At 41.0% G+C, this 70,683-nt stretch overlaps 5 protein-coding genes across 6 annotated transcripts; 2 read left to right on the forward strand and 3 right to left on the reverse strand.

Annotated features, from left to right (window-relative positions):
* Positions 1–623: 623 nt before the first annotated feature.
* Positions 624–5,266, reverse strand: asphd2 (aspartate beta-hydroxylase domain containing 2). Its single transcript, XM_034118363.1, has 4 exons — positions 4,961–5,266; positions 2,763–3,967; positions 1,846–1,959; positions 624–1,663 (listed from the first exon to the last, which is right to left on the reverse strand). The coding sequence occupies exons 2-4, from the start codon at positions 3,625–3,627 to the stop codon at positions 1,533–1,535; spliced, it is 1,110 nt and encodes a 369-aa protein (XP_033974254.1). The 5' UTR covers positions 3,628–3,967; positions 4,961–5,266; the 3' UTR covers positions 624–1,532.
* Positions 5,267–8,078: 2,812 nt separating this feature from the next.
* ggt5a (gamma-glutamyltransferase 5a) lies at positions 8,079–18,889 on the forward strand. The gene is made up of 12 exons (XM_034118557.1): positions 8,079–8,349; positions 9,959–10,086; positions 10,180–10,275; positions 13,004–13,190; positions 13,282–13,442; positions 13,655–13,801; positions 14,010–14,143; positions 14,914–15,098; positions 15,852–15,943; positions 16,508–16,614; positions 16,786–16,896; positions 17,523–18,889. Exons 1-12 carry the CDS (start codon positions 8,183–8,185, stop codon positions 17,667–17,669), a joined length of 1,662 nt encoding a protein of 553 aa, XP_033974448.1. The 5' UTR covers positions 8,079–8,182; the 3' UTR covers positions 17,670–18,889.
* Positions 18,890–21,515: 2,626 nt separating this feature from the next.
* Positions 21,516–31,970, reverse strand: lrrc75ba (leucine rich repeat containing 75Ba). The gene is made up of 4 exons (XM_034118413.1): positions 31,377–31,970; positions 28,517–28,645; positions 27,519–27,631; positions 21,516–22,426 (listed from the first exon to the last, which is right to left on the reverse strand). Exons 1-4 carry the CDS (start codon positions 31,659–31,661, stop codon positions 21,835–21,837), a joined length of 1,119 nt encoding a protein of 372 aa, XP_033974304.1. The 5' UTR covers positions 31,662–31,970; the 3' UTR covers positions 21,516–21,834.
* Positions 31,971–39,003: 7,033 nt separating this feature from the next.
* Positions 39,004–45,098, forward strand: ggt1a (gamma-glutamyltransferase 1a). The gene is made up of 12 exons (XM_034118499.1): positions 39,004–39,182; positions 39,293–39,423; positions 39,509–39,598; positions 39,884–40,076; positions 40,439–40,599; positions 40,762–40,911; positions 41,365–41,501; positions 42,074–42,261; positions 42,435–42,562; positions 43,496–43,608; positions 43,691–43,804; positions 44,488–45,098. Exons 1-12 carry the CDS (start codon positions 39,010–39,012, stop codon positions 44,632–44,634), a joined length of 1,725 nt encoding a protein of 574 aa, XP_033974390.1. The 5' UTR covers positions 39,004–39,009; the 3' UTR covers positions 44,635–45,098.
* A 3,028-nt stretch (positions 45,099–48,126) lies between these two features.
* anapc5 (anaphase promoting complex subunit 5) lies at positions 48,127–66,865 on the reverse strand. Of its 2 annotated transcripts, XM_034118602.1 has the most exons (18): positions 66,720–66,865; positions 66,377–66,596; positions 65,794–65,873; positions 65,425–65,534; positions 64,890–65,133; positions 64,661–64,727; positions 64,384–64,485; positions 64,096–64,286; positions 63,808–63,889; positions 63,360–63,452; positions 62,620–62,801; positions 62,213–62,348; positions 61,982–62,056; positions 61,242–61,363; positions 61,048–61,155; positions 60,693–60,840; positions 59,862–60,024; positions 48,127–49,098 (listed from the first exon to the last, which is right to left on the reverse strand). In XM_034118602.1, exons 2-18 carry the CDS (start codon positions 66,572–66,574, stop codon positions 48,878–48,880), a joined length of 2,322 nt encoding a protein of 773 aa, XP_033974493.1. In that variant the 5' UTR covers positions 66,575–66,596; positions 66,720–66,865; the 3' UTR covers positions 48,127–48,877. The 2 variants fall into 2 exon arrangements, with proteins under 2 accessions (XP_033974493.1, XP_033974492.1); XM_034118601.1 differs by having other exon boundaries at positions 66,377–66,865.
* Between the last annotated feature and the right edge of the window lie 3,818 nt (positions 66,866–70,683).

A 70,683-nucleotide genomic window follows, 5' to 3' on the forward strand; every position in this document is an offset into this window, starting at 1 on the left:
TTAACGTGTTTATGACAATAGTTTGAACAGGAGGCTTTAAGTCATCCAGCAATGTAGCAATGATGGCTTTGCTTTAGCTTCACTTACTTTAGTTGATGTACATAGGCACTACTATCACTGAAAATGTCACTATTTTACTACGAAGAGAATTACCCTCTCATCATGAAAACAGTTAAAAAGTGTGTAACAGTAATGAAAAATGTGTAACCTCACTGACAACCAGGGGCGCCCCCTGGGATTTTCGGCCCCATGAAAAGATATCACAATGGTTACTTAAACATTTTTTTCTTAAAGGTGGGGTATGTAATTTGGAGAAACCAGCTCGAGTGCGCTAGAATTTGAAAGTACACAACCGGAGAAAATCTGCCTCTTCCTTCAGACTTCCTTACAGAGCCCCTCCTCCAACACACACGAACGCGCACACGACCAATGAGGGCACGAGATAAGTTTGTGCACAGATGGAAGGCTGACAGGCAGGTAGGCCATCCAGTTATTTTAGCCGGGCCGGCTAAAATGATTGGTTGTGCTTTTTACAGCGCTACAGCTTCCACAGATGAAATGTTTTCATGTATTTATTGTCAAAGCATTTAATATATTCATTGCTATCGGGATGTTAAGAGCATTCCATGGAATATAACAAAAAGTGTTTCTGAAATAAATTACATACCCCACCTTTAATGTTCTAAAATGGTTTGGGCCCCTGTCAGTCACGGGCCCTTAGAATCGTCCTAACTTTTCACCCCCTTACGACGCGCCTGCTGACAACCGTTTTTGTGTGAATAAAACAATGCATCTTAAGTGTGACCGGATGTGTTGAGTAATATAAAAAGTCTAACGATCAAATGTTTAGCCCTTGCAAAGATATAGGTGTAACAGTAAGTGTAAAGCAATCAGTGTTAGATGTTAAGTGCAAAGTAATACCACCAACAAGTGGGGATAACTCCGGACCCATAAATGCCAACTCAATGACTTCAGTTCATTCAGACTATGTGGCCTTATGGCTCCATACATACTGTAAAGCAGAAGTGTAAGATGATGACGGTTATTGTTTGGCTTGCTTTGAGCCATTTATCAAATCTGTAATGTACTTTGCTTGTTACTGTTGAACAGTTTCAAGCAGAAATTAAACTAATTTGAGATTTACAAATAATCCTATATGGGTAAAGTGGGTCCAGAACAGATTTGATTAACTGTTCAGTCACAGCATTCATCTATATGCAAATGCATTAACATTCAAAGATTCAAAAGGTCCCTGCCATGTTATTTAGATGGCTCCATGAACAATCGTGCTCCTGCTAAGTTTTGCAAAAAATCTACTTTCAATTGTGGCTGCCTTTTATTACACATGAATGATAAAAGAGGCCCAATGTTTGGTCATCTGCTAAGAGAGTTATGAGATAGGAGACGGAGAATATGTACACAGTGGATGTGAGAGCTGGTCTGGAGGCAGAAAAAGAGATGCTCCCCAATCATACAGACACCTCCCTAAAACGCCATCTGTCTCTCTGTCAGACACGGTTTCTCACTCACACCTATTTCCCTTCTTTGTCCTCTAAGCGACCTGGAGTAAAAATGTAGTCCAAGGCTTGTCTCTCAGCAGCGGCCACATTAGGGTGCCAGAGGTCCACCATGAAGACCACCCGGGGGCCGTCCTCTGCACCGCCTGCACACACAGGAAAAAACAAGACATTTGTGATGATCTTTGATATAAAACCCCGTCAAACTCATTAAAAATGCTCTCAATTCACTTTGCTGATAATACCGTTTTTAGGGCAATCCTTTATGAAGAAGGAAATAAAAAAGGGACAGGATGCAATAAAAGATTCTGTTTTAATCCCTTCTTACCCTCGTGGAAGGCCCTGTGGAGGAAGGAGTCATCGAATAGCAGACAGCTGCCCTCAGACCAGCACTGTGGCTCTCCACCAACCACCAGCTCGCAGGAGGGGGGCACTCTGAGACCTGCCAGAGGAGGAAAATAAAAGGTCAATTATGGGACAGCAAACTGAGTTTCTCAATGTTTCAATTAGTTAGATTTAAGACTTTTTTTACGACCATATAAATAAAATGCACCCATTTGTATTTTGCAGGCAGAAGTTTAGGGAAAATTGGAATGAATATGAATAATTCCTATTATTAATTTACACACATTCATGTTTTGATATTTTCAAACAATACAATATAAGAGCAATGTAAGTCTCAATCTAGTTATACCTGAAATCTAGATCTGAAGAGGCTAGTAGTTTAGCTTTATTGATGTGCTCGAGGAATATCTGATTGGGGTGGAAAACCTTCATTTAAATTGTGGTTCTGTTGTCAGACAAGCAAAAATTAAATAAATGTTGAAAGTTAAGATAACAGTATAGCATTAACTTTAAATACAAAAATTGAATTTAAACAGTTTGAGAAATCTTCCTTCAACACCTAATTTGGTATCTCCCAGGTGACTTATCCCAGGAAAAATGCTCTTTGCTAAGAGCGTCCCGTATTATTACGGTTTTAAATCATCCTACTAAGTCTCTTTCTTTAAGAATAAGCATCAACATTTATAGCCATCTCACAAGGTGCATTTGTAAATAGAATCAAATCTCAGGTGCAATCGAAATTATAAAAACAATCACATTAGCCACAAAATGTCAGCCGTTATGACCAAAGAGGATCCACATGTTCAGCCTTAACACTACAACAGCTGGGTCACCCCTCCCCTGTAGTTAAAGACCCCCTCACATCACATGGTTGAACGAGTAAACCGCTCTCTCTCTCACCCAGGTGGCAGCGCAGCCGGACGTTTGTTGGACCGTAATGCTCGGTGATCAGCGCTCCAGGAGTCAGCACGGAGAAGCAGGCGTTTCCGAACACGTTGTTGGCAATGAAGGTGCGCAGCTGGCCCAGCACCCTCCAGGCCCGCGGACACCTCCTCACGTTGAGAACCAGGGGGGTGCCTTGGTTGACCAGGTAGTAGGTCCACCACTGCCCACGTGGGGTGTTGTTGGATTTCCACCCTGGTGGCAGGGAGGAGCCGCTGCGGGCCGGGGGCTGGTGGTAGATGCTCTCAAACTCGGCCATGAGGGCGGGGAAGCTCTGCTCCAGCAGCTCCACGTCATGTCTCTGCACTTCTCTGGAAAAGAACGGGGCTGAGGGGAGGTCTGGGAGGAAGAACACCTCTGGCCGCTGGATGGTGGGTCGGCTGTTTAGGTATCGGCCTTGATCACGGACTCCTTTGTGCACCCTGCCCATTCCTGACCAGGTGTAGCGTTTGGCGTAGTCCTGCAGGCTGTGATAGAGCTTCTGGTTCAGACTCTCTCCAGCGCTGGTGCATCGGAAGCAGTCTGACGACTGGCAGAAAGCGAAGCCGTTCTGCTCCTCCAGCATCGACCCCTGCTTCCCTTTGCCCCTGTTTCGGCAGTCTGAACTCATGAAGCCCCCCACCACTCCTCCGATCCGACTGGGCCCAGACAGATACCTCCCACGCAGGGGGCTGGAGCCGTGCTCGCGGCCCACCCTGTAACAGTACCACATAAACAGCAGCAGCACACACATGGCTATGGCAAAAGCACAGATCTCACACTCCCTTATGGACTGCATGCCTCCAGCCACCATCTCTCTCACGTTCTCCAGTGACCACTCCATCTCGGCTCGGATTGCTGAATCTGACGTTGGCTGGAAAAAGTGCTGATGAAAGATCAGTTAACACGTCTTTTCTTGATTGTGATTGAAAGGGGCATTAAACCACACACAGGGCGTTAGTGAGTATAGTGTCAAGCAGCTCTTATTGCCCCCCCTACGGTAAACAGTCTGCTGATTCGATCTGACACTCTTGCTCTTCAGTCCTAACATTTCAGCACTCTGCAGCGAGGGAAGGATTCGCCTTGCATGATGTCTGGCTGTGCGGTATTTGTGCTGCTCCCTCTCTGCTTCTTTCTCTTAGATAAATGCAGACAGACGCCGCGCCTTAGGGGTAATCTGTTGCCTGAAAAACAAAAAGACAGAGGCAGAGACAGAGGGATGATGAGAGAGAAAGGAGGATACTGTAAGTGGCATTGGGGGAGACGCTGCAATTGATATGATGTATCCTATTAACTGTTAATGAGTTGGCATGCAGAATGAGGGATCGTAACAATTTGCTTTGTGTCTTCCTCCTCAGAGTTTGGGCATCCTGTATGCAGCACACCTGCTGAAACTCACCCACACACTGTGGACTTCAAAATGACTGCACCCCATTCACACACAAACACACACACACTTTGGGCACAATTTGGAATTCACACACTCCTGCACTGCACTGTATAAAAAACCATGAGTCATTGGCACATTGCTGCATTTAACACATACATCTCCATTTAACATTTGTGTGCACCACGCATACAGAAGCCCACACTACACAGTGAATTATGTAAACTTAAAACCCACCCACATGTACAGTATAATTGGCATTCATAGGTTGCTCAGCAGGAGCTGTATAAATGGATCCTCGGAGGTCTGTTTAAACCTATGTGGCTTTAATTCTTTTTTTTAGGACTGAATTACATGATTATATAATAATAATGGACCAGCAGCCAAACACTAGGAGTGCAATGCGTCAACTGTGATCAGAACTCCACGATGCTCTCTCTCCAAAAATGGTCGGGTAATCCTGCTCCAATAGATCCTCCCCTACATCCTGTCAGACAGCACCAAGACGCCCCCACATCCCCCGATGTTTTAGGGTAGACTGACAATCCAACCCAACCATGAAATCATCTAAAACACACACTCTCTCTCACACACCCTGCCTAGTTTCTCCACTGTATCCAAGCAATCTCACCACCAGGGCCAAGATGTCACACAAAGTGATGACCAACACATTGATGGGCTCTATCGTTCAATAAGCCGTGGAAAACAAGCTCAACACAGTAACCTAACCACATTGTCTAGAGATGTTTTTTTTTTCTTTGATTCGTGCACAGGTTTCTTGTATCCATACCTATTCAACATTCATGGCTGTGGGGCCAGTGGAGAGAAGAGGCGTACAGGTGTTTCTCCAGGCGAAGCTGCGCACCACTGCAGTACACAAGGTAGACGGATTTCACTCGCCAACATTGTGGGAAATATGTCTCCAAAATGCACAAAAGAAGTCCGAACTGGAAGCGACAGCCATCGTGTAGCAGAGGAAGAATACAAAAGCTGTCTCACCGACGGGTTGACTCCCTGTCTGTCTGTCTGTCTGTCTGTGATGGACAGCAGCGTCGCGAAGGCTTCAGACAAATGTTGTTGTAAATACTGAAGCTCCACCAGGGGAAGCCACCCAGCCTCAAGCGCGCAGGGAACACGCAGCGTTATTTCCGGTCAAGCCTTTCAAAATAAAACTCAACGTATAATTCAATTTGTACCTTCTATGCCCAGGAACCATTTGTCTCTTTGGTTTATATAATGTCTATACTCTATACAGTGTTTCTCTTAAATAAGAATTAACAAAATATAGAGTTGACCCACGTTTTAATAAATTAGTATTTTAGATTTTCAAGTGTGAAACCTTAACAGTGTTTTATAAAAACATGCATTTGAAGGGGGCTTAACACTTAATGGAATAAATGCAGAAAAGTGGTGCCTTTTCAAATGACATGGTTTACATTAGACATGAGCTTCTGTTAAATTATTAACATATTATATTATATATATTAATTAATACATCGTTTTATTAATATTTAAATAATTATAACAAATGAGTCAGCTTCACAGGTATTAGTCGTGTTGACTGACCTATGAAGCGGTCCAGATCTTAAGTAAGGAGTCAAGCGATACAGCATTTATTTACAAATATAATATACATGTGTGCCACCATGCCAGCACGACCACCAAAACAATGGCACAAAGAGTAGTCTTATATTGGCCCCACCCTTAGGTGCTACCAACAACAGGGGTGCCATAGTCAGATCTGTTCAAGTAGAAGACTGAAACACAAGTCAAACAATTATTAACATTACATCAACAGTCTTATTATGTAATGAATTGATTATTTGAAATTAGTACATGAAAAATCAATATTTCAAAGCTACCAAACAAATCTAATATAAACGTACCATCCCCTACTTAACTCTATTCTGTGAACCCTCCCATAAGATAAAAGGTGTTATTTCCCGTGGGACTCCTTTTAACCTACAGAGTTGGAAACAAGAGAGCAAAGGTAAGTGTAGTATGTGTTGCTGTTATATAGATATCTGTACCTTACAACAATGCTGTAAAACTGCATTTAAGACAGTTCTGTTTACTCACACCTGCCTCCCCGCATCTAAAGTACACTCATTTGGTTGAAAAAGAAGATTACCTGCTGATAAAACCATCCAATAAAGCTCTGCAAATGCAACACCTGCTGGTCTCCTTATTTTACAAATGTGCCAATATTTTCCTGTGCAGCCAAGCTTCAGCAGTAACTACAGACTGAGATCACCTCCATTTGGAATTTAATTCTGTTGCACCCAATGTACATTACACAGAAACATAAATACAATTAAAACAAACATTAATACAATTCAATAAAAGTTGAATTATGCTATTAAATGACAATATTATACACCTTTCAGATGCATTCATATGAGTTGCTGGGTGGACAGGTAGCTTTTTTCTGGTTAGACAGACCCAACAGACCCTCAACATTTCTGCATGTGCCCACCCCTCCCGAGGCCTTTGCTGAGGCAATGATGCAACAACTTGTAGTTAAAAGACAGAATGATTGATTGAATAATTAAGAAAACACATGAAAACAAAAAATGACAATAAGAATCTTCAATATTGGCAGCCCTGCTAAAAGACTAGTGATTATGTCTTCCTAATTTACTTTGAAGGCAAAATTGCCTTATTTCCGGTTTTGCTCTGGTAATCTCTCCTGACTTGACTTAATTGAGAGCCTCCCTCTTCCGTATGCCTCATGGCTCGCCCATCGACTACTGTTTGATTGAACTGCAGACAGCATTTCCCAAGATGCATTGCAACGTGACTGGGTTTTGCTCACAGTAATCATAGATCAGTACTTTGACAGTGAACATGTTTGATACATGATACGACAACATGAACATCTTTAACAAAAATAATCCAACTGCAAAGTGAAAATTACGGATGCACTCTTCCCATTGGTTTTCAATTTTAAGGTCTGAAGTGGGAGTTTCTTTGGAGCAACAATACTCATAGAACAAGTAAAGCAACGTTACCATAGCAAAGTTGTAATGCTGATTTTCAGTCTGACAGGCCCAAACTAGTCCTGAATTCCAGCTATTCAACTCGGTTACAGTATAAATAACTCTTTCTGAATAAAAAGGCAGGGCTTTAAACGCAGCACATTTTCAACTCCACTGATACAGTAGCTGTTATACCTGTTGCTGCAGGTGTTACAAAAGCTTGTCTCACTGGGTTATCTGGTACATTGCTGATAAGGAAAGGAATCATTAAAAAAATCAGAACAATTCAAACGACGTAAAAACTCAATTATGAGAATATATCACACATGTAAAAGCCTTTTTGCAATGGTAGAAAAAAGTATTAAGAAGTTTACTTGAGTAAAAGTACTAATACAGTGTAGAACTACCCGGTTACTAGTAAAAATACTATAGCCTACCTATTCGTATGATGCATTAGTTTGTTCATAACATGTGGCAAAGGAGGTGATTTAAATTACATTATAAATGGATGGATTAAATGATAATATATTGTAATCTATTTACAAATTGATATTATTGATAGACAATAAATAAACTCAAGATAGTAAAGCTTCAAAATTACAAGGTGGCTAAAAACAAGCATTCAGGTATTTGAGTATGCACTATTTTACAGCTTTGGCGCTAACCACTGACTGTAAAGTCTGGGGTTATCTTTTGGTTTTCACTTTGCTTTATTTTGTCTTTTGAGTTTCTATTAGTAGGCCTATTACACCTAAAGCCTGCCACCTGAGTTACCCCACAGTATGAGGGCCATAACAGGTTCAGAGTGTGAGGTGAAACCTCCTCAGGGCATGACTCAACAGTTCTCTCCCCTCCTCTCCGGCTGCAGGCGGGTGGAGGGTGGAGCCAGGCCCTGTGAACACCCCTTTCTGATGGGCCAACTAGGCTCCAAATTTGGAAACAACAAGTTGTAACATCTGAGAGGAGTTAGGATAACCTGTAAAGGTGACATTAGACTTGAATGCTCCCCGTGGAGGTCCTGAATCACAACAGTTATGGCGAGCTCAAAAGCGAAGGTGTACACTTGCTGTGCAGTGGTGATGCTGTGCGTGGTGGCTGTTATTGTGTGTGTTGCTGTACTTGTTAGGCACGATTGTCCAGATGGTACTTTCTCCACCGCTGCAGTGGCCGCAGACTCGGCAACATGTTCAAAGATTGCACGGTGAGTAGCCTTTTACACTTCTGTTATGGGTAAAGTTATTATGAAGAGTTGCAGAATTCATATAACCACGTAAACTGTCTGTAACACGGGCAATTAACTTATTCTATTCATACTGTACAAGTAAATGTATCATAGTGACAACCAGTGGCGGCCGGTCCATAGGGGCGCTAGGGGCGCCGCTTCACCTCTTCCCATATTAAAAAATAAAAATAAAAATAAAAATAAAAATAAAAAATATATTTTAAAAAACATATATATTTTTATTTTTATTTTTAATGAACAAGGTAAATATTATATAATTGGTATCAGTAAAATGTATAATCTACAATAAAATCTCGTTTAAAATTGTGTTACGATGTCTAAAGTTACTGATAAGTCACATGTTTCCTGCCTGGCCTTGCCCGTGTACCTTCTCTCGTCTGGGCGCTAAGAGAGGAGCCCTCAACCAGTGCAGCAGCAGCCACTAGCAGCTGACTGTTGCTATCTGTAACATGTAAACTATGCCGCGAAAACATAATTTCAGCCAATCAGCGTCGTCAAATATGATGGTCACAGGGCTCCTACGTGAGCGCCCGGTGCAGTCTGTGAGTTGTTTGGACTCGTATCCAAGGAGACAAAACAGGAAGCTGTCATACACTCTGGAAGCTACCATTTAGCAGCTAATGAAAACTCAGTTTTTGACATAAAAATGGAATTATGGATCATCAATCATTTTTCAAAGTGACAGACACATTGGATTAATTTATGGATTAACCTTCAGCTGCGTTTTTCTCGTTTTTGATCAGAATTGTTATTCTGCAAAAGGTGAGCATATCTCCATGTTTTGCTACCTAAAGCTACGTCGTGTGATGTCTGTATTTGCTTCCCCTGTCGCGAGTTCTGATCGCTCAGTGATGATACTTATATTTCTAGAATATGTGGAATCTCAGCTTGTAAGCTTGTTTGTGCATATCCGATAAGTATATCGATTGATTTATACCTAGAGTGCGTTAGCATTTTTTCGCTCAGGGCTCATTTAGACGCTTCTTGTGAGACTTGTGTTTTGTTTCGGTAAACATGGTTCATATCATCAGTTAGATGCGTTTCCTCTGAGTAGGACACATGAATAGTTTATTACATTTTAAGAAGCCCTGAGACACAGTTTCGTAAAAAAAAAAACGGGGGAAAAAAGCCCCTTAACAGGTTAAATGGGAATTAAATCAGTGTTCCCAGAGCCCCGGTGTTCTGCAGTTTGTGTGGGCCTACTGTACTGTTGCACAGTTTATGCTGTAGAAACTATGTCCAGGACAAGGTGTTTGGAAGTTTTGGAAGATTCATAGCTAACCACACTGAAGTTATGGAGGTATTGATCAGTCTTCTCATATTTTTAAGCCTCAAATTGTCCTTCTCCCCCCCTCTAACATCACCAGAAGTCATGATTTAAGGGGTCTTTTCTCAAAAAAAATTACCGGGGGAGCATCCCCCCGGACCCCTCTAGTATTGTTTGATCACCATTTCCACAGCCCCACCTAAAATATTTTCCACCAGCCGCCACTGGTGACAACAGGTACAACATGTAGCAAAAAGGAAATACATTGGCTTTACTTGTGATGCGTATGACATCTTTCAGGGACATGCTTCAGGGAGGGGGCTCAGCGGTAGATGGCGCCATTGCTGCGCTGCTGTGCACCTCCATCATCAACCCGCAGAGCATGGGGCTCGGAGGGGGGTCCATATTTACAGTGATGGACAGCTCTGGTAACAGCCTCATCCATTCATACAGCAAAAATAATGAGTGTCCTACGCTGGGGACAAAGTGTATTGATAATAACTCTTCTTTTCTTTTTAAAGGCAAAGTGAAAATCATCAACTCCAGAGAGACTGTCCCGGGGAAGTTTAAACCTGACCTGCTGGAGACATGTCCCAAGAGCTTCCTGGTGAATGCAGGTACTGCTATGGCTTAGACAAAGTACTCAGATAAAGTAGTAATACAACATTGTAAAAATACTCCATTACGAATTTACGAGTGAAAATTCATTAAGTAAAAAAGTATTGCCATCAGAATGTAATTAACCTAAACTAAGCATTCATTGTGCACAACAGCCCATTTCCAAATGAGATTTAATAGCCTGTTATATTTTAACTATAATAAATGATGCATTCATTTGTTTTTCACTTTTATATTGCAGCTTAATACACTGCAGTGTGGTTTGTGAATTGTGGATTACCTTATAATAATACATGATTCATAATTTGTTGATTATATTTTGTATTTTTAATCCGATTCTGAAACAATATAGTAACTAAAGCTGTCAGATAAATGTAGTAGAGTAGAAGTATAGAGTAGCAGGAAATCTAAATACTCAATTATAAATCTGCCACTTCCTGTTACATTCCATTAGTGATTTTCTATTCCTGGTTCTTGCATTAGGAGCATTTCCTGTTTTTCTCGCTCTGACTGTTGTTCCAGGTATTTGTTTACCAGGCTTTGCATTATCATGCTACAGGAAGCACGAATAACAATTGTTATTCTCTGTGAATGTTCTGCCGTATAATGGTTCACATCTGGAGAAAAGCATTTACCGCATAAGGACTTGAAGGTGAAATATTTGTGTCAAGTTTAGAACTGAAGTGCTGTCAGACCTTTCTTGGACATCGTAGTTTCTTCTTTGTCATGCTTGCTTCCCTAACAGTATACTGTGATTGTATACACACTGGGGGCCAGCAGTCCCCTCATAGGATCTGAGCAGCCAGGACCACACACAAAGTGGAGTCTCAAACTAGCTATTCATCTTGTTGCGACATGCAACCTGTGAGGCTATTTAAGTAGACCTGAAATACTTCTGTAACTGATATACCGAAAACAATATTACAGAAAAAGAAGAAATGTGTTCAGTCGAATCAAATGGGAAGAGCAAAGCAAAAAAAATGAATGTAAAATGTCAAAAGATAAAACTATGGAAGAGTCCACAAATACATTTCTGTTAGTAATTTAAAATTAATATTTGATTGCTTTTGTTCCATACCTATAAGAGGAGGAAAAAGTTATCAGATTATTGAGTTCAGTAAATATAAGAATCAACTTTATTGACCAATAAAAGGTTAGATATAGTTATTTGTCTCAAATGTGTACTAAAATAAAGTTAAAGTGGACCTATCATGCTATATTTGAATAATATATTGTAGGGCCATACCTATATAAGGTATATTTATACATTTTCTTTTTCAAAATACCAAACAGATCATGCATTTTAGCCATGCCTCATTTCGCTCTATTTTGCTCTCCTCCACCCCTGTCTTTGCATGCGCTGCAGCTGACCACGCCCCCCTGCAAAGGAAGGGGCCGAGTTACGAGCATCATGTTACCATGCTGTTACCATGCTGTTACCATGCCACGGCAACCTCTCATTCCCCTGATAGGTGGAGAGTTGGCCATATAGGCGGAGCTCCTCCGTCCTGACGTCAGAGAAATGTTCAAATCTGGATCAGTCTGTATCAGATCCGTTGCAGCCCCGTTTTTAGGGATTTGGGTATGGAGGAAAAGAGAGAGGGTTGTGTTTTCTGACACTTGGTGAGTTCCCTGGAACACCGGGGTCACATATTCATGTATAAAAGACGTACAAAAGTGCATTTTGCATGATAGGTCCCCTTTAAAGAAAGATACATATAGAATAGAAAACATAAAAAGATGCTATAAATATAATCTTTTCAGTAAGATATTGGATATTATAATCATCGTATTAAATGGAACCATGTGAGAAGTTTAGAGGGGTAATCTGTCTTTGTGGAAAGAGTAACAACATAAAGAACTACTGCAACTGTTCTCAGCTATTTTGTAATCTATAGGGTGGGAGTCCACTTTATGGGCATATGATGTATCTATATCTAATACAAAACATGAATCTGTAACATTCATAGTTACTTTTTTATTTAAATTCATTAAAAAAAACACAAAAACAATTGTAATGTGAACATTCTTTTAGATTAATGTATTGTAGTAAAATGTAGAATATTTCCAGGAAAAATGTGTTGAAGTAGAAGTCATTAATGGCACAAATTGGAAAAAGAAAATTAGTCGTAAATAGTGGGGCAGCATATTACAATTGGGAAGAAGCCTCAGAAGTATTTCCCAGCCTTTTACAATAAAGGATATTTAGAAACAAATCTCACAAGTGCATTCACAATGAACAAAAGTCTCCTTAATAATATACAATTTAATCCAATTAAATTCTATTAATAATCAAATGTCTTTTCAATAATAAGGACATGTGTATGAAGGGGTTTTGATGAAAAAATAAAAATAAAGAGTGCAGGTTGCCCTGTGCAATATCACTTTCTATCAGAAAAGTTGAGACAGCAAGAAAGTCTCAAAAGGGAATCCAGAGTTTTCTGGCTGATAATATCTGCTGAAATGTTGATTAAGAATAGTGGGCGTGTAATTCCCCTCTGCCCTTAAGCCCTGGAGAAAGGGCGTCCCCACACTCTGACTGGACGAGAGAGTAAATGCACAAATTGCACTCAAATGTTAATGAAGAGCCGGTCTCCACACCCTTAGGTGATCTGACTAACCCGCCAATCAACTCGGCTAAAATCAATGAGGAAAAGGGAAATGCATCCATCAAAAAAAAATTCAGAACTTGATTAAATCAGTCTATCCATCTTTCCATCCACACAGGTAGCGCATGGATAGGAGTCCCAGGGGAAATTCGGGGATATGAGCTGGCACACAAGCTTTATGGGAAGTTGCCATGGGCCTCTCTCTTCCAGCCAACCATCAAACTGGCCAGAGAAGGTTTTCCTATTCCTGAGATCCAAGCTCTATACATCCCCTACGTCTATGCCAACAGGACAAATCCACTAAGGTACAAAAACACCCCCTGAAAATGACCCACAAATATGATTTGCAAAAACATTTGTATTTAAATGTATGCTTTCTCTCGTGGTATTTGCCAGAAAGTTGTTCTCAGATAAGGACGGAAAGTTGCTGAAGGCAGGTGATATGATAAAGCGTGAGAAACTGGCCGACACTTTGGAGATGATTGCAAACAAGGGAGCAGACGCCTTCTACAACGGAAACATAGCAGAGGATTTAATCCGTGACATACAGGAGGCAGGTATTGTCAAACAGATTTCATCATCATTTTTCAACAATTTTCCCTCGCAGTGATCCATTTACAAATGAATGGGACTGTTAACCACTGCAGAGATCCCTCATAATCTCCAGTTTTAGTCGCTGTATCCATTACAATTCTTAATTATGTGGAGCTAAGATGCATTTTCAGTCAGTTCTGCTGAGTACCACCATTTCTTTCTGTGTTTTGCTCAGGAGGAACACTCACGGTGCAGGACTTGGCGTCGTATAGAGCTAAAGTGACTGATGCGTGGGCGATTACTCTGGGAGAGTACCAGATGTATTTCCCCCCACCCCCTGCAGGAGGCATTATCCTCAGCCTCATCCTGAACATCATGAAAGGTTCCTCCTGCACACACAATGCAGACTTGCTATGCATCCCCACTTTGAAATCACATACAAACTTAGTTCACGAGAAGAGAAATGAATGCCTTGATTGGTTGTTGCATGTCTAACCTACATGATTGCAGGAATGAGATTGTTTAATGCCAAAGCATCTAGATACCGGACTTTATGTGTGGGAAACCTAAATAATGTATTTTATTTACAGAATACAACTTGAGTCCGGCAACTCTGAAACAAAAGGAAGAAAAGACACTGGCGTATCATCGCATTATCGAAGCTATTAAATTTGCCAATGGATTAAAAAAACACATCCGTGATCCAGTGTTCAGCTCAGAAGAAGTAAGTTATTTAAAAGGACAAGTGAAGTCTCTCATGGTTTATCCCCAGAGGTGGGAAGAGTATTTAGATTGTTTCCTTTAGTAAAAGTTCAGAAGCATTGTTTGGTAAATGTTCTTCAAATACAAATGTTATTGTTTTATAGAATAGCTGGTGGATATGGTTTTAAGTTATTTATTAACTGTTAAAGGGTTTCATTTATAACTAATGCATGACATTTTATTTGTCGATTCTATGTCTATGTAGTAAAAAACTGCACAGGTGTCAGATATATGTAGTGGAGTAAAAAGTCTGAAATGTAGTGCAGTTTGACTCAGGAGAGGTTCTGGGACAAGTGTTGACCCCTGCTTGGTCAGAAAAATAAAAAAGTTGCTCGAGGTTAAACCAAAAACATCCAAACTATCTCTGGTTAGTTGGTCTATCCTTCTGTAGCGACTTGAAATAACGGGCACATTTAGAGACTTAATTGTAGGCTAAGCTAAAGTCTACATGTGTGTACCCCACCATAAAACTGCAACTATTGACATCAACATTTCTTCATTTAAATATAGGCATACTTATTCTGTTAAAGAAAAGGTAAAATGTTTGATACAAAAAAAGAGTTTCAGAGGCATGGTTAAAAACAGGGTCCAATTCATTTTGAAACTTAGTTCCTATTACACTTCTTGTTTTCCTTGCAAAGAAGCTAGAAGCCTGAAATACAATCAAAACCATAGCTCTGAAATTAGTGTTTTGTCATGTACAAGGTTTTGAATGCTCTCTACTTTTTACAGATAGCCAAGACATTTGCAGAGGACAGCTTCGCCAAGCACATACGGAGCCTGATCAGCAGCGAGGGGACTCATGATGCCCAGTATTACAACATCACCCCGTATCTGGACAGCGTGGGCACCACCCATGTGTCGGTGCTGGCGGAGGATGGATCCGCTGTGTCTGTCACCAGCACCATCAACCACATGTCAGTATGTGAAGGCGTTCTGCTTCACAGCAAGAATCAACCATTGAGTATTACTGTTGGTTTGAAAGCAGAGGATTAGGAAGAATTAGGAGATTACGTGTTATTGTAAAAGGAATTTAAAAGTAAATCTCTATTTTCAAAATACTTGAAGTCATTGCAGTCCAAAAGCAGAATTAGAGAAACATTCATTGTGTATGGAAGTCCTGAGAAGCAAATGAGAAAAAAATATTGTTGTAAAACATTTTCTAATCCTGATTTTAAATGATTTTCTTTTCTGTGTTTTATATAAAGTGACAAAACAAATGCCAGGATAATCTTTTAAATTTTACTTGTAAAATAACAATGTTTTGCCTGGGAAAAAAACACAATTTCCAGGATGATTTTGATCAGTAAAAAGTTCAAGTTTATGTTACTACAGTTGAGTTTTATTTCATGAAGTACACATATTGTGTTAACAAGTTTATGTAACAATAATGACATGTCAACACATGGAAGAAGGCATGAATGCTTTTAGTCCTGGGTAATGGTGCAGTTCAGCCTCTTTTGGCAGAAAGTACTATTAAAACACCTACAAATATTTTGGAAAAAAAGAGAATTTCCCATCCCAAAACTTCTCCCCCACCTGTTTTCAGTTAAAAAAGTTGGAAAAATGATGACCAAAGTTAATATTTTTCGCTCATTGGCCTCTGAGATCTTCCATAATTGTTAGAAGAGCATATGTCTAACAAGTTCCCAATGTTTTTTTCCCCACAGATTTGGCTCCAAGGTCTATTCTCCGAGAACCGGAATCATTTTAAACAACGAGCTGTCGGACTTCTGTGGAAGAACGAATAACATATTTCCTGGTAAACAGATAAGCATGACACATTTCCTGTTTCCAGTTAATGATTGTTAAATGCAAAACATACTTCTTTTGGCCTCTGTGAAGACATGTCTTACAGGCAAAAGATTGCACCCAATATATTTTTGTTTGTGTTAAGAAAATATGGAACTAGGGAAAAATAGACAGTTTAGTGCTAAGAAAGCAAAGGTTTGCATGCTAACACGCTAGGATAATGAATGTTAAACATCATACATGTGAAAAATGAGAATGTTATTGTGAGTGTGTTTAGCATGATAATGTTAACGTTAAAGTCTGAGCCCTGTTCCAAATTAATTTCTATAATGTCAAAACTACAACCCAGTAAAATTACAGTTGAACAGAAAAGTTTTGATCCTGTCGGATGCCAGCTGCTGAACAAAGGCAAACGATTGAATAAATGCCCTTCTCCCTCAATGCCCACTCGTGATCCACATCATTCAAATACTCTGATTGCATTTATAATAATTTCCTTCTTGTTCCTCTCACATTGATGAGTCTGAATTGAAGGCGTGTGTCCTGTCAGTCAAGGCTTTTGTTGTGTTGTCAGGGGAGCAGCCTCCATCCTCCATGACCCCCGCTGTGCTGAAGTCTGCGTCCAGGACGCTGGTGATTGGATCGACAGGCGGGAGCATGATCACCACTGGGATGGCCTCGGTACAATCACACTAAGTGCTATTAAGATAATTGGCTGCACACTAATGCCCCTCACTGTTGTCACAGCAAGTGCTGTCTTCGGGAGTGTCTTTCCAACGCTTGTAATCCATTCTGTGCTCATCAATTTTCCATCTGGCAGATTGCGAAGTATTGTTCTGCTTTTTCTTCCAGACACTCATGAACTACCTCTGGTTTGGGAAGAGCCTAAAGGAGGCGATTGCTGCTGCGGTTTTTTTTGTCGACTCTTTCAATTCAGTAAAGTTTGAATCCCACTTTGATCAGGTAATACATTCTATACATTTTAACTAAGTTTTAGATTTGTTAGTTAACTCACACCTTCATTCAAAATCCTACTTGATAGAAGTATCCTACCTCCGTCATCATGTTACGGAGGTAAACAAAGGAGTCCAATGGACGCGTTTCAGGCAGGGGTGGAGTGTGTGGGAGAGACACTCCCTCTGGAGGAAAATGTACATGCACCAAAACCTATATAACAGATAGGGAAACCCCCAAAAAGAATAATAGCGCCCAATAAAAATGTATTACATTTATATAATATCAGTGAACTATAATTAATAATGCATTAATCAGATCAGAATCTGAAATCCTTTATTATTCCCACAGTGGGGAAATTAACGGTGTATTTCAATATTGCAGCTAATAAAGATGGATATAACTGTATTTGCTATATAAACTGCTGATTACCTTTAAAAATGCATCATCATTTATTTATACATTTATATTTTATGATTCTAGTTATCTGAATCATAAAAATAAACAAATATTGTTGTGTAAAAAGAATAATATTAAAAAAAAGTTGAGTGGAATTTTAAAAAGCATAAAATTGAAATAGTAAAGTAAAGTACTTCCTTGAGCACAGCACTTGAGTACTCCTATTCCCCTTTCAGGAACTAATCGAGGCTCTGAAGGCTCTGGGACAAAAACGGTATGGTGGGGGGATTTTCTACAACGTGGTGAATGCTGTGGAGAAGAAAGATGGCTGCATCTGCGCCGTGTCTGACGCCAGGAAGATGGGCGAGGCCGCCGGCTACTGAGACCAGGAGCCGCTGACATTGGTTAGGCAGGAGGGCCTGAAGGTTACGGAGCCCTTCTGCAACACAGATGGTGTTAAATCATCGAACATGTCACCGAATACCAGGCCGCTGCAGATGAACACTCACAAGCAGCAGTTAAACACGTGGTGTGTGAACATAACTGACTGTAACGGTGACATGATGCATTTGACCACCATCGAAGAAACAACCGTGACTGAATGTGACCTCTTGTGAATCAGCTTATTCGTACACATCGTCCCACTTATGTCATTAGTTGTGTCTTTCTACTGTAAAAATATTTGCATTCCATTTTTAAACATCTTGCTAATTACATTCATGTCAGAGATACAAAATCCTTTTCAGACCACATTTTATTGAATATACAGCAAATGAAATACAGTTATAGGTATGATAATGAAGTAAAGCTTTTTTTTCCATGTTTTATATTCTATTATAACTTTTATGTTTTAAAACACAGGAACTTCCCGAAAGCTGATTATTTAGATGCAAATTTCCTGCAAGATATCAGTTATCTATACCTCGATGAGAAATTTCACAAATAAGCTAAAACCTTTTTGATTTGTTCTTAAGAACGTTTTATGTGTGGGTGATATAATCTCTCGCAATTCTTGAGTTTGACACAATAATAGCTGAAGAGGTGCAATGAATGAACTTGTTGATAAAGGTGTCGCAAAGAGAATGTATAAACTAAAAGGTATGTACAAATATTTAGTTTTTGGTGTTGCATTTATATGGTAATAAATGAAAGGAAAATAACTTGTGAATCAAAACAACCAATAGAACACCAAAATGGCCCTCATCTGGCTTTTAACCCTGAGGTCACTGCTTTTTAATTTTTTAATTATGCACCGCTCCGTGCCATAATGTATTCTGAAAAACCTGCGTGACTTCTCTGTGCTGGTTTTAATACATTATTTTGTGCCTGAGCATGCAGCAGCTGGAGCAAGTTAATCAGATCAAATAGTGACTAACAGGAGAACCATTTCCAGGGAGAAAGTTTGTGAATAAATATAAATATTAAGCCTCTGTGTAGCGGCCAAAATCATAGTTGAAAGTATGATTGCGGCTGAGGCACCAGATAGCGAATTTTACGCAGGGAATGATCCAAGTCCAGACAAGATCGTCAGTTCTGTGCATTTTATTTCCATGATCCAATATCGCAAAGGTACAATGAACAGGTGTACTTTCCTTAAGCCTTTCCTATGGCTTTCTTTCTTTCTTGCTTGAATAACCCTGGTAGAAAACGATATGCCTACTAGTGCTCTGGCTCCCACCACTACCTGTCTCTAAACTATGAAATAATATATAGCTCCAACACTCTGTACAAAGGCACATATGGGGAATGCTTTCAATTCACAAATTAAAGTGAAATACATATATTTCAGTTGTTTTTCTTATTTCCTTCAAAATCTCAGGAACAAATCAACCCTGAAGGAGAAGGTCAGATGTGATCCGGGTTATTTTTAAGGGTGTGCTTCATGCCCTCTCACATGGTATTTGGACCTCAGGGGGTGTGACAGTCACACTGTGCTCTGACCTTATAGGAGCCACCTGTAGCAAATGTCACATTACCATGACTGACAGCAGAAACAAAAGGTAGCCAGGAGAGCATTATGGGTAGATGACCGCACTGGCTTTCCCTGGTAAACAGAGGCAGCCCTTTTGTTGACAGCACACAGTGGTGGAGAAAGTATTCAGAAATGGCCCTTGAGTAAAGATTAGCAGTAAATATACTCTGTAACAAGTAAAAGTCCTTTATGCAAAAGCATTAGGATCAAAATATACCAAAACTAAGTCGTTTTGCAGAATGGCCTATTTCAGAACCATGTATTAAATGATTCTGTTATAAGTGATGCATTAATGTGTTCATCACCTTATGTTTAAATTGGTAAAGATAGTGTTTATTTGAATTAATATATATATACTGCCTGGTATATTAACCTTTAATTATAGATAATAATGTATTATTTGATGTACATGTTTTATTAATATTCCAAATCTGCAAAGTATCTGGTAACTAAAGCTATCAAATTAAGGTATTAGAGCTACTACACCCTTTTCCTCCACAATGAAGTGCAGTAGAAGTATAAAATAAAAAAGTGAAAATTCTCTATTACAAATACCTCAAATGTTTACTAAAGTATAGTACTTGAAGTGTACTTAAATGTACTAAATTACGTTGTAGCACTGACAGCACACATATGACCTTCTGGCTAAACAACTAAATCACTTCCTACGTCAGTATGCTTTGAGCCTTTTCTTTTATTCATCTATTTGCAGACTAATCAGCATAAAAATAAACCCTCTGTTTCTTTCAGAAGCTGCAGGTTCTGCTTGTGACCCAGTTACTTCAATTCACTCTTTTTTACAATGTGGAGATCTGCAAAATGAAACAAATACAGACTTCTGAGTTGGGATTGGTTCTTTTATTGGCAGTCAGTGTTTGGCATGAGACAAGAACACACAGGCTACAAGAAGAGTTTGACACACGGGAACATAAAATACTAAACAAAGTGGACAGTGCTTTCCATCATTCAAATTTCACATTCGATTTGAAAGTTCTCTGCATTTACTGATCTATTTCCTGTCTTATTGTGTAATCCCATCAGCCACGTCCCTTTTTTTGTTTGCTCTGCAAGCTTACAGCTGGAGGTCAGTTTCATATTAAGAGTCATTATTATAATTACAGAGTCAGACAAAAGACGAAACACCAAAACAACAACACAAATAATTACAGCAGTAATCAGACATTTTACTGTTACACACACATATAACACACACTTAAACATTTATTATATATCTGGTGATTTTCCTATGATCATTCTAACAATCAATAGCCATTTGGTCATCATTTCACCCTTAAAAGAGGTTTTGCGTTCAGCTTCGTACATACAAACAATGTACACAGAGGTTATGCTATGGAGAAACAGAAATATAAAGAAAAAAGTATCCTTAAAGTGCTTTCAGTCAGTCTAACTTCATCATTATGTGCTACTGTAGACAGACTATAACCGATATTTAACAGTCATGCTTGTGTCTCATAAGAAACGCAGAGCCACTGAAGTACGGTTTCAATAAATGGAAATGACTACATATTTGAAGAGACAAACGGCAGTAGGACCAACTGCACTGCTCAAACTAGCTGGCCCACATAAACACTTGGCTGTGGTGTCATAAACGCACTGAAAACACTGTGGTGATAGCTACATCAGCTCAGTAAGACCAATATCAGCATTTAGGCTAGTACAAAAACAAGCAGTGACAGCTATCCATTGTTGAGTCCTACCTGTTGTCTTCTAAGATTGCTTTGTTCACCAAAAGTGCACAAAAATAGCCCGTGTAAACACAAGAGAACCATGTTTTGTGCCCTCATTTACATCTACACAAGGGCTGCGTGGGTATTCACAAGTGGACATTTGGAAAGGGGGGGAATACGCGAAAAGTCTTGACATAGCAGTTTTGCTGGCGTCACGTGACGGGTCGTCGGCTGTATAGTCTGTTGAACTTGTGTCATAGCTTTTGTTGAGAGATTAACAGAGAACACACAATGTGGAGCTAGGCTCTGCCTGCCAGAGATAGCCTCAGTCCTGGTAGAGAACCCACAGGGACCCTCTGTTTCCAAACTAACTCCAGCTCCACTTTTAGCCACCGCCGGGATGCTGCTCATCCATACAACCAACTGAACTAAATCTCCTTGGGATTGGCTCCTCAGAGAGAACGAGAGAAAGAGAGAGGGAGAGAGAGGGAGAGAGAGGGAGAGAGAGAGAGAGAGAGAGAGAGAGAGAGAGAGAGAGAGAGAGAGAGAGAGAGAGAGAGAGAGAGAGAGAGAGAGAGAGAGCACCGCTTCATTAACTCTTCCAGCCCCCCTCCAATGAAACCGCACCTCGTTCCCAAGAGCACCATCCACCAACACAGTAAGTCCACCGTCATCACTTTCTTCTTGTGTGCGTTAACTCAGAGATGGTTAGGGATAGCCTGGTAGCCGTGTCGGGACAAGAAGTTCACAATGTGGGCACATGTCGCCCTCGTGCCTCGAAGGGTGACAGGGCTCGTGGTGTGAGGGCAATAGGGCAAAGGAGGTAACAGAGTGCTGTGGGACGCATTTCGACCCCCGTTGAAAGAGCCTCGAAGTGGGAAAGCCCGATCACCTCTCACAGTAGTGGATGGTGAAGTCTTTGGAGAGCTGCTTTTCCCCTAAACTCCACTGCTCCAGCTCAAATTTGTCATCCTCGTCTTCCTCTTCCACCTCCTCCTCCTCCTCCTCGTAGTGGCTGGGCTCCTCGATGGAGGTCTCCAGGTGGTAACAGTAGGGTTGCCCCTCTGTGTACTCGTAGATAGTCGGTAGGCTGCTCTTGAGGCTGCAGCGCCGACGCAACGCCACCAGCAGCGGCTGCGGCATGGTGAAAATATCCACGTTGTTGCCGAGGTCGATCCAGGCCAGGCTGGAGAACATCTTGGGGTCTTTGAGCATCTCTGTGAGGTCTTTGAGGATGACCAGGGTGAGGCGGTTACCGTTCAGAGCCAGGGTGCTGAGTTTGGGCAGCACGGCGAGCAGAGGCAGGAGAATCTTCAGGTTGTCGTCCTGGAGGTCGGTGAAGCTGATGTCCACAGCCACCACGCTGTCTCGGTTGTTTTGGAGGTAGAAGAAGACTTGGCGGACGTCGCGTGTGGACAGGGGGATGCCTGACAGGTCGACACAGTCCCCGGAGAGCTTTTTCTGCAGGGTTGTCTTGAGACTGTTAGTGATAAAGAAGAAAAAAAAGAGTTGGATTACTTAGATGGAAATACAGAAACTAGTTTAGGTAATGGCTGGAGGCAGAAAGAATGTAACTGGGGAACTATACTCCCTGGTTTGATGTTGTGTTTCCTGTGCTGTATAAAGAAGGGGTGACAGGGCCGGCATGGAGCGGAAGGCTGACATAGAGACTCCAGCATGGGGATTTACTTGTGTAAACAGAAGAGCCAAAACATCCGAATGAGCCAACAGCTTGAGCCCAAAACTCTGACGGCCGGGAGCACAGAGCTCCTTACAGCACAGGGCCAGGACAGAGTGCTGCTTCAAAGATAAACTATAATGTGTTTTAAAGAAAGATTAAACTTGAATTGAAGATACTTGGCCTGTTTATTTATAAGGCTGGAAAGGAACGTTTTGGAAATGCGTTCTTAGGATTATGCTTTTATCTCCAGCAAAGAAGCCATGGTTGCTATAATGCATTTTTCAAAGCTACTGAGAAAAACCTGAAGAAAACATTTGGTGAAATTTGGGGGAAAATATGTTTTGTTTGTATCTGAAGTGCAGGTGCAAGAAGTATTTCCCTAATATAGTGTTTGAATGCTTTTCCTTTTTTTATCTTGCTTGCTTGAAATATGTTTTTTTCCAGGTGCAATTGTTGCTAAAACCTTTAAAGGGCAAAGGTTTCTCCTATAAGGCTGTTTTATTTTATTTCAGATGACTTTATTGTCCACTAGATTTGCATATCATTGAAATGTGTCTTTGGATTTGCATTTGAGACAACACACACATGAAACACAACAACACACGACAAGTATGCATCTTAAAATAACTTTGTGTGACCAAGTTGCATTAATAAATGTGCTGAGTGTATTGTTTTTTCCGCTGGCATGTTGGTCCATCAACATCAAGTACAGTGCTTGAACTTTAAACAATAAATACATACATTTTCAATTAAAATAAGGGGTGGTGTTGGTTTCAGAAAGTCCTTAAACCAACCTTCTTGGTAGTATATGGAGGTTATTTATAAAGAAAATGACAATAAAAGAAGCATTATTCTATATGTAGGTAGGGAGTAATATGTGCAAGACATCTGTTTGTTTTGGCTCTTACATAACACACCTTTGAAACCATAAAGCTCTTCAGGATATCGTGTAATACAAGCAGGATTTGAGGCTCAATGTGAACACAATTGATACCTTTCTGTAGTTATCTCTTCACATTGCTGCTGAAAGGATGTGTGCATTATTTACACACTTCTTTGCCCTTTTGTTTCCAGTCAGCCACTCTCCTGTCCACGAGAGAATGCAATATGTCTAACTTGAGCTGTTTCTGAAGAGGCCTGTAACACTGATTCAGTGTCAGAATGAATTATAACATCCTACGGCGCCCAGTGACTTACTGTGACATTCATCACGGTGCCTGGCACTTGTCATGTTTTAGAGTGTTTTTTGGGACTGAAAATGGATGTGCCCGGAGCGGCATTTACTGCTTCATTTGAGAAGTAGTTGATGGGTTGATGAGAAGAGGCTTTGGAGCATTAGTAATTGCAAAACAGGAAAAAAAACGAGTATAAAACCCACTCATGAAGCCAGACAATGAGGGAGTTTAATCATCGGTTGAGCACAAACTCTATGAGATCAAGACATTTATCTGCCGTATCTTTTTCAAAGTCTTGTGAGCCCCAGTTCTCCCACTCTCTATTGTCTGCCCTCTTTATATGACAAATCCCTCATTTTCTCCAGAGTAACAAAAGTCCTAATGGCCGCTAAGGCTCCTCTGCAGGTGTGAATAGGTTTTGATCACACAACTCCTTCCTTTGTCAGACAGACTCAGCCTTCGGAGCTCAGGAAAAAATGGATGTCTGAGTCGTCCTCTCCGCAAGCCTCTTTCATCCTTCCTCCAGATTAATGTGACAGAAAACAAAGGTGTCGCTGATAACTTCCAGCAGACAGCTTTCTGTCGTCTCCATGCCCTCGAGAACACTGTCACTAGGGTTCAGTTTAAATGACAGAACTTGTTTGGAGGTAAGCGATTCAAAGAGATTAAAAAAGCAATCATTCAGAGGTGTGCTTTTTCTCGACTAGGAACAAATCACTTTCGTCACATGTTGCCTAGAAGATGTCCAAAGCAGCAGGCAGAAAGAAATAATCCCTATATGCACCACAGTATTGAATTGATGCATTTCCTTTGTTTTTTGAACAAACCTAACCTTTTCCAGCTTATAAAAAATACAAATAAATAATTGAAGCTAGCCTTAGCCAAAAAATGGCTCTAATGTTAGTCAATAGTGGTGGTTCATCAATTTAGATGCACAATCAAGTCTAATATATAACAATTAATTATCTGTTAAGTAATCAATTCAATTGACATTGTATAAAGAAGCTTTCTGTTAATTACCACTTAAAGAGTGATGAAGCACACCTCGTCCCTCATCAGTCTCCGTGTGTCATTGATTTAATATAATGAGGCAGCATTCGAATTCAGTCTGCGTAAATGGAAACGCTGTTCATATTTATTAACTTTAATATTCATGTCTGGAGGGTTAGCTGATGCTATAACTGAGATGAGGTGAATTGCTATTTATAAAAAGGAGAAAATAATGTTTAAAATCTGTTTAACAGTACATGTTAATAAGAGGCATTTGTTAAAAAAAAAAAGTATTTAAACTTTGAAGTATTTCACAGGAGTTCATTTTCTCCTCGCTCTCCCTCTGGCTATTTTTGAATTGCTCTTCCGTTTTGTTTTCTGCAGAGTCATTTACAGTTTGGCTTTGTTCTATAATTCATACCGGCCCCCTGATGGCTGAAACTGCACAGAGAGACACAAGATGAGCAGCCGAATCACATCTGCTCACTGACATTTCATTTATATTTTCAATTCTGATGCATTATATTCGCAAGACGATAAAGGAGCAGGCAATAGTGACACACTCAGACACACACTACGGCATTGTCCTTCACGGTGCGGGAATCCACAGCTAACAGTCCATATCAATAAAAGCATATCCTGCACAAAGATACTACCCCCCAATTCTTTTAGTTTGATGGATGTTTTGGTCAAAAACCCAAGCTGAGGAGCTGCTTTGCCCTTTCTGTATCTTATTGTGTATTTTCCTGGCATACTGAAGCTGAATCACTCAGTAAAAATGACTGATGGGTCCCTTGGCAATCTTTAACAGGTGTACTATGCTACAATGCACAATGTAATGTTTCATGGTGAATATGAGATCAGGTGTAAAAACAGAAATGTTATGATGCTGGCAATGAAGATAAGTGATGTGAAAACTAAAAAGCCAGCGGCAGCAGAATGGTAGTTTCTGTTCTTTCTGAGCATTAAGGTAACAAAGGAACAGAGTGAATGAGAGGTCAAACAAGGCTGATGGAACAGGAAGATTGCGGTGTGAAAATTGAAAGAAAAAGGTCACAAAAGTGTTTTACGCTCACACGAAATTACCCGTAAGGTTGGAGCGCCTTTGCAGCATTTTTTAGGTCACTGCTTCTATCAAGCTGGTGGTCAAGATCTTATTGAATGTGAAAAAAAAGGAAGAAAAACATTTCTAGCAAAAGCAAAATAAACTAGTTAGATAGATTAAAAGGATTATTGCGATTCAGACAATAATTCAGTGTGGCATTTCAGTCAGAAATGTGTGTACAGCAATTAGACAGACCGGTGTGCAGGGCTAATGCTGGATAATGAAGGGATCAACAATCCGGTGGCATTAAAATGGACTGAGCCCTCTCTGTTTCCCCTGGGTACAGAGAGACCTCTCAGAGGTGAGATTGCTGCATTTTTGCACAGATGAGGGCAGTTTGCCTGCAGCTGAACAAAGAAGCAAGTTAAAGAGAAGTAAAATCCACCCTGAACAATGTCTATAACGTTCCTTTATTTTGAATTTGGACACTTTTATTCTTATTTGATGAGGGACTACATCATAATATTGGGAAATACACTTAACTTCTCTAATGCAGAAAGTTAGATGAAAAGATGGATGCTACTCTCATGTCTCATTAAATAATTACCTATCTGCTTTTATAAAAGACAATACAAAAAAGCATCTTGAGAAATTGAGTTGTCTATCCAAAGAAAGTGTCAGCCTGCCCTTGACTCGTGTCTTTGTATCTGACAGGCATTTGTGTGTGAACACAGCAGCAGACGAAGCTGTCGGGCTCACAGCATCTACTGTATTCATATTCTGTTTTAAGGGTGGATTTTTTGTATGAATGATTAATGTTGCTTCTGCTGTCTCAGTCAGTGTCAGGCAGTCTCTCTCTCTCTGCAGCTTTAGGAAAACAACACCATGACTAAGTAAAAAAAAAGAAGCTCCTTTTCTGGGAATTTAACGATCAAATGTTTCTGCACATTTTTCGGAGATACTGTCAGATAAATCTTGTGTATTTCCTTTTCTGGGGCGCATTAAACGTCCACGAGCACAACAAAGCCCTGCCTGTGCAGCTCCACGGTGAAGTGTCTGATCCTTCGAATACGTCTTTTCCCTTTCCTCTGATACTGCGTGTTGATACCTCTGACTGACTCATAATGAACCTGTCTCATCTCACTGTGTTCCCATTGTCGCCGTCTCAATGCTGGGGTTATTTTCACCCTCGGAAAATGAATTCATTATTTGCAGAGTCTAGCCGGCTGTTGAATAAGCAATTACATGAGCAATAATTACTGTAGGGCTTATGAAGAGGATTACTAATAAACACCTGAGCACACAAAAAATCCTATTTGTACACAAGCCAATTCTCTATTCATCATTTGCACATCAAAAGCAATTCAGTCTTTCATCAACACGATGTATTATAACATTATTACATCCCTGCTTTTCTTCAGCGAGCAGATGGACAGATTTGTAGCTGTGCCGCTTTTGGAGAGAGAGAAGGCAGTAAAAAACGCTAACACGAACCTCGGCACTTAAAAGAGAAAGATGATTGACAGCTGTGGTTACTACGGAGATCCCATCAGGTCAGCCTGTGGTTAGCGCCGTCCTAGCTCAATGTCAGCTACAAAGATGGAAATCTCTACAGCCCTGCTCTCTGTGGTGCGGAGCTGCAGATTTATTACAGACTGGACTTCAGGACAGAAGGGCTTACCAGGCCTGGGATTTCCGTCTGGACATGCTCTGCCTCAGCCACTTTGAGTGTGGGGTCAGGTGGTAGATCAGCTGTCTGCAAATCTTATCTGAAGACTTTATGGTGTCTGCATCCTGTAGCACAGAGCAGAGAGATCATATTAATAATGACAAGCAGGACCAAAAGTAGTGACGCAGCAGATTTCTATAACAGATTTTCTGCCTGTGTGTTGCAAGAGAAATTATCATCTCACATTATCTTGGCTTTAAGTTTCCTACATCTTATAACATGTACCAACTTTATCAACAGTGTAGGATATTTGTTATCATTTGTGATGCCTTGAGCTACTCCTGAACAAAACACAATTAGGCTGCTTTGCTGGAGCAAGAAAATCTAATCACATGCAGTGTGCATCGGTGGGGAAAAACACAGGAAGTGCACAGGAGAGGTGAGATGCAACGCAGTCACCGGGAAACACTTGAAATTTCAGTTTATTAGCCATGTTGTGGCTGCTGGGGGCCATGAACTTAATTTAAAAAGAATCCAGTATTCACGGATGAGCTATGACTTCCTTCCGTAAAACCCAGCATATTTATTTAGTTAAAGCTATTTCATTTGATTCCTTTTCCTTATGTAAATATAGCAAATATTAAGTAGTAAGTAAATCCATTTTAATTGGGTTTTAGATCTCAAGACATACAGTAGTTACATGAAATTGCATTGAAAGAAAATGTAACCACTATACAAATCTAGGATTCATATTAAAAACCGCTTTTCCTATTTCTACAGCTCATAAGAAGCACATGTCTGAAGGATTTCTTTCATCCGTCTGTTGAAACTTGAGTCGATGACATCCTCAGATTGGATTTCCATTGATCTTGAGAACTTACTACTTAACAAAAGGAAACCATAATTGGATTATTTTCAGGAGAATGCTTTTGCAGAATACTAACATCAAACTGGATCTCAGTGGATATTCGCTGCATGGTTTAAAGAAAGGAGGAGTAAAGCAAGCTCACCTTCTTAGGACATTGCATCTCTCGAGCCAGGCTGAGCAGCAGCTCGTGTGAGATGGGGTCCACCAGGTTGAGGAAGGCCGCATTTTTGTATAAGATGTCATTGAGCGAGGTGCCTTCCAAACCAAGATCCTAGCAAAGCAGACAAGATGGGATGTATCACAATCACACCAAAATGGAATTATAAACAAAAACATTGTGCTATAATTTCAATCAGCTATCTAAACATGTGACTTTCGGCCTGAGGGAAAAAAATGCATTAGTGTTGGAAGCAGGGCACAGCTGTGTCAAGGGCAATGTGAAGTGGAAATGGAAAGATAAAAGAAGTGTTTTGTTTTAAATATTCATTACAAACGAGAGGAGATTTGTCATCTACTGAAGGAAAGTGAGATCTGGAGGGTGTCGCAGGAAAAGCTGTGTTTTGGCACAGTATATTGGCACTAAGCCACACGTTTCCAGGCATGCCACAGCACGTACAGTCTGCAGAAACACACAACTCCTTGAAAACCTTGTAGATTTTGGTTATTTGTGATGTCAGCTCCAGAAATATGCCTGACTTACTATGAGATGAGGATATCCTTTTATAAAAGCCATCAAGAAGAAACATCTAAAATGCATGAAATTCAGTACCGTATGTTATTTTTTAACACAAATATATTTCTCTAAACACATCCCATTTATTTTTCTTGGTTTATAATCCTTTTTACTTCATAGGAATATGGCATTGGCACAATTTGATGTAAGATGTTGAGTGAATGTGATTATATCTGCAAAGAGGTCAAAACAGACAGTTATCATGTAAGCTTACTCATAATTATGAGGAATCCAAAAGGCTATGGAATAATAAATAGAAATCACATCAGCTGGAATAAAAAATAAATGTCAGATGACCTTTTAAATGCGGTGAGACAACTGTGTGTACTGAAATGCAAAAACACACTTCATCAACACATCCACCATCCAGGTCTTACGAGGGAAACTATATGCGGAGCTCTTGTACAGCCATGCACCTTTAATGAGAGAAGTAAACCACATACTGTGTGCACACACCTGCACACGCACACATTTCCTTTCTCTCCGACACAATCGGCATTGATTGTAATAGACAGTTTGAGTGGGAGGCTGACAGCTTCACATTACTGGCTCCCCTCCTAACAAGGGCAACAGTAAACACAGACGGAACCCAAGCTGCTTCTGCCCTTCTGAAAAACAAGGTTTAAAAATATCTCCCCTCTGAGTTTAGACACGATCAATTGTAATGTGTGAGCACAGCGTGAAGCCATGAATCCTTCCCATATCTGCAGCAGACCTCAGATCTTTTTCACATCTAGAGCAGGGCTCACTGTTGCACTCGCCAATTAAATCTGCCACAAACTCCTTTTGAATTCACAGAACAACATCTTTCAGATATCTGCCTGCAATGCTGCAAGTATATATAAAGGCTTATATAATGAAAGTGTAGCTCATTTAGAGCACATATCCCCTGTGACATGGCTGTCATGAAGCCTATAGGCCGACCAGGTTATCTCCTCGCCTTGATTAAGGACGTTCCACTCTCTCCTGTGTCATGGCTTCACAGTAATTAACGTTGGATTTGCTGACAGCTAAAAGAAAGAGGGGGCCTTGAGGGTAGGCAAACACATTAGATTTCCAAGGCTGCTGCTACATCTTCCATGCACCTACATATTGTTTTTAATGATATCCCACAGCAGGTGAGAAAAGCCTTTGAAAACAGGCCTTTGATTGAGATGTAACATCCTTTATTCAGGAGCTGGACTTAACATATTCCTGGTCATGACAACAACAATACCTGCTTGTTAGTATTGTCACGGCCAAGTGAAGACTGCATCTTATTTACTGCAACAAAAGCTTTTTGAAAAACAATAAAAACAGCTTTGTTGTTTTTGGCATTTGGGGTGTATATGTTTTCATCAGCTAAGAAGCAAAATAAATCGTTAGCAATCCGTGGTTTCCACAGGTTATCACATCACCACAGAGGTGTGCACAACACAGACTTCAATAAAGCGGTGTACATTTTCATTTCTCTGACCTTTTTTTTATAGAGTTAATAATTATTATTTTGGGGAAGAATAATATTGTGTATCCTGAAACACAGGACTCCAGGGCTCACATTATTGTTAATGCTTGAGCACAGGCCATTACAGAGAGACACATTAGGAGTGGAGAGGGATGGAGAGGGCAGGTTGCTCTAATGGGAGCAGGAGAAACAGCCTGAGGGGAGGCGAGACTGTCCGTATGCATGAAATATGGACATATGTAGGGAGGCTTGTGAAGAGGAGGGGGATGGTTACATTTGTGTGTGTAGAATCTATATCCATATATTACCATAACTCATCCAAAGAAAATGACATTTGGAATAATGTAATGACACTGTGTGACCATTTCCTCTTTTATAGTGTTAGTAGTTCTGTCAAATGAAATGTCAACACGGAGCACGTCCACACACAGTGAGAGTGTGTGGTGGGTCACAGCTGTCTGAAAACAAACGTGTCACTGGTTCAATGCTCTGCCAGTGGCCTACTTTCATACAGAAATGCTTCTGTCCATTAAGTGGAAGAAGTACAGTACAGTAGGCTCACCTGGAGGTGGGGTGAGGTTTTAGGTCAGATGTCAGGGGTTCAGAGGGGGTTAAGCACCTGTGGCACTACAAGATTCAGAGGAAATCACGACAGTGCATTCAAAACACACAAGCAGCTCCTGCTTGTTCTCCATCTGTTGCTCTGGGATGTTTTCAGGATGTATGGCTGTGTGCGCATCAAAGCAGGCTGAAAGCAGTAGTGCAGAATGTAAACAGGTCTGACTTTCCTGCACTCAGGCCGGGCAACGTGCAGTTTCCACTTACCTTCCTCAGTAATTTGAGCACGTCAGTTGCCTGCTCTATCCTGCGGTCACGGAGCAGCTTCTGGATCTCTTTGATCCACGCCACACGCCTGATGTACGGGCTGTGGTTGGTCCTCCGCAGCATCCCGGGCAGTTTGTCTGATTTCAGCATCAGTGCAAACAGAAAGTCCCCCCCGCCGCCTCGGCTGACCCTGTCGCTCTCTCCGGTGCTTTCCTGAAGCTTGCGTCTCTTTTTGGAGAAATTCTCATTGTCCAGGCTGCTCTGCCTGCTCAGTCTGGAACCCATGGTGTTGTTGTCGCTACAGATGCAGGCGGTGTGTGTCGCAGCTCAGACGATATTACAAAGAGGACAAACCCATGATCAGCCTCTGTGTTTGGATGGTAGAAAACAGCGTCGTGTTGTCTGGCGCTGCGTAGCTGTCTGGATCCGGTGCACACACTATCCCTCGACAGTCTAATGTATCACTTCTCTCTCCCATGCAACCGCTACACTATTTTTTTATTTGTACCTCCACCGCGGGCTATCCGTGCGCCTGGCTCAGATGCTGAGGATGCTCCGGTTTCTTCATCCTCCGGCCGTGCCTACTTCACACTGCTGTTTAGATTTCAGCAACGTGGAGCGTCCGACCAATCGCATCATCTGGTGCCCACTACACTATGCGTCTCTCCTCCCAGTCTTGAAATAACCCCTCAGCTACACGAATCTAAAATAAAGAATTAATTTGAGTGAAAATGTGATCATGCATTTAATTTACAATCTGATAAACCATGATGTGAAGTGCCAAGAAGTCCTCGAAATAATTAGAAATACAAAACAGTCAGAATGAGTTTGAGTCTTGAGGTTGTTTGATAGGAACAATTAGCGTTTTACTCCAGTTGATCAAGTGTGCATTGCCATTGGCCTTGTGCACATATTAATTATTTCTTTTGCTGGCAATCCTGTTGTCAGCCATTGCACCAGCTGTAAGATGCACCTGTCAGAACTCTACTAAATCAACGTTTTTCTCCGAGCAGCATTCATGTATGTTAATCTCACATGAATCAGTATCAAAAAGATCTTTGTGATTGATAGAGGACCCTTGTAAAACAACAGAATACTGTGGTCAGGGGCCTACAGCTGGCTCTTGTCTTTGCACCTCCCATTACTCTTCATGCTTTACCAGAATAAAAAAGTATGTGTAAAAGCACACCTACACCTGCAGCGTTTCTTCTTCATGGGACCCAATCTTATTAGGATGAGGTTTGTGGTTGTCATGGAGTGATTTTTTTCATTTATTTGAAGGTCCCATTATCTCGTCTTTAGGAATTTTGTCCTGATTTGACTTAAACCCGATCTAGGCGTTTAGTGGAGCAGGGCGGTTGATGCTGTCTAATAAATATTATCCCTGGCTGCCCTATATCCTCCCCGGACACGGCCTGCTTATCTTCCTAGAGGTTGTACTAATGATTGTCATGGCGCCTTTAATTCAATGTGCAACCCAATATATCAGCCCCATGCTACTAATTTGTTTGTCAAAGCTTTGACTCTCCAAGCAATGCTGAAAAAATAACTAATTTAGCAACACATGCTAAACATAATTGTCTTTCCTGCTTTATGCATTCTGTCAAACATTTTTTATGATCTATAACCACTGGATAGTGTAAAGTATCTGGCGTTTTTGAGATGCTTAAGGGGGTGCACCGCTTTTACAGATGCACTACTCAGTGCATTACTGAGTCTGTAAAAAAAGCTCTAAAAAAATCCTGTAGTTCTGGAGGGAGAAAACATAACCCCGAAAATGTCGACAGGGTTATCTTGGCTTCAGTTTAAAGCCTTTTATCAGAAAACCTGTGCTACAAACTAGAGGTTTGCCTTGGGGTTTAAAAACAAATGTAGACATTTAGGAGGAAACATGATTTGATGAAAGATGTTATTAAGTTGTATTATAGGAGCTTAATAATTCACCCTTATTGGAGATTAACTAAACTAGAGACTCAGGTAAGAATATTACAATTTTGACCTTTCTAGAACCAAAATGACAACAGCAGAAACTAAAATAAAATGTTCATGGCCTTTCAAATCATGCAGAACATCAAAAGGAAAGCAGATGCAATTAGGGTGTAAAACAATGTCGCACTAAATAATGATCTGATCTCAACAATCATGTGCAAACAACTTGAATTTGAAGGGTTCACATGCAAACAAGTTTGAGGTACCATTGGGATATAAGATATGTTTTTCACAACCATATATCTAAAAATAAATCTGTCCTTCACTGCTAAGAAAAATATGCTGAATTTCCATCTTGTAGTTCATACACAGTCTGTGACTCCCTATAATCAAAGAAGTGCACCTACCATTAACAACACATGACATCACCTCCTTTTCCAACGTTGGCCATCTCTCCACTGTATGTGTTTCTGAATGCTGCGTTTCACCTGTCACTGAGGAACAACAGCAGCATGTGATTTGATTTGCTGAGTACAATCCTTCTCCTTTATTGTGAGAAAATAATGTGAAGGAGGCCTGGTGGGTAGGACTGCATCCCTCCTAGCAAAGTCTAAATGAAACCTCTAGCTGAGGGACAGACATATGAACAAGCTCCAGCTGATATTTCATAAAGCAACCCTCTTGCAGTGACAGTGACGTGCGCACAAAGGCTGAAGGAAGGCTTTTGTGATCTGCAATAGACAGATATGTAATTGCTGTCTTCCGCTATGAATCAGGTCTGTCCATTAGATAAACTCTCGTCCTTGGGGCGGCTCTGAACCTGGAAGATCCAGAACAGGATAGTAGTGATTAGATTTGTACACAGCAGCAGCCCACAGGCTCCTTTGACAGTGCTTTTTAGGAGTGGGCCACAGGAGTGCACACAGGATTAGCTGAGGCAGCACAGAAGGGTATGTGCTATTGAGAAGCTCCTGTCTCTGCCAGTTAGCTTGGACCTGCGCTGCCGGGAGAAGGCTCAGGCATCTCAATTGCTCTGAGGACGCCTGCAGAATAAGCCAAATAGACTGTGACACGGCCACTGAGCATGGCAACGCCGGCGGAGCCAATCACACACAGCCCTGAGTCGGGATGAAGGCTGCCGGCATCTGTAAACGAATCACTCTCACCTTCATTTTGGCGTAGCCTGCCAGATAGATATCAGAGTGAAATGGAAGTTATAGGCGATTGGAAGAAAAACTCAAGATTTTCACTTCAAAGTGAGGAAAGGGAGGCATCTTTAATTTGAAAAAGGGTGACATCTGTTTTGTTTGTTTATTATCAATGTAACCCCTTATACCCTAAAACACACAATACCTTATTGCGTCATTGCTTGTGTACCCATGTACATGTATAAGTTACAGAAGAAAGCTTTCATGGCCTTCCCTTTACCCTCCAATACCCAATCTTCCTCCATACTTTCTCTCCAGGTCCTCTATAACTTTCTATCTGCATGTTTTTCTGTCTATACATTTCATAAACATGTGCAAATAAAGCACATGCTTATTATCCATTGTGACACGTGATCTCAGATGACACATCATGTTCACATCATCACCAATGAGTGAAGCTGGTCATGGTAAACACCCTGTCATTACCGTTGACACACACTTAGTTAGCCAACTCTTTCTTCTCCCTTCTTTTTCACCAATAGTCTCCAGCGAAGGTAAGTCCACCTCCGGTTCTCCCTTTCTGACAAAAAAATATGATTGTTGTTTTTTGGGCTTTATGTTTTTTGATTTGGTTTGTCTGACTGGTTGTCAGCAGTACTGGCCCAATTGTCTTTTATCATGGTGAAAGGGTGTAGCATTGGCTAAAGAAGAACCCATTACATTTAGCTGGATATACAAATCGTAGACCGCACCACAGCATTGAGACTGCTCTTGCTAAGGTCTTCTATGACATCCACTTAAACACTGACAGTGGCAGAATCTCAGTGATAGTATTATTAAATCTTAGCGCTGCATTTGACACTGTTGACCACAACACATTACTAGAGAGACTGGAAAACCGGGTGGGACCTTCTGGAACACTTTTAAACTGGTTTGAATCCTACTTAAAGGACAGGAAAAAAGTTGTTTCTATAAGTAACTAAACATCTGAGAGGACACATGTGGGGTTCCTCAAAGCTCCATCCTGGGGCCTCTTCTCTTTAACATCTACATGCCTCCACTGGCTCATATAATGGAAAACAACAAATTAAGTTAACGGCTATGCAAAGGACACACACATTTACAAACATTTACAATTATTGGTCCAATTCAAGCACCTAGAAGATGTTAGAAAGCCCACGCGTTTACGGCCCGTCCACACGGCGGTGTGCGTTGAAGCTTCAATGCTTCTGCCCATTCACTTTGAATGGGGTGACGTCACGCTTTGCCGAACTGCATTGTGGGAGCGTTGCTTCGCTTTGCTCGCTTCAAAAGTTGAGCAATGTTCAACTTTTGAAGCTTCGGCGGAAGCGTCAGCCAATCAAATCATATGCCAGAACAAGCTCTAGCCAATCAAACCGTGTGCTTGTGTGTCCGGGGCGGGAGATTCATGTGATTGGTTGTTGGTCGAGCTTCAGACAAGCTCACCGGCAAGCTTCAACGCACGCCGCCGTGTGGACGCTGCGTTACATTGTAAGCTGATAAGTCTGTTTGTTGATGTTATATGTTTCAATCATTAATGCGCGCAGTGATTTGGTCCGTTACATGCGAGTGATGTCAACGGTGAAGCCGTGCCTGCGTGCCGGCAATATGTTTACTTTCGGTTTTGTTTGTAACGGTGGATAAATACCGTGAACAACCCGTTACACGACATCAGCAAGACCTTGAAGGAGCTGTCTGGGCTACATCGCTGGCGCCAAGGCCCTGAGTTCTCGGTCACTCCAAGGACCAATGGCCGACCAGCCCTTCAGCCGATCCAGAACTAGAGGACAGCGAATTTAAGAAGTCAGCTTTCTGTGGACACGTGACTGTCAGCCCATCTGTTTGACTCCCTGATATCAACTACTTAGTCCCTACATGGGGCGGTCGATCTGAGCTGTAGCTCACCTGATGAAGCCTCCTACTAACTACATCAAATCAGAGAATCTCCTTCTACAGCAGGCGCAGTTGGAGTCATTCGCATACAGTATGAGGTCAAAGCCCTAAGGTCTGATCATTCCCTACCAACCAACAGTCGTTTGGGCTCTCTGTCTATTGAGTATGATAGGGAGACAAGACTTATCAGAGCTGGAGGGAGATTGCGAAGAGCTGAGCGGCTGAAGTCAGATTCCATTCATCCGTCTGGTTAGATCCCAAACATCCTTTGACTAAGCTTATCATCCAGGACTTCAATGAGATGCTCCTTCATCCTGGCCCAGAGAGGGTGCTGGGTGAACTGCGTCACAGGTTTTAGATCCTGCGGGGAGGGAAGCAATCAAGAGGTATCAGAACACCTGCATGCAGTGCCAGCCACGCCTTCAGTACCCAAGATGGCAGACTTTCCTTCGGCTTGTCGACGTCTGTGTAAGACACCTTTTTACTCAAGCGGCGTCGACTGTTTTGGTCCCTTCCCTGTTAAGATTAGAAGGCCGACAGAGAAGCGATGGGGCATACTCTACAAATGCCTGCACTTTCTAGACCTCCTAGAAAGTCTTGACGCCAACGCCTTTCTGATGTCTCGTCGGCGCTTCATTGTCAAAAGAGGCAAACTCTTTGAGCTCCTATCTGACAAACTTCATTTGGGGAGCCAGGGAGCAGATCTTGTTTTGCTTTAATACACCGAGTTCTCCCGTGATGTTGCTCTCAGAGTTGTACTACAGGGGCAGACGGTGAGCAAAACTGTGCTCCAGACTGTACTTACAGAAGATGGAGGGCATTCTGAATGCCAAGCCTCTTGGCTATGTATCTCCAGACATAGCAGATCCAGATTCTATCACTCCTAATATTCAGCTGATGAGACGTTACGACTCATCACTTCCTCAGCATAGGTTTTCTTTCGTTTTTGTTGTGATGGTGGATAATAAGACAACGGTGCTTTTTCGTTCCGTTTTCTCTCGCCGTTTACTTGATTTACTGCTGTTAATAGCTGTGCGTAAAGGCACAAGGGTGAAATTGTTTATTTGTCCAATTGTCAACTTCAACGTGTTGTTGGGTAGTAATCAGTGGCGGCTGGTGGAAAATATTTTTTGTGGGGCTATGGTGACCAAACCATACTAGGGGGGTCCGGAAGAAAATCTTGAGAAATGACCCCTTAAATTATGACTTCTGGTGATGTTAGCCACACAATCTTCAGTGTGGTTAGCTATGAATCTTCCAAAACTTCCAAATACCTTGTCCTGGACATAGTTTCTACAGTATAAACTGTGCAACAGTACAGTCGGTCCACACAAACTGCAGAACGCTGGTGCTTTGGGAACACTCAAATGATGATGTGTGTGTGCGTGTGCGTGCGTGTGCGTGTGTGCGTGCGTGCGTGTGCGTGCGTGCGTGCGTGTGGCGCAGTGGGTAGAGCCTTGGTGTTGGGATCAGGGGGTCACAGGTTCAAACCCCACTGCAGTCGGCATGTCGTTGTGTCCCTGGGCAAGACACTTCATCCTAAATTGCTCATGTGGGGATTGCCCACAGTATTGAGTATGTAAGTCGCTTTGGATAAAAGCGTCTAGTATCATGTAATGTAATGTGTGTGTGTGTGTGTGTGTGTGTGTGTGTGTGTGTGTGTGTGTGTCATACTTGCCAATGCCAAGACTCCCGATTTCATTGCCCTCTCCCGGTTTCCTCCCGGGGTCATATTTCTCCCGCATTTCTCCCGATTTCTGACAAAATAAGATTTACTCACGACTGTTTCCACTCGGACTTTAATACAGCTACACCATTGTTTGATTTCCATGGTAGCGCGTCTCTTTAGCAGCGCGCGCAACTCAAAGTCTGAGAGGGTGAGGAAGAAAACTGAACAAGAATCGACAACTCGACCCTCTGCTCACTCCTTTCCTGTAAGATACAGGTCCAGCCCACACATATGCTCCATGGTGCTACAGGCATTGCCCTTACAACTACAATAAGCATGTAAATGTTAATCTACAGCTCCGGCGATCCACTAGCACCCGGAGTCTCCACCTGCAGACGCAGCCATCCTTACTTACTTATCAGTAACTTTAGACATCGTAACACAATTTTAAACAAGATTTTATTGTAGATTATACATTTTACTGATACCAACTATATAATATTTACCTTGTTCATTAAAAAAAAAATATATATATATATATATTTTTTTAATATATTCTTTTATTTATTTTTAATTTTTAATGACAATCAAATATGTGGGAAGAGGGGGGGCGGCGCCCCTAGCGCCCCTATGGGCCGTCCGCCACTGGTAGTAATGTTAATAGCTATGGCAGTAGGCAGTATTCATTCGACCCCACAGTCTTTTATTTTTATTTATTTTCTGGACTTTTTAATGACTGTTTTAAATGTATTTAATGTCATTTTATAATGTGTCTGTCACACCATATCGCAATGCTTTTAATGATTTCATATTTTTGTATATGTTGTAAAGCATTTTGAATTACCTTGTGTTGAACTGTATTGTATACACTTGGCCTGCCTTGTCTTCCTCGCCTTGCATTATATGTTAATTTTGCAGAAGAGGTCAACAGTTTAGATTCTGAGAAATTCTGTTTGATTTCCTGAGCAGGAAAATGGTTGGGAAGTCCCTGATTGCTGGTCTGGTGGTCCTTGTGGTGGCCGCAGTGAGCCTGTTCCTGGGGGTGTTCATGGGCCTGGGGAAGAAAAACACTCCCCCTCCCCAGGACCACTTCTACTCAAAGGCTGCTGTGGCTGCTGATGCTGGAAAGTGTTCAGAAGTAGGAAGGTACAGCGATTCAGACTTTTGTTTTCCAACTGTGACACAGCGGTATACTGTGTATCTACATGTCTATAGGTGAGTCCATGCTTCTACTAAGTGTATTCTTGTGTTTGCAGGGACATTTTGAAGAAGAATGGGTCAGCCGTGGATGCTTCTATCGCAGCCTTGCTTTGTGTCGGTCTTCTGAATGCTCACAGCATGGGCATCGGAGGAGGGCTATTTTTTGTCATCTATGACGCTGCCACAGGTAAGTGTGCATTATTAGTCCAAAAAAAAACAGTTAACTGAGAAGAAACACAATCTGCTATTTGTCCTAATCTTCTGCTCAACAGGAAAGGTAGAAACCATTGATGCAAGGGAAACGGCCCCCATGAACGCCACAGAAGACATGTTTGGCAACAACACAAAGCTTTCCCGTACAGGTACTAGCCTGAAGCTGTTTTGAGTATTTCCTAGGCAGAGAGCTTTTTCATCTACTATTACATGACTCTAACGTTGTATCAGATAGACTAAGAGAGATTCATATTTGAGTTTCCAACTTATCCATCAACTTATGTTCCTTCATGCTTAACAACCTTTCTATATCTTCCCTTGAACATGCTTCTGGTTACAGAGTTGTTTCTATTCTGGTCTACCAGTCTGACAGTTGACTGAAAAAAATACCTTTTAAAAAGTAAAATAGTGGTGCTGCTGTTTCTACATGACAGGTGGATTGTCCATAGCAATTCCTGGGGAGATCCGTGGTTACGAGATGGCCCACAAGAGGCATGGCAGGCTGCCATGGAAGGACCTGTTTGAGCCAAGCATTGCCTTGGCTCGAGATGGCTTTCCTATTGGAAAAGCTTTGGCTCATGCTATCTCCAAGAGCAAAGACTCCATTGAAGGAGACGCCAACATGTGGTGAGGGGGAAACATCATCAATGGTAGATTAACGTTTAATGGAGCAACTTGTATCAATCTATTCATTTAATTCTCTGTAAAAAAACTATATGCAGGATTTCCAAAATCTTGGCAAATTCTGTGTAGGAAACTTGTTTGTTTCTTGAAAAATGTGACTATTATGGAGACAATTGTCTATAGTGATATACATACAGTGCTTGGTGCAGTCCTAGGTAGAGAGGTAGAGGGGTGCATTGTCTGTTTGCCAGTGTGGCTTTTGTATGCTACCCCTTGGGGTTGCCAAAGCCGGACATTTAAACATTTCTATCGACAAAACACAAAAACTTAACTGGTTTTCTTCTTTCTCTTTTATCATCTTCCAGTGAGGTGTTTTGTGATTCTCAAAAAAACATACTGAAGGAAAACGACATTGTTAGATTTCCAAAGCTGGCCGAGACGTACCAAAGAATAGCAGAGGAGGGGCCTGACGTGTTTTATAACGGGTCAATGGCACAGATCATCGTCGAGGACATCCAGGCAGCAGGTGTTAAGTTAATTCTTGTTTATTTTTGTGTTTATAGATACATTCAACCTATTTATCAGTTCTTACACTGTAAGACTTGGAAATTGGAAATACCACAATTACTGTCATTTGAGCATTATTCCTTAGTTTAATTTCACTCTGACACTTATGTGCTTGTTCTAGGAGGCATTATCACCCTGGAGGATTTGTTGGAGTACCAGCCTGTGCTCAATGAGAATCCTCTCAAGCTGAACGTGGGGGAATACACCATGCATGTCCCAGACGCCCCCTCCAGTGGCCCTGTGCTGGCACTCATACTCAACATAGTGGAGGGTGAGGAGCTTGGCCAAGTACTTGTTCAGCCATGTAGAAGAAAGGATGTCAGGTTTCCTCAGGTCGTCCCTGGGAATGTTTCTCCGCCTCTTTTGGAAGCAGAACACAGAGCTACGACTCTGTTCTGTTTGCCAAATTTAATTCACCATCAACACCCAATCTGTTCAGGCAGAGCATCTTTAGTTATGCCTTAAATAAAGAGTGGCATCATTAATTTCCAATTGGGGAAATATTTAATGTGTTCATAAATGAATCTGTAGGAACATGTTCCCATATTTGTATTGCTTTTCTGTTATTCAAATTAAGAGTTCCCAGTTTTAATGACCTGCCACTGACACTGACTGAAATGAATTTTTAGCATAATGATACAGAGGACTCAATAACTGATTAAGCAAAGATAATGTGATTCTTTATCAAATGCAGAAACGTTTTTTCCTCATATTATTTTTGCAGGGTACAACTTCACAGGCACAAGTGTGTCTACAGCTGAGAAAAAGACTCTGACGTACCATCGAATCGTAGAGGCTTTTCGTTTTGCTTATGCCAAGAGGAGCAGACTCGGGGACCCACGTTATCTAAATATTACCGATGTAAGCCTTTTTTTGTATTATTGTTACATGTCATAGATTTATTTTGGAGCTTTTTGGCTTCACAGTTGAATTGTACTTGCCACTGTGCAGTTTGGTCGGGGGCAGTATGTGCATTTGTTATCAGATTCAGAAATACTTTATTGATCTCCTGGGGGAAATTGGGTCAAGTTATAATGGCTTCATTTAAAAATAAGAATATATATATATAAACAAAGCGAAGTTATGAGAACATTAGAAATTAGAATTAAATATGAAAAGATTTGTGCATTGTATTAAAAATAGAACAAAAGAAAAGACGTATGTGTAACAATATAAAAATAATGCTGAAAATGGGATTGCCTAATGTTTAAAATGCAAGTCCAGTAGGATTAAAGATAATGCTTGAAATTAATTAATAGTATTAATAAATAATTTTAGCTAGAGTAATTTCAAAGTTGATTATATTTTCTTCTTCAAGTGATTACAGTTACTATTACTGTTTTGTAACTCTGCTGTTGTTCACCATTTAGGATTTTTCAATCAAACTCTCAGGGAACTGCTGCTCTGAGACAGACTTGTTTTTCTCTCCTCAGCTCATCCTAAACATGACCTCAGACTACTTTGCTGATGGCATTAGAAGTAAAATTACAGACGACACCACCCACCCAGACAGCTACTATGAGCCGGACTACTTTGTCCCAGACGACCACGGGACGGCTCACCTGTCGGTCATAGCTGAGGATGGCAGCGCTGTGGCGGCCACCAGCACCATTAATTTATAGTACGAAGTTTTCAGAGAAGCACATTTGGGTGCATTGGATAGTGCAGTAATACATCTAATGGATTATTATTACTCCTCCTGAAATTGCCTGTCAGAAAGAAAACACTTCAATTGATTATCATCTGTGAAATGTTTGTGTTAATAACTATTTAAAAGCTGTTTTATTTCTCCAGCTTTGGTTCCAAAGTCATGTCGAGATCAACTGGAATCATTTTCAACGATGAAATGGACGACTTCAGTTCGCCACACATGACCAACGGGTTTGGGATCCCTCCATCACCAAACAACTTCATTCAACCAGGTGTGGCTGGACTGAGTTATCACACTTGTTTTACACCAATCAATGGTTTAGGCTAAAACTTCTACACCATCTTCGTTGATGGATAGAAGTCTTAAAAACAAAAAGAATGTTCACAACCACAAAAGGTTGACTCTTTCTCTGTTGGGGATGAAGCAGAGTTGATGCTTTCACCAGCCTTTTTATTGTTCCTGGATTTGTCAGTGTCACGAACACTGATAGCTTAAGCTCACTATCAGCCTCCTCTTCTTACACTTTAAAGCATAAGCCAATTCCAACTGTGTGACACTGCTGATACAACTTAACATTTTTTTTTTTGGTCAAATTCTTGTGGCTGTTTTAAGCTTTCAAAATTGACTTTATTAATTATTAAATATATTAATAATTCAATCAATGGTAAATCCAAGGTGAATGGTAAAAAGTGAATATGTAATGGTGTAAAATAGTCTAAACACTATAATAATAATATAATATAATAACCTTTTAGCATTGAGAGGTTTGAAAGAAAAGTAGCCTGCTGCATCTCCTTTTGGATCTGTTTTCAGGCTTAGAAAATCTCGCCTTTGAGGGTAACTTTGACCAATCACAGGTCACTTTTGAAATACAATAAACTCAATAAAACTTGTGTCAACATCGGCAAAGCATGTTATAGATTGAGAGAAAATGTTAGTTATAGTTTTTACTTCTGTTAATTGTTAACCAAAGGCTCCAGGCTGAGGCTATGTGGCTAGCTTGAGCCTCAAATTACAACATGTCATCGTAAAAGGCTTCACAGACCCATTTGTTTGCAATGAAACAAATAACTAGTACTTTCACATTTGACAGTGCTTGTCTGATGGGAGGGGCTGTATTTTGTGTGTGTTTGTTTTGCATTTTCCCCAAAACTTCCAACCCCAGCTTTAAGCAGTTGTAGCCCTATTTTTCTATCTGTTGCAGGCAAAAGGCCGCTGTCTTCCATGTGTCCTACTATCATCTTCGACAAAGAAAACAAAGTCAAAATGGTTGTAGGAGCGTCTGGTGGTACAAAAATCACCACAGCCACTGCATTAGTAAGTCTGATTAATTCACACGCCATCCAGCAGACACACAGTCAGTTAATTGACATTTTAAAATGTTTTCTGACTGAAACAGGTCATCCTGAATTCCTTGTTCTTCAACTATGACCTAAAGAAAGCTGTGAACGAACCGCGCGTTCACAATCAGCTCAACCCAAATATGACAGTCGTGGAGCAGGGCTTTGAAAAGGTGGGTTTTGTGTGGAGACATTTAATGCAAAATAACATCTGGAAAACTGCTAAAAGGGCCAGGACACCCTCAGTTGAAATGTGCAGTATTTTATTTAGCATACCACTGTTTTTTTTTTTGGAGTGATTTATTAACGTACAGGTAAACTTGAAACCTACATAAAACATGACTAGGTAGTGATTTGGCTTTAGTTTCTGAAATTGTATTCAAACATCGCAATGCAAAAACAATCCGTTCACCCATCAGTATTTGCTAACAATTGCTAATAAGCACTAGAAAACAAAGCAGGGGAAGTTAGGAATGTATTGCTTCTGCAGGTATTTGACCTATTGATGGTGCTGGATGAATTCAATATATCCTCTGGTAACCATGAATGTCTGCAAATTCTAAGCCATGTTGCTAACATCCTTCTGGGGGTAAGACGTTTGTCAGTTGTAGTTTGATAAAAACAAAATAATAAAACAAGGACTGTGGGTAATCTCAGGTAGCCAGGTCGAGATTTCTTGAAAGAGACCATAAGGCCAATATCTTAAACACTCTGCAACTCACACCAAAACAATCTGGATTGATAAATAGCATAACAAGAAAGAGGAAAAATTGGTATCTTTGATTTCGGCATGAGCCATCTCTTTAACCCTCTGCACTGTACTCTTTATGTTTGTGTGATGATGATACCATGGCAGAGTGTTCTGGAAGGTCTGGTCCAGAAGAACCACATCACGCAGCTGCTGCCGACTCCAGACTCTGTGGTCCAGGCGGTGGTGCGGCAGGGGGAGCGTCTCTGTGCGGAGTCCGACCCCAGGAAAGGAGGCTATCCAGCGGGATACTGAGCGTGACTTCAGGACCTTCTGTGCTCCTCAAAGACACTCGGACAGAACTTCAACACAAACAGGTGCCTGCACTGGAGACTCAAGCAGTATTTAAGCCATGGAGACACAGCCACCACTTACTCAAACATGGAAAATGACTCGAATTCAAAACCTTTTTTACTCGAACTCAGTAATTCAGCATTTATATTCTTCCTTTTTGGCATCATTTTTTGAGTTTTTAAGTAAAATAAGTGGTAGTTTGACTCTTGGATCACCACTACTGGGAACTGGTGATTTTTTATTCTGCTTTATAAAGTGAACTTTTTTTAAGTATGTCACAGTATTGGACATATTGAAAAAACAACCGAATAAGTATGAATAATTACACAAATAAAATAAATGTTTTTTAGGTAAGAATCTGAGTGGATGTAGGTTGTCAATGTAGTACCTTCATTTTATTGTCTTAGGAAAAAAGCTGTTGTCAATAATTGGGCAATTTGTCTGAGAAAGAGGGGAGTTTGTTATCAACCATCAATTACAAGCTAGAGCTTTACTAAATAAATAAAAACACCTCAGGTTGTTTGCCTGTTTTATCAAAATGTCTACCTAAACTTTTCTTCTGGTGTAAGTTGATCCTGAAAACAAAGAGTATTTAGAAGAAACTGAACGTGTTGTTTTCTACCGTGACTCTCTAATGAAACTATTACTTTTTGAATTGTAAAGGTTTAATATCGAGTAGAGGTTAAAGGTGGGGTAGGTAAGTTTGAGAAACCGGCTCGAGATACACTTTTTGTTATATTCCATGGAATGCTCTTAACATCCCGATAGCAATGAATATCTTAAGTGCTTTGACAAAAAATCCATAAAAAAATTTCATCTGTGGAAGCCGTAGTACTGTAAAAAGCACGACCAATCATTTTAGCCGGCCCGGCTAAAATAACTGGATGGCCTACCTGCCTGTCAGCCTTCCATCTGTGCACAAACTTATCTCGTGCCCTCATTGGTCATGTGCGCGTTCGTGTGTGTTGGAGGAGGGGCTCTGTAAGGAAGTGGCAGATTTTTTCCGGTTGTGTATTTTCAAATTCTAGCGCACTCGAGCTGGTTTCTCCAAAATTACCTAGCCCACCTTTAAGTGAACGTATAGTATATTCTGAAAAATACATTTGCAGATATATTTTTCTAAACATGCATTGTTCTTATGCCATGTTTGTTGCCATGCTTGTTATTAAACATTTTGAACAAAGATGTTTTATTTTACCACACGGACCCTCACTGCTACATTTTCTTTTAGTCAGATTTTGTTCTTCTGTGTTTTTAATGAATCTCATACGAGGATGATTAGAGACACATGTGAAAAATGTATTTGAAGTATAAGTTTAGTGGCAATCCAGAATATTTCTGCTTAGATAAATGTCAATTGAGTCACTCTCTATCCTCAAAGGAGGTAACACATAGGTTTGAGCCTGTGAGGCACTGATGAAAGTATTACAATTTCTATATATTTGCACTTTTAAAACAGGGTGCTTGTGATTTCAATGCGGTTAACCAAACATGTTCTATTATATATATTTACAGCAAGACTGGTAAATCATTGTTTTCACTCAAATACAAATTCTAAAGAAACCAGGACTGAAATCTTAAGGGTTGGCATAGTCAATTTCTTGCCTAATCCTTTCCCTTAACTTAAAGGTCCCATGTCATGGCCATTTCTACTGATCATAATTCCATTGTTGAGGTCTACTAAAATACATTTATATTGTGCAATTTTCCAAAATCACATTGGTTTCTCATACAGCATCTCTGTATAGTATGTGTATTCACTCTCTGTCCTAAACGGCTTGTTGGAGCTCCTGCCCCCCCTCCCTGTGAGACCAGTGGCCGTCTGCGAGACAGCGAGACACAGCGAAACCTAGCCCGAAACACACACACACACCCGCAGCCTGGCTGGGAGTTTGTGTGTCCCGCTCCTCGCAGCAGCGAGCCTCGCAACGTCCCGCTGAGTGTGTGTGTGTGAGAGGAAGTCCGCGGATTGGTCCAAACATAATGGCTCCGCGGACGTTACGTTACGTCACTATACCCAAGAAGTAAACAATGGAAAAAGAGAAATCCCCAACGAGGCGTTCTGGGGCAGCATAGACAGGTCTTTTCTGTGTTAGAGTTTTACTCGCTACAGGGTGTACTTTGAGGGTTTTTGACTCTGCAGACCGTTTACATGCATAAAAAGCTACATAACACACAAGGGGACGGGTAATAACCAGAAAAGCATGACATGGGACCTTTAAATACATTTAGTCCAGGGCACAAACAGTAAAAACATAAAAGCAGCAGGCTTAATAAATGTTTCGCTTGGGGAATTAAGATTCACTGGTTATACGATTTGCTGTCAATTAACTTTGTCTATTGACTAACTTAATTAACTCACCGTTTCAGCACTTGAACATACATTGAATTAATTGTTTTCCTCATTGGACTGTAAACAAAACTTGTACAGCACTCATGACCCCCGAAGAGACTGACCCTGTTTTACTTTCACTGTCTGGTGAGTTTCAATCAGCACTCGGTAAATATCTCCACTCATGTGTGCTCGTTGAGAAAATGAAAAACCAACAACATGCGGCCAATGGGAACAAAGCTCACTCACGAGTCAGATTTGTATAATTCATAAGTTTTTCTAAGCTCAAAAATATTTTAAGCTGCTTTAAAAAAATAGAAATCTGATTGTTTTTTAAAGGAAACGCAATATCTCTAAGATAGTAGATATTTTCTTTCTCATGTAAATTCCTCTGCTGCAATGAAAAGCACTCAAATAAAACACAAATAGCAAGCTTTCTGCTATAAATGGTTTTGTGCAAATTGATGAATAAGAATAGGTGGTTTGAATCCCACTTCAGCAAACTATACAACGAACATAAACACTCTTAATGCAATACACTCCGCATTTTGTTAACACACACATTCCTTTGGTAGTGTGTTATAACGAACATTAGTTAATCCTAAACTTTGATCTGGCCCACGTACTGTACACAGTTATTTGTAATCTAGACAATCATTTAAAAACAGGCCCCATTTGGCCCCGGGGACTGAAGCCAGAATACAACAAGCAACAGTGAAAAGATTTGACTGGTGAGAGTGTGGAGTATCACATGACGAGTGATATTTACATAGAAAGCAGGCCTGCTTTCATTGTGCACCGCTGTTATCTATCCGTTTGTCCAGTGAATGACACGAGACCAAACATGGCAGTTTCAGGGAGCATGCACAGATGATAAAAGAGACAGAAGAGACATTTCCTGTCGAGGGCTCTACTTTCCTTAAAGATGCTTGAGCAGCAACTATTTCCACTTGTACAGAAACCTATATCATACACTACAAGAAAGGGAAAGCCCCAAAAAGCAGAATAGGGCTCCTTTAAAAAAAAAAAAAAACTGTTACTACACTCTCACAGAGAGATGTTCTCAGATACATTACCCATCACAATTATTCCTACTTGAGCCAGATGAACTGAGAACCAAATAAGACAAAACAAGTCGTTTATTTTCCTAAAAGAAGAGCAGCCAGTAAGCCCGTCAGGCCACCTAAATGTAATGTCATCATACAAAAAGTCTTTATCTCAAATTGTGACAGACGTGAGTGGAATACGGATAGTATCTGGTGTTATGTCATCGAAGGGCTATTGCATTATAAATGTGGTCACGATTTTCTCCTTCGGATTCCAGCTTCATCTGTATTCTTCAGCCGGAATATGAATTATCCTGGCCACAGAAACACATTCATCTTGTGGCTAACTGTGATATTACCTTCATTCATCATGAAGCGGCGGGTAAATCAGCACAGCCGTGACAGCACCCGATACACTTTCAACCTTTTGTGGGGAGGCATGTTATGTCTGTCTGACAATCCTGGAGTGTTGCTGGGGTTGAAGTGTTATTAAACACGCTATGTTAAATGTTTATCATCAGGCCACCATTCAAATCTGTACCCGGACAAGAGTGCAGAGACGAGGGATCTATTTTTGGACTACCGGTAACTCAGCCTTGTATATGACTACTGACATTGTCTTCTCTAATTATTACCCAGGCATTGCGTGCAAAGAGTTCCACAATTGCCTAAATATTTGCAAATGAAATGTTTTAGTGCTGACAGAGGAGGACAGATCTTTGTCACCATCTAGAGGTGCGCAGCAGGTACTCAACTCAGGAGCGAGAGGAGGTGCTGTGTCCTTTTCAGCCAGAATGACTCCTGTTGGTTGTTGGACAGGATGAAGTTACAGTCGCATGGAGACTGGAGGCGCTGGGGATTGCAGCTCCTGGTCCAGCAGCCGGAAGAGCATCGCACTTTTGTGGCAGTGCGAGGTTTGTCCCAGGGAGCGGTGGAGCAGGGCCTGCAGGTAGTGGACGTCCCGCAGCCGCTCCTTACAGTTCAGCTTGGAGAAATAGCCTGCTGCCTCATTTAGCGTGTCAACGGCCAAACCCGCCAAGTGAAAATCTGCAAAGAGACAACAAGAAGAGTTTATAAAGAAGGTGCACAGCTACACAGACCTGTGATATAGATGAGTCATAAAATAGAATAATAATAATAATTAAAGCTGCAAGCAGCGTTGAGCGGGTCTTCGACGCTCCGCAGGCTGTTGTCCGTACGTCGACGTCAGGCAGATGTCTCGAGGACTCGGTCGTTGGCAAACGTGGGAAGTTTTAGGCCGATCGGACAATGTATTTAGGAGTTACAGCAGTATCATAAACATTGTGTTTGATGGAAAGTGATCAGTCGCCATGGCAACGGAATTTGATGACACCCCATAATACGCCTAGATGTGTTGAGGGCTGCATTGTTATCAAACCTGTGACGTTTTGGGCCGTTTGGAGCATGTTAACTGGAGTTATGAGAAAACAGTGTTTCATGGCGACCATGTTGTTACCATAGCAACGACATTTGATGAAATCTCAAAACTGACACATATATGTGTGTCGAGGGCTTGACGGTTAGCACACATGGGAAATTTGAACACTTTTTACCATTTACACAGGAGTTATAGCAATATCGTGCTTAACGGCGAGGGATGCGTTGCCATGGCAACAGCTTTTGAGGAAAACTCACTATTGTCATATTGATGTGTTGAGGGCCGGACCATTAACTGTCATCTGAAGTCTGGTGCAGTTTGGACCATTTTCCATCGAGTTATGACAACACTGTGTTTCATGGCGAGGGATCTGTCACCATGGCAACGGCATATGATGACATCCCATAATTGGCGTAGAGCTGTTCAGGGCTAGGGTTAAGGACAAAGGAGCCTCATTCACTTTACATTGGGGTTGTTTGCGTGGTGCAGACACGTAAATGTAGCAAAGTTCGTGACTCCACCACGCACTGCGGTGTTAAGGAGTCGTGGTGGAGTCACGCATTCTGGTGAGACCAGGTTGGTCTTACCACATGGCCTTCCCTTGCATAATCTCAAATATTTTGTATTTGTATTTAAGCTACCAACGTGTAACAGAACCATGTCATGTTTGTTGTTCTCTGACACAAAACATCATGTTGAATCAGTCAAAAACAAGATCATTGCCATTGGCATGATGGCTTCTGGTTTGGAACACAAAGTTCTGTAAGTAAGTTTCACTTCTTTCGGCTGCTAAACCTTAACTTGTTTTTCACTTATCATCTTGTGTAATCTTTATCTTGTGTTATTTCAAGCTTTTAATTCAGATTGACATGTATGGTATGGGTGTTAGTGTCCCAACAATTCTGTATCTTGTGTAAGTGTATCTGATTATTGCAACACAGCAGCTGCAAGAGAACTATCGATTTTTAGCCGTGTGATTCCATGGATTGTTTATTTTGTTATAACAAAGGTCAAGTGTTTCTCAGCAGAAAGTTAACCATCCAGTTCAGCAGTTGATATGGGAGCACCAAAAACTGAAGTTCAGGAAAGAGCCAACGCAAAATACTTCTCCGCTCATGTCTTCTGCTTTAATTCCCCACAGCTTCCAATAAATAGTTTAAAAAGTTGTTTAGAATGAGTATGATGCTTTAAACCAAAGTGTTAATGACTGAAAACCCTGGTTAACATTCAGTCATGTGATTTTTTTTAAAAAACAAACAGTTATCAGAATCAGAATCAGAATATAATTATCATACCAGTATATGCACTTGGCTACCAAAACATGAATAGAGTGTGGTTAAAGTATGTGTGTGATGTCATGTCAATAACAACAGAGTGAAAAGGGTCAGGGTTGGGACAAATGTAATTTCCACTTGTGGATTTATAAAGTATTTCTTAAAGGAGAGGTGTCATGGCCATTTCCACTGATCATAATTCCATTGTTGAGGTATACTAAAATAGATTTATACTGTGCATTTTTCCAAACTCACATTGGTTTCTCATACAGCATCTCTGTAAACTACTTGTATTCACTGAATTTCACTATCTGCCTTTAACGGCTCGTTGTAGCTCCAAAAGCTCCAGCCCCCACCCTCCCTGTGAGCACAGTGTGCTCTGATTGGTCGGGACGTTGTGAATCGCGCTGAGCTCCGTGGAGGTGTTGCTTCCTTGTTTAGGATACATAGCGAAACACAGCCAAACTCATCCTGAGCACAAACAAACTCACATCCGAAGTAAAAACAATAAGTGTGGCTTGATATTGAGTAAGAAAAAGGTTGATAAACGCTGTGAGAATGGGTCTGCAGAGAGAATTTTGACGCGATCCCAACTGTCTGTTATCAGCCTGCAGCCAGGGAGGAGAAATCAGCTGAGCTGCCTGCTTCCTGCACACAGATGTGTGTGTGAGGAAGTCCGTGGATCGGTCAATTTGGACCAATCAGCGGGGGCTTAACGTAACGGCTCCGCGGACGTAACGTAACGGCTCTTCGGGATTGGTCCATTTCGTTCCGGGTACCGCTTGACATCATGCCGTACCCGGAACGAAATGGAAGACTCAAATGGCCAGTGACGTATCTCCAACGAGGCGTTTTGGGGAGGTATTTTCTGTGTTAGAGTTTTACTCGCTACAGGGTGTACTTTGAGGGTTTTGACTCTGCACACCGTTTACATGCATAAAAACCTTCATAACACACAAGGGGACGGGTAATAACCGGAAAAGCATGACATGGGAGCTTTAAATCTTTAGTCTTAATCCTAAACAATTGAAAACTCTTTGCTAAGGAAAGGTAGGGAAAGCTTGTGTTCAAATATTCAAAAAGGTCAAGGAGAAAAATGAGCCATCACAATACTGCAGATAGCTACATGTCCAAAGAAAGTTGCCATTGAACAAAAAGTAAATAAATAATTAAATTAAGATGGTTTGTGTAGTTATAGTACTCAGATCCTTGACTTACTGTGATTAAAAGTATCAAACATCAATGCAAAGATACTTTTTTTAATGAGTAATATGAGCAATTATTTCCTGTGTTCAAAATCCTACTTAAGTAAAAGTACAGGAGTCTTCATAAAGTATCATATGCTGTCTTGTACCTTGGTGTTACTACAGAATATGTGTTGTGTTTCTACTTGAATCTCTTTTTATATCCAAATCTTCTATGTACATAAATGTTTTTTTCTGTCTTTGTGTAGAAGTTTGGTCCAAAACCTGTTTGTTTTTGTGTGCTGTATGCAAACATAAAAAGGGGAAACTAACATCACCCTTTTCAAAGTTAGATCTAAACATCAGAGCTAGAGATGCTATGAGATACAAGACCACAGAGATGTGATTAGCTATGATATTGTGATACAATCATGGCGTATCTGCCCCTGAGGTGTGAAAGCATTTAAAGACAATGGTGACCTGATACAGTATCTACTACAGCTGTCGAATGTGTTTGAATGGACTTCTAAGAACTCAGTTTGATTATTTTTCATTATTAACTTCTAGATGATGACCACAGTGTTATCCAATCTTGTTTATAGTGCTTTATTGAACAGGGAATGGGGGCCAAGATTGTATAAAGAGACTTTAAGCCCCCTCACTGTCCCTGTTGATCCAAAGTGGCGGGACTGCAGGGCCCATTATCTAACAAACATGATAAGCTCCACTGTGCAAGTCACCACAGTAGCTGATTGGTTGGGATATTTCATTTCATTTTTATTTGTCCCGCTCATGGTACGCATAGCCAAATGTACAATAATTGCCAACAAAACATGTCTCTACACACCATTGAACGAAAAGGAGCAGGGAGAAGAATACAATCTTATATGACCTGCCCCTTTCTAAAAAAAACAAAAAAAATAAATACAAATAGATGGTCTGCCCTTCATAATAAAAAAAAATGTTCACAGCCACACATAAGAGTACACCCTCATCTGAGTCCTACTGGAGAAGAAGGTGGAAAGCGGCGCCTAATAATAATAATAATAATTAAAGCTGCAAGCAGCGTTGAGCGGGTCTTCGACGCTCCGCAGGCTGTTGTCCGTACGTCGACGTCAGGCAGATGTCTCGAGGACTCGGCCGTTGGCAAACGTGGGAAGTTTTAGGCCGATCGGACAATGTATTTAGGAGTTACAGCAGTATCATAAACATTGTGTTTGATGGAAAGTGATCAGTCGCCATGGCAACGGAATTTGATGACACCCCATAATACGCCTAGATGTGTTGAGGGCTGCATCGTTATCAAACCTGTGACGTTTTGGGCCGTTTGGAGCATGTTAACTGGAGTTATGAGAAAACCGTGTTTCACGGCGACCATGTTGTTACCATAGCAACGACATTTGATGAAATCTCAAAACTGACACATATATGTGTGTCGAGGGCTTGACGGTTAGCACACATGGGAAATTTGAACACTTTTTACCATTTACACAGGAGTTATAGCAATATCGTGCTTAACGGCGAGGGATGCGTTGCCATGGCAACAGCTTTTGAGGAAAGCTCACTATTGTCATATTGATGTGTTGAGGGCCGGACCATTAACTGTCATCTGAAGTCTGGTGCAGTTTGGACCATTTTCCATCGAGTTATGACAACACTGTGTTTCATGGCGAGGGATCTGTCACCATGGCAACGGCATATGATGACATCCCATAATTGGCGTAGAGCTGTTCAGGGCTAGGGTTAAGGACAAAGGAACCTCATTCACTTTACATTGGGGTTGTTTGCGTGGTGCAGACACGTAAATGTAGCAAAGTTCGTGACTCCACCACGCACTGCGGTGTTAAGGAGTCGTGGTGGAGTCACGCATTCTGGTGAGACCAGGTTGGTCTTGCCACATGGCCTTCCCTTGCATAATCTCAAATATTTTGTATTTGTATTTAAGCTACCAACGTGTAACAGAACCATGTCATGTTTGTTGTTCTCTGACACAAAACATCATGTTGAATCAGTCAAAAACAAGATCATTGCCATTGGCATGATGGCTTCTGGTTTGGAACACAAAGTTCTGTAAGTAAGTTTCACTTCTTTCGGTTGCTAAACCTTAACTTGTTTTTCACTTATCATCTTGTGTAATCTTTATCTTGTGTTATTTCAAGCTTTTAATTCAGATTGACATGTATGGTATGGGTGTTAGTGTCCCAACAATTCTGTATCTTGTGTAAGTGTATCTGATTATTGCAACACAGCAGCTGCAAGAGAACTATCGATTTTTAGCCGTGTGATTCCATGGATTGTTTATTTTGTTATAACAAAGGTCAAGTGTTTCTCAGCAGAAAGTTAACCATCCAGTTCAGCAGTTGATATGGGAGCACCAAAAACTGAAGTTCAGGAAAGAGCCAACGCAAAATACTTCTCCGCTCATGTCTTCTGCTTTAATTCCCCACAGCTTCCAATAACTAGTTAAAAAAGTTGTTTAGAATGAGTATGATGCTTTAAACCAAAGTGTTAATGACTGAAAACGCTGGTTAACATTCAGTCATGTGATTTAAAAAAAAAAAAAAACAGTTATCAGAATCAGAATCAGAATATAATTATCATACCAGTATATGCACTTGGCTACCAAAACATGAATAGAGTGTGGTTAAAGTATGTGTGTGATGTCATGTCAATAACAACAGAGTGAAAAGGGTCAGGGTTGGGACAAATGTAATTTCCCCTTGTGGATTTATAAAGTATTTCTTAAATCTTTAGTCTTAATCCTAAACAATTGAAAACTCTTTGCTAAGGAAAGGTAGGGAAAGCTTGTGTTCAAATATTCAAAAAGGTCAAGGAGAAAAATGAGCCATCACAATACTGCAGATAGCTGCATGTCCAAAGAAAGTTGCCATTGAACAAAAAGTAAATAAATAATTAAATTAAGATGGTTTGTGTAGTTATAGTACTCAGATCCTTGACTTACTGTGATTAAAAGTATCAAACATGAATGCAAAGATACTTTTTTTAATGAGTAATATGAGCAATTATTTCCTGTGTTCAAAATCCTACTTAAGTAAAAGTACAGGAGTCTTCATAAAGTATCATATGCTGTCTTGTACCTTGGTGGTACTACAGAATATGTGTTGTGTTTCTACTTGAATCTCTTTTTATATCCAAATCTTCTATGTACATAAATGTTTTTTTCTGTCTTTGTGTAGAAGTTTGGTCCAAAACCTGTTTGTTTTTGTGTGCTGTATGCAAACATAAAAAGGGGAAACTAACATCACCCTTTTCAAAGTTAGATCTAAACATCAGAGCTAGAGATGCTATGAGATACAAGACCACAGAGATGTGATTAGCTATGATATTGTGATACAATCATGGCGTATCTGCCCCTGAGGTGTGAAAGCATTTAAAGACAATGGTGACCTGATACAGTATCTACTACAGCTGTCGAATGTGTTTGAATGGACTTCTAAGAACTCAGTTTGATTATTTTTCATTATTAACTTCTAGATCAGGGGTAGCCAACACGGTGCCCGCGGGCACTTGGTCGCCCGCAGAGGCAACGTGAGTCGCCCGCGGGGCATGTTCTAAAAATAGCTCGCCAAGCAAATCCAAAATGTATAAAATACACAAAACAAAAAAGGAAATGTAATTAAAAGAATCTACCCTATGCATAAACGAAACCTAAATCATAGCGAACTCTATCTACTTACTACAACTCTATATCTATCTAACACCCCTCCTCCCCCCACCCCCAAAATTAATATCTACCAATCACGTTCTTGCTTGATTTGCGGGACCAGCGAGCGTTGCAGTCTGGAAGAAAAGCAATGTGGCACCTCCCCGCTGATTTTCCTTCTGGCAGAATCTACACAACACATCAGCCCCATTGAACAGCCTATCATGCCAGCCTATACAACACATGGGGGGCAGAGTTTTACTCTGTGTGTTGCAACTTGCATATCTTTATTGCACTTGACGCACACACACGCATGGCGTAATTTCCACCTGGGACAGGGGGGAAATGTCCCCCCCACTTTTCGAAATCCCGTTTGTGTCCCCCCACTTTAAAAATATGTTTATTATTTTTTTTTAACGCAAGCCGTCGATCGCCACGGAGGAGCTCACAGCCTCTGTGAGCGAGCGAGACAGAGCGAGCGAGCTTGGGAGGGAGGGAGGGAGAGGGGGAGAGAGAGAGCGAGAGAGCTGGGGGGGAGGGAGGGAGGGAGAGAGAGAGAGCTAGGGAGAGCATACCTTTATCTATTTAATATAGATAAAGTAAGAAATCATTCCAATGTGTACTATAGGACAGTAAAACAAATCAAAAAACAGTTTGAAAGGGGAGTGATTAGTAAAATAAGCATACATAAAAAGAAAAAATGCTAACTAGGTAACATAAGATAAGAATAAACCAGTTTAAATGATTTGTTATTGGTTGTGATCATATTCTAAAGACGTTTGGATTATTGAAAAGTATACAGCTCTCTTTCATCTGAGTGTTGAGAGCTGTATCCATCAATTCATGTTGTGCTCAAAGTGCTCCAGATTGATGCATTTCACTTCAACATTAAAAAATAATCTTCCTGGGGGTGCATGCCCCCCGACCCCCCTAGAGGAGGTGAGGACCCCCCTGGAGGAGGTGAGGCCCGTCCACCCCCAAATAAAGCAGGTTAAAATAATTAGATTGCAAACATGTTCTTTTAGTAAACACTGCAAACGGGTCCCACAGACCCAAACAGCAAACAAAGGTTAAAGGTCAGCATATCATAATGTTAAAATGTGCTAAATATATACACCGCAAAAAAAGAAAAGAAAAGTAAAAGTAGCCCCCGACTTGTTTTATTTTTTTAAAGTAGCCCTCACCCTAAAAAAGGTTGGTGACCCCTATTCTAGATGATGACCACAGTGTTATCCAATCTTGTTTATAGTGCTTCATTGAACAGGGAATGGGGGCCAAGATTGTATCAAGAGACTTTAAGCCCCCTCACTGTCCCTGTTGATCCAAAGTGGCGGGACTGCAGGGCCCATTATCTAACAAACATGATAAGCTCCACTGTGCAAGTCACAACAGTAGCTGATTGGTTGGGATATTTCATTTCATTTTTATTTGTCCCGCTCATGGTAAGCATAGCCAAATGTACAATAATTGCCAACAAAACATGTCTCTACACACCATTGAGCGAAAAGGAGCAGGGAGAAGAATAAAATCTTATATGACCTGCCCCTTTCTAAAAAAAAAAAAAAAAAAAAATACAAATAGATGGTCTGCCCTTCATAATAAAAAAAAATGTTCACAGCCACACATAAGAGTACACCCTCATCTGAGTCCTACTGGAGAAGAAGGTTGAAAGTGGCGCCTAATAATAATAATAATAACAATTAAAGCTGCAAGCAGCGTTGAGCGGGTCTTCGACGCTCCGCAGGCTGTTGTCCGCACGTCGAGGTGTGTGTCTAGGTGTCTCGAGGACTCGAACGTTGGCAAACGTGGAAAGTTTCAGGCCGATCGGACAACGTACATGGGATTTACAGCAGTATCATAAACATTGTGTTTGATGGCGAGTGATCTGTCGCCATGGCAACGGCATTTGATGACACCCCATAATATGCCTAGATGTGTTGAGGGCTGCATCGTTATCAAACCTGTGAAGTTCTGGGCCGTTTGGACCATGTTAACTGGAGTTATGAGAAAACCGTGTTTCACGGCGACCATTTTGTTACCATGGCAACGGCATTTGACGAAATCTCAAAACTGACACATATATGTCTTTAGGGCTGTACCGTTAGCACACATGTAAAGTTTGAACACTTTTTTTACCATTTACACAGGAGTTATAGCAATATCATGCTTAACGGCGAGGGATGCGTTGCCATGGCAACAGCTTTAGAGGAAAACTCACTATTGTCATATTGAGGTGTTGAGTGCCGGACTAGTAGCCATCATCTGAAGTCTGGTGCAGTTTGGATCATTTTCCATTGACTTAAGACCAGTGGCGTCGCCTGGCCTTGGCATCCGGGGCTTGAGCCCCGAATGTTTTTTCTCTAGCCCCGGACAATTCTCCCTCAATAATATAATACATTAACCGTGCTTTACGTGAACCTCATCATGACACAAGAGAGGACGGCAGCACTGTAATTTCCCGTGTTCAGTGAATGCAACAGAGGCATGACACCAGACCAATCGGAGAGTTGCATGGAAATAAACGTGTGCTTGTGTCATTCACATTGTAACAGTCGCGGGTGTACTGTGTGTGCGTGTGGGGAGTGTTGCAGTAGAATATTCCACTGTAGTGCCGCCGCCACTGTGGGCTAAGCCCCAAATGTTTTCAGGTCCAGGCGACGCCCCTGCTTAAGACAACATTGTGTTTTTTGGCGAGGGATGCGTTGCCATGGAAACGGCATATGATGACATCCCATAATTGGCGTAGAGCTGTTGAGGGCCGGACCATTAGCCATCATCTGATGTCTGGTGCCGTTTGGACGTTTTTCCAGTGAGTTAGGACAACACAGTGTTTCATGGCGAGGGATCTGTCGCCATGGCTACGTCATATGATGACATCCCATAATTGGCGTAGAGCTGTTGAGGGCTGGACCATTAGCCATCATATGAAGTCTGGTGCAGTTTGGATCATTTTCCATTGACTTAAGATAACACTGTTTCATGGCGAGGGATGCGTTGCCATGGAAACGGCATACGGTGAGATCTCAGATTTCTCGTAGAGCTGTTGAGGGCCAGACCATTAGCCATCATCTGAAGTCTGGTGCAGTTTGGAACCTTTTCCATTGAGTTAAGACAACATTGTGTTTTTTGGCGAGGGATGCGTTGCCATGGCAACGGCATATGGTGACATCCCATAATTGGCGTAGAGCTGTTGAGGGCCGGACCATTAGCCATTATCCGTAGTCTGGTGCAGTTTGGATCATCTTCCATTGACTTAAGACAACATTGTGTTTTTTGGCGAGGGATGCGTTGCCATGGAAACGGCATATGATGACATCCCATAATTGGCGTAGAGCTGTTCAGGGGCCGGACCATTAGCCACCATCTGAAGTCTGGTGCAGTTTGGACAATTTTCCATTGACTTAAGACAACATTGTGTTTTACGGCGAGGGATGCGTTGCCATGGAAACGGCATACGGTGAGATCTCAGATTTCACGTAGAGCTGTTGAGGCATGGACCGGTGATATAAAAGTGAAGATTGGTGGACGATGGGACCGTGTCCATTGGAGTTACAGCGACACCGTGTTTTATGGTGAGGGATTCGTTGCCATGGTAATGCCATATTAAGTAACATAAAATTTGACGTAGAGCTGTTCAGGGCCGCAGTGTTAACCATCATGTGAAGTTTGGTGGCGTTGTGAGCATGTCAGTTTGAGTTATGACATCATCGTGTTCCATGGCGTTTGATGGGCCTAGCATCGAGCGAACGCGAACTTTGGCGCCAAATCACGGCTGCGCCGTGCGAAAGAAAAAAACTTCCGTGATAACTTTGAATTGCCCATGTCTGGAGATGCTACCCGACGAATTTCTAGTCGTACGGATAAAGTCCCTGGGAGAAGATAGATTTTGCGCGGAGGACGAGAAACGCTTTTTTGTTCGTCTCCGCACCTTAGATATGCGTAGCGAGTTTCGTTCGTTTACGTGAAAGTTAAAGTGGGGGGAGTTTACGTTAAAAACGGAAGTGGGCGTGGCACATATTTACACATATTAGACATGCAACAGTTATTACTGTGGACAATACCCACAGGAGCAAATTAGGGTGAAGTGTCTTGCCCAAGGACACAACGGCCTGACGCAGTGGGCGGCCGAGGCGGGTTTCGAACTGGTGTTCCCCAAACGCCCCTTGATCTGATGATCAACGCTCTAGCCCACTGAGAGTGCATGCTGCTCTGTTTCTTTGAATGGTAATATCTGTTCTACCTTAATTTAATGTCTATGAGATCAGATGTACTGCGAAGTGGTCAGTTACCTGCTTGCCCTTGTCCATTTGGCCTGAACCCAGCCACCGCCATCTGACAGCGTGCGGTCAGCAGCAGGGCTCTGCCCTTGTCCATGACCGATCCGTGGGCCAGAACAGGCTCGATGGCTTCATGCAGAACACTCAGAGCGTGCTCAGGAACTCCCAACATCAGCTGCAGACAGAAAACAGAGACAATTAGAACGGCACTCAGAGCAAAAACATCTGCCAAGGCCAATGGTGCATTCACATGCTCCTGGGCTGGTCACATCTTTCCAGTTGAAAGGTTATTTCCTGACTGATGTGTCCATGAGCTTTGAGTATTTACTTTGGAACAACATTGAGATTTTATTGCTCAAAACATTTAAAAATCAACTTGATAGCTGTGTTAATGTGAATATTCACATATAGGAACTATTTTCTTTTAATTATGAAATGCAGCACTTATGCCCATTCTTGCCATGTTATTGTAAGTGAAAAATAATTTGTGTATCTTCCCCGTGATTTGAATCCGCTCAAAAATGTAATGTGTTCTTACTTGGCCTATGCCTCACCCTATGAAAACATTTAATTGAAAATGGTTTTAGTTTTTCTGTAATCCTGCTGAAAAAACAGAGCAGTCAAATGTAAGAAGCTTCATCAAGTTTAATATAATTCTATGCTCCTGTAAAGCAATTACCTTGATGCTCTACAAATAAAATAGCTTTGCACCACCTAAAGAAAGCAAGCATGTTGTATTTTTTTTAATTTTATACACCAGCCGTAATGCAATGCTTTGTAATGCTTTGTAATGCTTTTGTGATTTGTATGTGGGAACATTTTGATGTGTTTCTTGTGAATGACCTGAGTGAAGGCCAGGTGCAGGATGGTCTCTGAGGCCAGGGACTGGAGGTGGTGCTGCCTGGCCAGAGCCAGGGCCTGCAGGAGGAGAGGGAGAGCTGTGGAGAAGCCACACGACTCCCAGTGGAGCTCAGCGGTGGAAAGCATAACTCTGTATGAGACAGAAAAGGGCATGACGCACACAAGAAGAAAATGCAGCTCATACCGAAGCTTGAACGTCATACATTAAATAGTTATGGTAGCCCTAAAATAAGTGAGTCAATTCAATTGCATAAATAAAAAGAGAATGTAGGCTAAGTTGAAGTAAGTTCGCTGTCCTCTACACTCCAGGACACATCAGAATGGATAAAGTGTCTACCTGATGACCACCTCTGTGCATTTAGTCCTCTCACAGTGCACCTGCAGCCGCTGCAAGACGCTGTACGCCTCAGTGCTGCGGTTCAGAGCCTTCAGAACTTGAGCTTTCCTGTCAGAAAACACACTGTTACAGCTCCGACACAAAATACAAACGTTAGCGACAGCCATTGTTAGAATAAAGAGTCTTGCTGTTACCTGTAGAGACCTTCTGTTTTGTTTAAGGCAGAGATGGCTGTGACTAGTGGCTCTGCCAAATGGTATTTCCCTTCGTTCATGTGTCTGTCAAACTGGATTTTCAGATCACACAGCATCCAGAGCTGAATTAAAGATTGAGGTAAAAATAACAAAAATATCATTATTTAGTACATTTCTTATCATGGATTATGCAAGCATTCAAGAATAAAGCAACGTCTCCCACATGCCTTAAGACCTAAATAATGAAATCTGACTTTTGACACCTGTTTTAAAATACACAAATTATAACGCTGTAAAATAGCGGTAACTGTCATCATTACATCGTAAGCTTCGGATTTAGGGAGATTCCTGTTATTTAGTGTGCTTTAACCTTTTTTAAATCACATATTTAAATATAGTACATTAAATCATTATATTCATTTTAATATAAATGTTAATAGTAGACAGTTAGACAACTTCAAAACTGAAAAACATTCAATCCCCATGAACCATTTAGTGTAAACAAACTAGGTCAAATGGAAAAAAGATGTGCATTTCTCCCTGCATTCATTAAACATTATCTAAGTAAGGCAAGAAGCAAACATTTTGTTGGTTTAAAAATAAGCCTAACAAATTCATTTAATAGAAGCATTACAACTTTGTGTTTGTTACAGTTTGCTGGCCAGCCTTAACACTTTTTCTCAACGTCTTCAGTTACTGATGTCTGCCCTGAATATTACAGTAGGGTTAAGAGAACGCACCTTTGCATGCTGGGAGTGAGGAGGAAACTGTTCTTTCAGATGCTGGAGAATGTCTGAAACGGCACAGTACAGGCCCTGCAACAGAAGCAAACAGACATGTTGAAGTCAGGGAGCTGTAAGGAAGACCTGATCCATGTTTATCACCTTTCCCTCAATGTCGGGTCACCTGACTAATGGATGTGCTGGAGCAGGGCAGGAAGCAGACGGACGAGATCGAATTAAATGTGTTACCTGCTCAGCGTGCAGCTCGGCCAGGTGGCAAAGAGCCACAGCGAACGCCTCCGTGTTGTTCTGCTGGACCCCGAAGTTGACTTGCTCCAGACTGCTCATGTTGAGAAGCAGCTGGGCCTGCTGCAGAGCCATGGTGCTGCACGAGACACAGGAAAAGGGCTGCTCCTGAATCATGTATTTTTACACCTTAACTTGTAATATGTATTTTTATACTCAAGACAAGTTTGTGTTGTACATTAGATGTGATAAACGTTAATCCATGCGTCAAAACATGAGACATTTCAGGCGTGTTTCACAGAGATGATTTGTTGCGAGTGAAGGGACGGTTGCCTGCGAGCATGCAGTTCACTGTAAGTGAACACAACTGACAAATGGGTGTCAGGGGGGAGCGAGTTGAAGAGCCTGACCTCTTGCCGTACATCCTCCATATGGACGTAGTCTGGGCCAGGCTGATCTCGATCAGCTCCGAGAGGCTGTGCTTCCAGTGCAGGATGTCAGTGTCCTTCAGAGCGTCCATCAGTTTGTGGGCTGTCTTCCCCTGTGTCGCCCCCTGCTGGACCAGAGACTGAATGCCCAGAGAGGCCAGGTACTACAGCAGAGAGGGTTATCATCAGTGTGGTGGACAACACGTCAAAATAAAACCTATGCAAAGATCTGGTTAAGATGTGTACAATCAATGATGAAGGATGCATTCTGTGCTGCTTTTTTTGCTATGTGTGGCAAGCTCTGTTTTAACTTGCTGTATTTTTTTTTATTTAAAAGCTTCCTATATATTAAGGATTTAAAAATGACTTTCTTACTCAACATTGCAAACAAGAATAACATGCAAACTACTTGGATGAATTTGTGTTCACATTAATCAGAATTATTTAATAATAACATTTCATAAAAATGCAAAACAAAATTCAAACTCAGAGGTGAACATATATCAAAGTTGAGATAATTGTAATTCTAATTAACAAAGCAGTTTCGTACAGACGTTTATATTTGTTTCTTATGTTATGCTCACATTTAAGATGACAGCATTTTGTGATCAGGATTTGGCTGAATGGTTTTCAAATTGAGCCAAGGCAATTAAAACATAATGAATTAACTGCCAGCCACTTTAATAAAGGCATTCTTATTACAGCGCTTATGTGGCACTCACTGGCAGGCAGAAATGGGCAGCCATTTTCACGGAGTCCTCCGTCAGCACCGTGCTGTCAGATCCCTTCATCTGCTCCAGGGTGTACAGCCAACTCTGACACACAGACAGGGAGGAGTAAAATAAGGTACACTCATATTAAATTCAGACATAATTAACCATTTAGTTCATCAGTCACATGAAGTAAATTAATAACAATAGCCGTATTATGTTAAAGTCTGTTTCCTAGTTTCTTAAATATTTGACCCCAGCTGAACAGCAAATGTAAACTGTTGTAGAGGGTCCCACCTTTAATTTAGACTGAAGCACTCTTTATGCACTAGGCATTTCTGAAGTTAAATAGAATTTTTTCCAAATCAAATCTGCATTAAAATCGTGATGCAAGAAAAAAATCTGACTTTATCTCACAATAAAGTATTATCGTATAGTTGTGTAGAATAACATATTTTACCAGACAGTGCTGCAAGCACACGTGATCGTTGGACTCCTGGGCAATGCGGATGGCTTCCTGTAGAGCCAGATCAGCCTGCTGACTAATGGAGAGCAGATATTGTAATAATAATAATAAAGCTTTATTTATATAGCACTTTTCATACAGCATGTGCAGCTCAAAGTGCTTTACAAAATGGCACACATCACAAGTTAAAAATAAGCCACAAGCCACATTTTAGCCATGTTTACAGATACTCTGTTTTTGGAACATGTTCACTGTTAAGACTCCACCAGTTCTTGTACTCACTAGTGGCCGAAGCGACAATGCAGGCTAGCCAGGTTGAGAGCTGCGTAGCGGAGACTTCGGCCGTAGCCCTCGTCCCCGTTGCTCTTTCCTTCATTACCAGACAGGATGAGGCGGTCAAAATAATGTAAGAGACAGTGGGCGGAGAGGAAGATGTCCTGGACTCTCATGCTGTTCAGGTAGTTTAAATAATGCTGAGGAGAGAGTGAAAATCACAGAGTTGATACAAAAGATAATCCCGCTATGGAAGACTTTTGACATAGTAGAATAAAATGAGAGGACGGAGCTCACAGCCTCAGCAAAGTCCGGGTTAAACTTCAGCATGTTGTTGAGCTCTTCCTGCAGCGCAGCAGGCTTTAGAGCTTTGTTCTCATCGTTCTTCAGAAGATAAGCCTGCAGAAAGATGTTTTAAAACACTGTAAGAACCCTAAGGTGCTATATGACCATATCTAGGTTAAACAAAGGATGCTGATGCCTGGTTCATTTATTATCTATTGTGGCAAATCTACAAATTAAAACAAGAATGCATTAATACAGTCAGATAAAGTTTCTTGATTTAACATCTCACCTGTCTTGCAAGAAAGTACTCAGCTTGTTTCTGTGACAGAGGGCCACTGCTTGGAGTATTGTCATTCCTACAGTGGGGCAGAAATAACACAAGATCAGCTTTTTAAAATCCCTCTGATCAGAAGTTTGACCAGTTAGTAATCTGAACACATTGCGCAGACACACAGTGAATACATTTATAGTAGTAGGTGCCAATGATTAGGACAAAACCCAATTTATAATCCACTTACCGAAGCTCTGACTCATGCAGTGGGGTGTCCAGCTCCTCTCTGTCTATCCGGTCTCCCACAGTATCCTCAGTGCTGGTGAGGTCCATGTCTGAGTCGTCAGCGACCAGCGCCGGCAAACTGACCCGCCCGTCAGCAGGCTTGGCGTAGTGACTGTGGTAGTAGAGCTGCAGGGACTTGTACAGCTTGTAGACCTGACTGAAAGACAGCTTGTTGTAGGCCAGAAGCATGTGTCTCATAAAAAGACCTAAAAAATAGGAGGGAAACAAATGAATGCAAAACCTCTTAGTGAGAATAACACAGACAATTCAGAATTTAAAGGGACAATCAAAATGTTATGAATGTTGTATGCGATCCATGGAGAAACAGAAGATATTTTAAATAAAGCATGCACTTAAAATATACTCCGGCCTGATTCTCCATTACATCTAAAACAAGTTAGACTGTCACTACAATAAAATGTTTTACCTTATACAACCCCATTTCAATAAAACCAAAGTATCCCTTAAAAAGCTGAGAAATCCTTTGTACTACTCACCTACAACACTGGTTTTATAAGCCTCAGAATCAAAAGCAGTGAATGGAGTGGGAAGAGTAGAAAAGAAGTACTCCATGTCTTTCAGCTCTCCATCTGCCATTTCCTGCAGCCTTTGAAGGAAAAAGACCCTCAGCATCTACACAGGTCCAAACTTTAACATTATTGTGATATTGTATTATCTAACAGATTGGTTATCATTTCACTAGATGCCATACCAAATGCTACATCAAAAGTATGTGCTACAATTTCTTAAACTTAAGAGACAATGAAAGCACCAGTAACTAAGTAGCCTGGTGACCCTTTCTACCAAAGTTACAGCATTACCTGTTAGTGAAGTAATTCCCAGTGTTTCAGACGGAAGCAGCGTACCTTTGTTTGACAGCATAAGCAGTCTGAGGGCAACACTCCTCCACAGTCTTCAGGAATTGGCCAAGAGTCAGGTCTGGACCCTGATAACAAACAAGGTACAGAATCAGCATTCCTTAATTAGTCCAACACAGGGGAAATGTACATAGTTACAGCAAAGAGACAGTACTAATAGAGAGAAATACAAACTGTAACAGTATTTAGTCAAGTGAACAGTAGGCTATTTAGTAAAGCACACACACACACACACATAACAATTGAATTAAAACATAACATATATAAAATAAATAATTACAAATTTCAAGTATAAAAAGATAAGTAGGAGCATTATAAAAACATAGAAGAAGTAATGAAGTAGCTGCAGAATGACAGTAGTAAATTATATATTTCCTAGTTTATAAGTATATAGATTTATGTCAACATTCTTGTTACAGATGTTGGGTACTGCAATTCAATTCAATCTTTATTTCAGACTCAAGGTCCATATCACAATAAGAATAAGCAGCCAGTATTATAATTTAAACAACTATGAAACACCTGCACCACAACACAGAGGTATGCAAGATAACACATTTATAAAACCAACCTGCTGCAAAGGTAGGATGAGTTTGTTAAGCCTCCTTCTCTCGGGCAGAGTGGTTTTAGACGCAGTCATGTCGTACAGCAGCGCCAGGACGGATATTTTATACGGAGTCACCCAGTCTTTGATCCCAAACACGTTAGCGTGGACCACTCCGTTCGTCATCATAGGGTTGAAATACAAACTCTCATGCACGCTCGCCATGTTGCCAGGTCGTGTTAACCTGCTGTCAAGAAATAACCTTATTTTGTGGCACAGTGGGTCACCATTTAACGGAAAGAATAGTCCAAGAAGCTACACAGAGAGCAGCAGCTAGCTAACAGTAAGCTAGCATCTCAAGTTTGTTTACCTTCAGATTAAAAGTCTCAAGAAGGCAATAATGTATCAACATTAGTATCATCTAATTTGGAAGATAAGGCATTTTACCGACTCAGGTAGGTCGTTTTATTTAAAACATGTTGACAGAAGTTGCCTCTTTGCTTTCAAACAACCCTCCCTCTGTCCCCTTAATAATACGTCACTAAGCGACTGTTTTTCATAAAACTTAATTTGCAGGTATCAAGCATCAAGCAATGCTGCGATAACAACAGCAAGAAGAACAAGTAAATAATAATGACATGTAGGTGATATACTTTCAAAGGCCGATACTGAAGGACTAGTATGATTTAAGATGACTTTTCCCCTGGCTTGTCACAGTAAGTATATCTTTATTTTGAAGGTATTAACCGGAAGTGGTTGTATGATCTTGTCTATGGCTTGACTGGACGCTAAATCTTGTGCAGAAGTGGCGCGCAATATACTATCATCATGTTGACGATTATTGCCGCTAGATGGCAGAAAGTCATTATTATTTAAACGAAACTCAAGTCAATTGTTGACTCCTTCAGCGTCGAGGTGGACACAATATCACAAGTGACAGGCATACTTCCGGTGAATATGTGCACATGAACATTTACAACAGCTCTGTCTGACTATTCAACAATTACAAAGCTTTTTGCAGCTGCTAATCATAGATAGTATATCCTGAAAAAAAGCTTAAAATAGTAAGATATCAATAGCTGATACGTTTCCAAGTTACCTTTCGCCATATTTATTTGTTCACAAAATGTCTGCCTACTTTTCATCGAGAAATAGGGTGTGGATTTACAAGTATCATACATTCACTGATCATTTGATTATGTTTCCCAGTACGTTTTATGAAGGAACAAAACCTTTCAGAATGCAGAGGAAACACTTTTGCTATTTCAATAAGATATATTGTATGGTTTGGATATGATACACTACATACAAAGCCCTCTTTTTTGAGAAGTTCAGTGTTGCTCACTCATTTGGAAACTGATGTAACTTTTGTGAAGAAACTTTAAGATTTCTAACATAATATTCAAATGCACAGTGTCTCCATCCGCAGCAATAGAAGACCTTACTAATTGGAGGGTTAATTGGATTTGAGTTTAACAGGGATTCAATCAATTACATGTAGATAATCCTTTCCTGTAGTCCAGAATACAAATCTTTTGTCTACCTATGAATAGTATCCACAATGTGTTTGTTATTGGTTTAGGGTTGGGGACCGGAAACATCATTATTGGATGGACAAGGAATGTTAAACAGGTTGTGAGGAAGGAGGTAAAGGAAGGACCCCTTGCATGGTACAATAAACAACTTAATCCAGAAGATGGCAGTATTGAACCTGCAGCTCATGCAGTCTGGTTTAAAATGTGCTCTCATCAGGAACAGGTTTGAGAGGCTCAGGAGACAAACAATGAGCCCCCTCTGCCCACACCACCGCCCCTCTCACTCTATTGCTTGGTGATGTGAATTCGGTAGATGGTGCACAATGACACCTGTCAGAGTTGATATTTTTGAAATGCTTGAATAAATTGACTGTAAATGCCTCTGTCAATGCATGAGTCACTGCAGGCCAACATTGCCAATTGCATGACTGCACTGTTTGTTGATATTTAAAGAATCAGGACAAACTTTTGTTTTGTGTCTTTCATCTGATGTGCCTGTCGTTATTTTCTAGGTTTCGTGAGCAATGGCTATCGAAGAGTTTGAATTTGATGTAAATCATCCCATCCAAACCTTTATTCACAACATTGCACAAATGATTGACTCTCAAAAACAATAATAAATGGCTGAAAGTGTATTGTCATATTATAGCTACCATATAGGAACAAGTATTTATTCAAAAACAGATTTAAGTGCCCCAAGTACAATGGATTGACCCCCCCCCCCCCCCCTCTCATTTATTTTTATTACCTGCTATCATTTCAGTAGGTGCCACTTCCCTAATGGAGGATATTGCATTTTAGAATCAGCTCTTTTCTACCTGGAACTTCATAAAAAATGTTGAGTATACAATAATTGCTTTGCTTACAAGCTGGCTCATCTTCAGCCCCAAATACTTAACATGATTGATTTCTCAGTATTTTCTTTTAGAAAATGGTTTCGACCTTTTGAAAGAAATACGCTTTTCTTGCAGAGAGTAAGATGGGAATATTGATACCACTCTGTATGATGAATAGGAAACTACAACCAGCAGCCGGTTATCTTAGCTAAGCATAATGACTAGAAACCGCTGTGTATCTATTACAGTAGCTAATATCATCGGTTTTATTTTCTGATGGCTGGAAATGTACTTGTGAAACTCAATCTTAACACCTTTCTTACATAACCACTACACGTTACAAGCCTCTCCATCACTTTCTTCTCGGTTAACGTTGTCTGTCTTTCAAGAATCTCACAACGTTTCTGTTATGTAAGCCACCAAACTCGGCCTATATTCCATTTTTATTTTCAATAATTTTGCTGCAGGTACTAATAGGAAAGTCTGTGAGACCGCTTTGCCCCCAGCCAATCTTGCTCTACCTTGAATCATGGCCTTATTAATTAACTTATTGAACTGCCCCGTTTTCAAAAGGTCACATTCAGCACCCTTCGCAATTCAAGGATTTTGCCTAACATATCCTCACACCAGACAATGATGTTCTTACAGTCTTTTTTTCTTCCTATTAGAAAATGCCAGAGTATACAGCACAGGTTTTCTTTTTTGAAGTACTTGTGTAGCTGCTGTCTGATTAGGCTTTAATGATGTGACACCTTTTAATCATCATGATATCAAAAGTGGATGATTGCATTTTTCTCCTGCCTCTCTGCTGTTTCGGTCTGACTTCTTAAGCTTTCTGAATAGATTACCAGAGATAAACCTATTGTGCCGTGTGTGAGAAATGACAGACCTCTGTGTACACTGACCCTGACTCAGCTTCCTGCTGCTTACTCAATGTCCCTAAATGGATTAAGTTGTCAGTTGGACAGCCCATCTGAGATTTTTAATATCCAGCCTGAGGTATATCAAGCAACCGTCTGCCAAATGGTATCAGAGGGATTAGCCTCGGTTTTATTGCAACTTTCTCTCTCTCTCTGCTCCTTTTCTCATTTAAGATATGGTCATGCCCTCTATGATTCCTTGAGGGTTTTTCACTTTTACATTAATAACACATTGAAGAGACGAATACAAATACATATTATGTTTTATAGCTTAAATGTATTGCATATGTGTGGTAGAGAAACCCAGACCACTCCTACAGTACGCCATGGTTCAGACATGGCACTAACATGCCTCTTTTGTGCTCCACGTTGCTCAAGTGACCACTTGATCGAATCTCACTTCCCCGCTCTATGTAAATAAACATGAACATCGTTTTGGTTTGCATATAAAACACATATTGAAAAGTAGTTCTGGTACTGGTTTGTTGTGTGTGTGTATACAATTATTATGGAAATATGTGATGACTATTGAAAAAAGAGCCACAGTGTTTACCACAATTTCTCCGCTCGGCGGCAATAGGCTATTGTGTAATATGTATGGTTTTTCTGATCATTTTTATAAACTCTAAAATCTGTGAACATTGTCTATTGACAGTTCCCAAGAACCGACACCATCTCGTTTCCCCGGCAACATAAGTGCAAAGACCTCCAATAAGCTGGGGCTAAGAGCATTCGGGCGGGTGTCAAATCTGTTGAACACCACCCTAAATTACCATCAGTGTGATTATACCATCAAAGACAAGAGAATTACTCTCTATAGTTTCTGTGACATGAAAAATACTTTCAAAAGAGATGGCCAAAAGCCAAAGAGTCATGGGTTATTACGAATCCAATCTTCAGCCACATTAAAGGTGCTTCCCTGTATACTCTGAAAAAAAGATGGTAAATCGCGACCCAGACCCACTCTGAAGGTGGTTTTGAGCAATCGGATCTCTTTGCCTCCTCAAAGCATCTTTGGTGCATACCTAAAGTGATCGGATCAC

This window comes from Trematomus bernacchii, unplaced genomic scaffold, assembly GCF_902827165.1.
Source record: "Trematomus bernacchii unplaced genomic scaffold, fTreBer1.1, whole genome shotgun sequence".
NCBI classification, from domain to species: Eukaryota; Metazoa; Chordata; class Actinopteri; order Perciformes; family Nototheniidae; genus Trematomus; species Trematomus bernacchii.

What these genes read in the sequence shown, in the direction of transcription:
- anapc5 (XM_034118602.1), bottom strand. Translation starts at nt 66,574, where the DNA reads ATGGCGAGCGTGCATGAGAGTTTGTATTTCAACCCTATGATGACGAAC. An exon ending in AGTACTTTCTTGCAAGACAG is followed by an intron (nt 64,486 to 64,660) that starts GTGAGATGTTAA and finishes ATCTTTCTGCAG; the next exon opens with GCTTATCTTCTGAAGAACGA. An exon ending in CTCACTCCCAGCATGCAAAG is followed by an intron (nt 61,364 to 61,981) that starts GTGCGTTCTCTT and finishes TCTTTAATTCAG; the next exon opens with CTCTGGATGCTGTGTGATCT.
- lrrc75ba (XM_034118413.1), bottom strand. Translation starts at nt 31,661, where the DNA reads ATGGGTTCCAGACTGAGCAGGCAGAGCAGCCTGGACAATGAGAATTTC. An exon ending in TGCTCAAATTACTGAGGAAG is followed by an intron (nt 28,646 to 31,376) that starts GTAAGTGGAAAC and finishes CTGCTTTGCTAG; the next exon opens with GATCTTGGTTTGGAAGGCAC. An exon ending in AGACGGAAATCCCAGGCCTG is followed by an intron (nt 22,427 to 27,518) that starts GTAAGCCCTTCT and finishes TATCACTAACAG; the next exon opens with TCTCAAGACAACCCTGCAGA.
- asphd2 (XM_034118363.1), bottom strand. Translation starts at nt 3,627, where the DNA reads ATGGAGTGGTCACTGGAGAACGTGAGAGAGATGGTGGCTGGAGGCATG. An exon ending in CCGGCTGCGCTGCCACCTGG is followed by an intron (nt 1,960 to 2,762) that starts GTGAGAGAGAGA and finishes CTCCTCTGGCAG; the next exon opens with GTCTCAGAGTGCCCCCCTCC. An exon ending in CCACAGGGCCTTCCACGAGG is followed by an intron (nt 1,664 to 1,845) that starts GTAAGAAGGGAT and finishes CTGTGTGTGCAG; the next exon opens with GCGGTGCAGAGGACGGCCCC.
- ggt5a (XM_034118557.1), top strand. Translation starts at nt 8,183, where the DNA reads ATGGCGAGCTCAAAAGCGAAGGTGTACACTTGCTGTGCAGTGGTGATG. An exon ending in TACAGTGATGGACAGCTCTG is followed by an intron (nt 10,087 to 10,179) that starts GTAACAGCCTCA and finishes TTCTTTTTAAAG; the next exon opens with GCAAAGTGAAAATCATCAAC. An exon ending in CATCCTGAACATCATGAAAG is followed by an intron (nt 13,802 to 14,009) that starts GTTCCTCCTGCA and finishes TTTTATTTACAG; the next exon opens with AATACAACTTGAGTCCGGCA.
- ggt1a (XM_034118499.1), top strand. Translation starts at nt 39,010, where the DNA reads ATGGTTGGGAAGTCCCTGATTGCTGGTCTGGTGGTCCTTGTGGTGGCC. An exon ending in ACCAGCACCATTAATTTATA is followed by an intron (nt 42,262 to 42,434) that starts GTACGAAGTTTT and finishes TTATTTCTCCAG; the next exon opens with CTTTGGTTCCAAAGTCATGT. An exon ending in TCACCACAGCCACTGCATTA is followed by an intron (nt 43,609 to 43,690) that starts GTAAGTCTGATT and finishes TGACTGAAACAG; the next exon opens with GTCATCCTGAATTCCTTGTT.